The 66,460-nt window shown below is 44.5% G+C and overlaps 13 protein-coding genes across 16 annotated transcripts in view; 5 read left to right on the top strand and 8 right to left on the bottom strand.

Moving 5' to 3' along the window:
- The window catches only part of Tgi (Tondu-domain-containing Growth Inhibitor), a 16,891-nt gene extending 9,419 nt beyond the window's left edge, over positions 1-7,472 (bottom strand). Inside the window, exons 1-2 of one of the 2 annotated variants that reach the window (XM_015188512.2) lie at positions 7,167-7,472; positions 6,414-6,546 (exon numbers count right to left, since the gene is read on the bottom strand). In XM_015188512.2, coding sequence (XP_015043998.2) covers positions 6,414-6,474 — 61 coding nt within the window. In that variant the 5' untranslated portion in view covers positions 6,475-6,546; positions 7,167-7,472. Of the gene's footprint in view, positions 1-6,413; positions 6,547-6,655; positions 6,759-7,166 lie in introns of those variants that run through there. The other variant, XM_033384577.1, reaches the window with a different exon arrangement.
- Positions 7,473-9,987: 2,515 nt separating this feature from the next.
- LOC4812167 (cell death-inducing p53-target protein 1) lies at positions 9,988-13,518 on the top strand. Of its 2 annotated transcripts, none has more exons than XM_001352869.4 (3): positions 9,988-10,091; positions 12,353-12,679; positions 12,750-13,518. In XM_001352869.4, exons 2-3 carry the CDS (start codon positions 12,390-12,392, stop codon positions 12,853-12,855), a joined length of 396 nt encoding a protein of 131 aa, XP_001352905.2. In that variant the 5' UTR covers positions 9,988-10,091; positions 12,353-12,389; the 3' UTR covers positions 12,856-13,518. The 2 variants fall into 2 exon arrangements, with proteins under 2 accessions (XP_001352905.2, XP_033240949.1); XM_033385058.1 differs by lacking the exon at positions 9,988-10,091 and adding an exon at positions 10,141-10,268.
- Positions 13,358-16,475, bottom strand: LOC6900233 (uncharacterized). Its single transcript, XM_002135526.3, has 8 exons — positions 16,185-16,475; positions 15,784-16,122; positions 15,596-15,718; positions 15,188-15,541; positions 14,932-15,129; positions 14,543-14,875; positions 13,986-14,471; positions 13,358-13,933 (listed from the first exon to the last, which is right to left on the bottom strand). The coding sequence occupies exons 1-8, from the start codon at positions 16,197-16,199 to the stop codon at positions 13,667-13,669; spliced, it is 2,115 nt and encodes a 704-aa protein (XP_002135562.3). The 5' UTR covers positions 16,200-16,475; the 3' UTR covers positions 13,358-13,666.
- Positions 16,476-17,715: 1,240 nt separating this feature from the next.
- Positions 17,716-18,653, top strand: RpL26 (ribosomal protein L26). 2 transcript variants are annotated; one of them, XM_001352870.4, is made up of 2 exons: positions 17,716-17,852; positions 18,011-18,653. In XM_001352870.4, the coding sequence occupies exon 2, from the start codon at positions 18,029-18,031 to the stop codon at positions 18,476-18,478; it is 450 nt and encodes a 149-aa protein (XP_001352906.1). In that variant the 5' UTR covers positions 17,716-17,852; positions 18,011-18,028; the 3' UTR covers positions 18,479-18,653. The 2 variants fall into 2 exon arrangements, with proteins under 2 accessions (XP_001352906.1, XP_015043999.2); XM_015188513.2 differs by having other exon boundaries at positions 17,778-17,848.
- Positions 18,654-19,649: 996 nt separating this feature from the next.
- Positions 19,650-20,499, bottom strand: arx (asterix). Its single transcript, XM_001352871.4, has 2 exons — positions 20,227-20,499; positions 19,650-20,166 (listed from the first exon to the last, which is right to left on the bottom strand). The coding sequence occupies exons 1-2, from the start codon at positions 20,401-20,403 to the stop codon at positions 19,816-19,818; spliced, it is 528 nt and encodes a 175-aa protein (XP_001352907.4). The 5' UTR covers positions 20,404-20,499; the 3' UTR covers positions 19,650-19,815.
- A 101-nt stretch (positions 20,500-20,600) lies between these two features.
- LOC4811854 (corepressor interacting with RBPJ 1) lies at positions 20,601-22,103 on the top strand. The gene is made up of 2 exons (XM_001352872.4): positions 20,601-20,904; positions 20,976-22,103. Exons 1-2 carry the CDS (start codon positions 20,833-20,835, stop codon positions 22,014-22,016), a joined length of 1,113 nt encoding a protein of 370 aa, XP_001352908.2. The 5' UTR covers positions 20,601-20,832; the 3' UTR covers positions 22,017-22,103.
- CSN1b (COP9 signalosome subunit 1b) lies at positions 22,091-24,022 on the bottom strand. Its single transcript, XM_001352873.4, has 2 exons — positions 23,835-24,022; positions 22,091-23,758 (listed from the first exon to the last, which is right to left on the bottom strand). Exons 1-2 carry the CDS (start codon positions 23,865-23,867, stop codon positions 22,229-22,231), a joined length of 1,563 nt encoding a protein of 520 aa, XP_001352909.1. The 5' UTR covers positions 23,868-24,022; the 3' UTR covers positions 22,091-22,228.
- Positions 24,023-24,174: 152 nt separating this feature from the next.
- On the top strand, positions 24,175-27,385 carry Prp6 (pre-mRNA processing factor 6). The gene is made up of 4 exons (XM_001352874.4): positions 24,175-24,409; positions 24,492-26,010; positions 26,085-27,038; positions 27,099-27,385. Exons 1-4 carry the CDS (start codon positions 24,312-24,314, stop codon positions 27,321-27,323), a joined length of 2,796 nt encoding a protein of 931 aa, XP_001352910.2. The 5' UTR covers positions 24,175-24,311; the 3' UTR covers positions 27,324-27,385.
- On the bottom strand, positions 27,340-30,147 carry Ir75d (Ionotropic receptor 75d). The gene is made up of 4 exons (XM_001352875.4): positions 29,402-30,147; positions 28,608-29,316; positions 27,682-28,542; positions 27,340-27,610 (listed from the first exon to the last, which is right to left on the bottom strand). Exons 1-4 carry the CDS (start codon positions 29,625-29,627, stop codon positions 27,364-27,366), a joined length of 2,043 nt encoding a protein of 680 aa, XP_001352911.3. The 5' UTR covers positions 29,628-30,147; the 3' UTR covers positions 27,340-27,363.
- Positions 30,148-35,302: 5,155 nt separating this feature from the next.
- LOC4812079 (uncharacterized) lies at positions 35,303-36,721 on the top strand. The gene is made up of 2 exons (XM_001352876.4): positions 35,303-35,489; positions 35,560-36,721. The coding sequence occupies exons 1-2, from the start codon at positions 35,324-35,326 to the stop codon at positions 36,684-36,686; spliced, it is 1,293 nt and encodes a 430-aa protein (XP_001352912.1). The 5' UTR covers positions 35,303-35,323; the 3' UTR covers positions 36,687-36,721.
- A 548-nt stretch (positions 36,722-37,269) lies between these two features.
- On the bottom strand, positions 37,270-38,350 carry LOC4812481 (mite allergen Eur m 3). The gene is made up of 3 exons (XM_001352877.4): positions 38,031-38,350; positions 37,690-37,966; positions 37,270-37,628 (listed from the first exon to the last, which is right to left on the bottom strand). Exons 1-3 carry the CDS (start codon positions 38,324-38,326, stop codon positions 37,272-37,274), a joined length of 930 nt encoding a protein of 309 aa, XP_001352913.3. The 5' UTR covers positions 38,327-38,350; the 3' UTR covers positions 37,270-37,271.
- On the bottom strand, positions 38,271-39,710 carry LOC4812298 (uncharacterized). The gene is made up of 2 exons (XM_001352878.4): positions 39,548-39,710; positions 38,271-39,486 (listed from the first exon to the last, which is right to left on the bottom strand). Exons 1-2 carry the CDS (start codon positions 39,681-39,683, stop codon positions 38,351-38,353), a joined length of 1,272 nt encoding a protein of 423 aa, XP_001352914.1. The 5' UTR covers positions 39,684-39,710; the 3' UTR covers positions 38,271-38,350.
- A 402-nt stretch (positions 39,711-40,112) lies between these two features.
- On the bottom strand, positions 40,113-65,981 carry LOC4812299 (uncharacterized). The gene is made up of 8 exons (XM_001352879.4): positions 65,666-65,981; positions 50,525-50,875; positions 49,218-49,305; positions 48,783-48,868; positions 45,364-45,471; positions 43,090-43,149; positions 42,236-42,307; positions 40,113-42,004 (listed from the first exon to the last, which is right to left on the bottom strand). Exons 2-8 carry the CDS (start codon positions 50,630-50,632, stop codon positions 41,396-41,398), a joined length of 1,131 nt encoding a protein of 376 aa, XP_001352915.4. The 5' UTR covers positions 50,633-50,875; positions 65,666-65,981; the 3' UTR covers positions 40,113-41,395.
- Between the last annotated feature and the right edge of the window lie 479 nt (positions 65,982-66,460).

Raw genomic sequence — 66,460 nt, 5'->3', positions numbered from 1 at the left:
GAATCTTTGCCTGCTTTCGGCCTGTGACTGGGACTGCGATGGGGACTGGGGACTGCTGACTGGGTACTGGGTACTGGGTTGGGCCCTCCCGGGTCTAACCAACACATGGTGTGGGCGTTCTTTAACGTTTCTTTCTGCTTTTCTGCTGGTTACTTTTGTTGTTGTTTTGTTTTTTTTGGGCCCGGTCATTGCATTGGGGCTCATTATAATGTTTACTCACAGTTTTGCCACAAACAGGCAAACAAATGCACAAAGACAGGGGCACGTGTGTGTGTCTCGGTGTATCTGTGTAACTGCGTGAAAAGCGTAGCTGTATCTGCGCGTGTGTGCGTGTGTGGAGTGCAAGCGAGCTTGCGAAAATGACAACACAACGAGAAAAGGAAGGTTAGATGCGGCTCCAGCCGATGGTGGGAGTACCCTAACTGTGGAAGGAACTACTCTTAAATGGGGAAAAAACCGTTCAGAAGGGTGCAATTATCACTGAATGGTAGATCGTTTGCGCCTCGAGAGAAACTGTTAAAGTGAACGGCACTAGGATATCTTGTTTGAAAATTTCGCTTGCCTATTCTGAACCACTGAATGTACGACTCAAGCATTGTTTGTTCTACCTAAAACACGGGCTTGCTCCCATTGACCCCCCATCCCATTGCCAAGGGAATGCTCGAGAGTGCCCGAGAAAGTTAAAACCAAATACATGTCGTGTGAATGACGGTGGAACTGATGCTCGAATGGAGTTTCTTTGATAAGGTTTGATTCAGATACAAAAAGCCTGCCCATTGCTGACATTTTTTCAGTGGTCTTCCTTTGGAGATTTTTTAAAAATATTGTATTTGAAAGTAGAAAGTTGTATTCCAAGTGGATTCCTCGAGATAAATATGTTCTCAGGCATCCGCAGATGTAATGCTTTTCCAGATGCACTCCTTGAATGAAGCTGTAGCCCCCGTTTCAGGGCTTATTGGGCAGCTTAATGAAGCTCTTTAGATAGCCAATATGCCCGCTTCTAATGGGGCAGGCAACATAATGAAGCAAACAATAGGTCGACGGTACTACACGTTTGTGGCTGCTTTGGGGCTTGGCTTAGTTCGGACTATCCGTCCGTCTGTCCGCCTGGTGGGCTGCTCTGACAGGAGCAGCCACAGCAGTTACCATTGCTGCAACTGCAGCTAGAAAACGGCAACATGCAGCCGCGCACAGCACAGCACAGAAGCGGCAGCAGCAGCAGCAGCAAACAACAGCAACAACCCAAAGCAAACTCGTTTTTAATTCAATACCAGGCCCATGAAATTTTACGCTCGATTTGTAGTACAACTACTACTGTTGTTGCCCCATGAATTGCAACTGCAACAGTAACATCGGTAGCTGCAGCAGCAGAGAGAGAGGAGAGTCTGTTGTGGCATAGAACGATCGGATCGATTCCAGGCCTCGTAGCACGAGTGTTATGTTGCCATCACATCATATGGCCCGCCCCGACTTATGGCCTGGCCTCTCCTCTTGCCACATGGCATCCATCCACCTTATCGATGGATCCATCGATTGATCGATATTTTGTTGCTTATTGTTTTCTCTTCCTTTTCGAGTCTTTTTTCTAGTCATTTGCTAATCCATGTCAAAAAAATGTGCAATTTTTGTTGCGTGGCACCAAGGGGCCAAAAATCGAACAAAAAACAACGAAAAAATTCAACAAAATCAAACTTAAATTATGGACTGACTGACGGATTGACTGCTCCTCTGTCTGGCATGCCCCCCGCTCAGGGGGGAGGGGGGGGCGCTTACTCATCATCAGCCGACGCCGCTCCGTGCCCGGCTGCACCGCTCGGGCTCTGAGCTGCGAAAATTTGTAGTGTAGCGTGAAACATGCGCACGCATGCGCAACGAGGTCAATCGAATGGCAATCATGGCAGCACCAACAAAAAACTACGAAAAAACCAGCGACAGCGACAGCAACAACGACAACGGCAGCAGGCGGCAGGCGGCAGGCAGCAGGCTTTGGGCAGAAGACTCTTCTGCCGCCGCCTGGCCAACAACAATGGCAACAAATTACAGAAACCCAAACATTGTAGACCAAAGCCAAGAAAAAAGAGGCACAAAAACGAGTCGGAAAGTGGGCAAAGCATAGCTGGTTTTGGGGGACAAAAGGTAGAACCCAAATGAAGGAGATCCCCTAATGATCTGGCAGAAGAGTTGCTAAAATGAAATGGAGGTGGAAGTGGAACTGGCAGTACCCTATAAAAGAGCGGTGCACAGGCTTTTGCCTAGTCATGCACACGACATGTAAATTTCTCTGGGGAGCAGTGCCAGCCACTGCTCTGAAGCATAAAGCATATCTATGGCTATCCTTTCAATCCTTTGTGTAAAGAGTTGCCTAAAGACTTAACTTAGGGAAAAGAACAAATTAGGCAATAAATGGAAAGGTTTCCCCATCCCATATCTACCAATCTCTCGATCTTCTTCTGCTTGGAGCCATTTATTCCCCAAGCTAAGACAGAAATTAAATAGTTCACCATGGATTCAGCTTACAGCCAACGTAATAGAAGCCGAAAAAGAAAATGAAATAGGAATAGGAATAGAAATAAAAATCCAAATCAAAATACAAGTAAAAACCCGGAAAATGCTTTGCTAATTGAAATTTGTTTTGTTTGGAAATCGGCACAGAAATTCGAGATCCCTCGCTTGGTAGGCGGGTAGTGGGGGAGGGGGTAGGGGGTAGGGGGGGGGGAGATCTGGGTCAGTGTAATGCCAGCAGCGGTACGGAAGTCAACAAGATTGTTCTTCTTTGTGGGAGATCTCCTCTGCTTCTGTATAGATCGTCTCGGCGGCGATCACACAGAGCTGGCCGGCGATTTCCAGAACATGTCGATACCAAAAGACAAATTATGTTGTGTCTCCATCTCCCATCTCCATCCCCATTCTGTTGTTTTGTTGTTGTTGTTGTTTTTTTTTGTGAAATCTAACAATCTAATATATGTATATCTGTGGCTAGTGGGTACATAATATATACGCGGCGGAGACAACACAAATCAGCGGCAAACCAGTTCAAAATTTAAATAAAACTCGAGCGTGCGCGCGATTTGAGGAGGAAACTGGTTTTCGATTGCCCAGAATAGCAACAAAAACAAAAATAAAACCAAAAACCAACAAAAAAAAAAACATCAGCAACAACAGCAGCGATGGAAAATAGCAAAAAGCTAACAATAACATAAATATAGTTGTCATTATAAAATATCATCCGGTGCTAAATCAAGCGTGAGAAAACTTTTAATACACAATTTTGCCAAATTTCCAGTCGGATTGGATCGGATCGAACCTGAGCGGATTTGAAAATTATGGATGGCGATTGGCGCTTGGCGATTGGCTTTACTTCTGATTCTGACTCACACACAGGCACACACACACACACAGAGGCAGTGTCTAATCCTAATCCAAGACAACTTTCATTTAGATATTGTCCGCAACAAGTTGATCTTGCCCCTGCCGCCGCACTCGAAACAGCGCGCTCCGTTCGACGCGACTCTGCTCGCGGCAAAAGTCGCGCAGAGTGAAAATTTATGGCAAATAGGCAAATGTTATGTTAAAATAAATAAATAAATGGCAGCCAGCACAGCAGCAGCAGCAGCAGCAGCAGCAGCAACAGCAACAGCAGCAACACTAAAAAGAAAGGTAATGCTCTAGTCCCAACTCTAATCCCCAACCCAGTCACAGTCACAATCCCCTACCACGACCCCATCCCCATCCCCATCGCCATCCCCATCTCCATTTCCATTTCCATTCCCATCTCATTGCAGGCAGCAAACTGGTTTTGTTGTTTGGATTTTCTTCTGGTCGAGATTTGCGGCAATTATGCGCACCGTTTGGCCATTGCCAGTAAAAGGAAGAGAGTGTTTGGCCCACAGAGTTGGCACTGGCTAAAACGGAGAATTGAAAGGCCATGTAAATTACCCGATGAGCCGTCGACCAGGCCGTAAGTATCGCCATCGCCATCCCCATCTCCATCCCCATCCCATTCTGTTTCAGCGGCTGCTGAATCTCCAGCTGTGCCTGGCCCAAGCTCCAAATTGCCACAATATTTCTTTGTGTGGTGCACAGACACACACATAGACACTGGGGCAGGGGCAGGGGCAGTGGCAGTGGCAGGGGCAGCGCTCAATTTGTGTAACTATTTGTTTATTAATTATGGCCTGGCCTGGCCGCGCTCGCTCTCCTCGACAAACAATGGAAGGGCAGCTTAATTAACGGTCCGATCCGATCCAATCCAATCCAATACCGAGCCGATCGACCCGCTTTTCTACGTGTGATTTATGAAGAACTGAACAGAATCTCTGTGGTGCCTCCTGCGATTGCCGCAAATTCATTAATCATGCACGGGTTAACGACATTTTGCATTTCCCAGCTGTCTGCCGCGCCGTCGATCAATCCATCCCAGGCCTGACGACGACGAGCCCCATTAGAGCCACTGGTCACTAGCAAAAAGCGTGCGTGCGCGGCTCAGGGACACCTTAGAGCGCAGTCTTAGAGGGGCCCATGGAGTCCCTGGGATGATCCCGCGTTTAAAACCGCGCGAGAATCGCGTGCGCTGTTCAAATATTTATTTCAATATCAGAACCATTTCTCTTCGGACTTGGGGTCTGGGGTGTCTGGATGCTTTCGCATAAATTGTTGCGCTGTCTTGACAGCTGTACAGTGGACTTTCCCTATGGCGGAACAATTTTCGTCTACTTTCCTGAATCTTTCAAGGGCAAATAATTTGTGTATCCCGGGGTTTCGCCAAAGAGGAACTTCACTGTAAATGTATGTCAGGAATTTGTCAAATATTCATAATTATCGTTGATAAAGCCATCTCCCTCTCAATGGGTAAATAAACAAAAACAAGCATAAATATAAACAGAAATGGAGGCCATTATCGGCATTCCATTCCATTCCTCCCCCCCTTCCACCAGATTTGCATATATGTATAGCATATTAGGTTTTTGTGGGAGTAAAAAACCACCACCCGACGAAGCCCATTATCAGCAGCTCGGGAGCTTAGGAACTCGGGAGCTCGGGAACTGAAACTTAGACTGGGGGGAAATCAGAGCCCAAAGAACGCAGCCGGACGACCCCAGACCCCAGACCCCGGACCCCGGACCCCAGAGAGCGAGGCGTGTGCTTATCGCCCCGACCGACCGCCCATAAATTGTGCAATTATGAACATTCCTAATCAAATTGTTATTTATTTTTTTTTTTTTTTTTAACAATTATACACATATTTACGCCTCGTAGTGAGCATTTCTTTGGCATGTCACGCGGTTGCAGTCGCGTTTGTTTGTCGCTAAAACGATGGGCGAATGGGGAATGCAAATTGCAAATATAAAAGATATGCATGTATGCATGTGTGTATGTACATATGTATGTCCCCAGTGCAAAAATATGCAACGCTAGTGTGTTGGTGAGAGGGGTTCGTGCTCGTCAGCCAGAGCGGCAGCCCCGAACTCAACGACGACGAGTGCGAATGCGACTGCGACTGCGGCTGCGGCTGCCCTGCCCGGCTATTGATAAGGGGACCCGCGACCCGCAAGCAGAATCGGACGTACAATACATGTGCTATACGAGTACATATGTACATACATATGTATGTATGTATGTATATCCGTCCGTCCGTCCGTACGTACCTCTATCTGTCTGTCTGTTTGTCTGTGTGTCGTTCGGTTGTCGTCGAAAATGCGGCATTTGACACATTTATGAAAATCGGAATTGGAATGCGCCGCAAACTCATTTTGTTGGAATGTTCTGTTGTGTTGTTGTTGTTGTTGTTCTTCTTCTTTTTTTTTCCTTATTGTACAAAAATAAAACATTTCTCAGATATGTCGAGTGTTTATGCGTACGCACAGTGCCTGCCATAATTAATCACACACCACCGAGGCACCCGAGAGGCTCTCAATATAACACATTCGCCTTCAGGTCTCATCGATTCCTGAGTGTAGCCGCATACTTTTTTTAGTCACTGCGTGTGGGTTGGGGATTCGTTTACAAAGAAGATGTCATGGAGGCCCGAGGGCCTGTTGCAATCATGAATCATGCATCTGGAATGGAACATGGGACTGGGGACTCGGATGTAGAGTCACAAACTGGGACTACCTACAGTCCCTTCCCCACCCCCCCCACCTCGCCATGCGGTATGACACACTCAGAAGTGGCAACGAGAACACATTGTTGAAATACTTTTCAAGTTGGGGCTCAAAGGTGAAAGCCATAAAAAGAGGAAGAAGAGTGGCAGAGTGTCAGAGACAACCCCCTGCCCCAACTGATGTACATACACGCTGGTGGTTTGGTTGTTTGGTTGTTTGGTTGTTGACCAAGTTAACATCATAAAATTTGTCGACTCTTTTTTAAACGGAATTGGTTAATGACCATCCGACACTCGACATTCGACTACTTACCGCTCGCATTGTTCTGCACCATGGTCGCCGCTCTGGAGAGCACATCCAGCGCTGATTCCATGTCGGCGGAGTCTATGAACGTGGGCTGCTGCTGTTGTTGCTCCGACTCGATCTGCACCGCATGAGTTTCACACTGAAAATGCAAAGAAATTGACCATGAGCATACACACACTCGTACGTACGTAGCACACAGCGCCGCTGTGCCGCCAGATATCTGTGCATTATACTACTCGTACGCATACATATCTCTGCACCACAAACTGGATATATCGCGGTGCCGGAGCCTGGCTGCATTGGCATATATGTAAATGGAACGAACAACTGAACAAAGACACTGACGCTGACGCTTGCCCGCCGCCGCCACCGCTTCTGACTCTCTGACTGACTTCGGACTTCGGAACAAGTAAGGCGAAATCCTGCTGCCAAACCAAACAGTTTTCATATGTTGCACACAGGAGGGGGGCGAAGGGAGGGCGGCACAAGCACGATGCAGTTGGGACAGGTTTGGAAGACGTCGACGAGCACGGCAACAGCAACAGCAACGGCATCGGCGACGGCGACGGGAACGGGGGCAGCCGAAAATTTTGGCAATGACCAAGTACAGCAGTCAGCAAACGAAATCACTGACAAATGCCATATTGTTGCCAAGCAGGCCAGGCCCAGGCCCAGGCCAGCATCTGCTGCAGCAGCACCAGCAGTTACCAAAACCATACAAAATCCAAAATCCAATCGTCTGGCAGCAGCAGTCTTTACCTTTTGCCTTGGGACGCCTCCAAACTGTTGTTGTAACGCAATGTTTCAGCTGTTTTCGTGGCCAAAGAGTATATCGAAGGCAGTGAATCGATTTCTTTGAGGTTTATATTGGCACAGCACTATTTGGTGGTTGTTTTAGTTACTTTCGGTACGACTTAAATCTCAATAGGTGCAAATTGTTTGCTTTGATTTCGTTTCACCGTGAAATACACTTAAATTAAAAACGAGTGAAATTTATCTTGTTTTCTTCGACGACGCGCTGTTCTGCAGAAATATACCGAACTACGTCACAAATTTCCAAATATACCGTAAATATACTGACGAATTATTTTTACTCAAGTTCCATTATATTCCTCGTTTTTGATATTCGGTTGAATATTACCAGCTAGCTAACACCCTCAGCTCTGAGCTCATAGTTGTATCCAATTATTAAATCAACTTTCTACAAGACTGGTTAAACTTAAGTTTTCATTTTAATTGCATTGCTTATAAAATAAGGTTTAAGAAAAAACACTCAACAACTTTCCACTATATTCATGTCCTTACATGGTAACTACACGCTGACTACACGTTTGAATTACCAAAGGCGACACCTGAAGGGGAAATGTGGACGTTTCAAAAATGTTTGTCCGTTTTTTTTCATGGAAGCGCCATTGTGAAAAGCCACAATTTTTGTACATGCCTTTTTTCGGAAATTTTTTTAAAAATTAAGGTTTTGATGGCAAACAATTAGAAATTCGATGCTGATCACGAATTATTCGATGTGGCCTGGGATATGGCTCTAAATGGCATTTCTACACGATGTCTACATTGGTGGATTGGACAAGAGGGTGAGTCGATAACGCGACTTAAAATATACTGGAAAATACTATGAAAAGTATACAATTTGCAAGGAGTGTGAGCTAGACATGGTGGCAAGAAAATAAATTCAGCTGAAATCGATAAAGTGTAAAAAAAATCAGCTGATTTTCTCAGCTGAAATCGATCAAATGTAAAAAAAGAATCGATACAAAAATTTTAAATTTCCAAAACCAGTTTCGGTAATGTGTGATATATTTAAACCTGTGGTAAAGGGCTCCCAACCACATGAAAAAATAAGTTTATACAGAAATATTATATGTGGTGTATATCATTATACACGGTAACTACACATTTGCTACATATTAAAAGAATTTCTGAGTGAAAAGAGGGTATGGACAACAGGCAACACGGCCGCGAAAAGGCAACGCAGGCAAGGTAAAATTAACCCCTTTGGCCTAACATAACTTGGAGACTAAAAGCAGATTTGGTGTTCAAGGTATATTGTTCGACAAAAATCGACAGGGTGATGTTCGTACGAGCTTTGCAATTTTTGTCTGTTGTCCATACCTTTCCATAGCTCATTCAAAACTACGACTCATTTTCCCGTTAGTCAATTTAAACCGCCCTTATTTAAACAGGATAAAAGCTCGAGATAAGCCGGGGAAAATAATACCACATAATTATATTTGTTCTGGTTGATCCATCACATCCTTCATCTTTACTTAAAAAGACGAACACAAAATGTTTCACCTGCATATGATTAGTTTCCTGTACACGAGTCTAGAGGTATATTAGACATTATAGAATTGAGTAAATTTAGTCTATGTTTTGAAGCTATAACAACGATATTTTGCAGTTCACTTTCTTTTTTCAGAGACTTTTCAGGGATTTTGATATATATACATGACACTAATGTATGAATATGTATAAAACATATCAATTTGAGAAACGGCTTTATTAATTACGTTTTATCTTCATGTACACAAAGTCCTACATATACTACTGCTAACACGCTTACATGTCTTCTGCAACTGTTTTTTTTTTGTTGAACTTTTTTGTTTAAACCTTGTTTTAGTCAAAATAGTCAAAAAAGCAATGACAAAAAACTAGCCAATCTTGTAGAAAATTTATTCATCAATGGCTTAACATTATGTCGGCAGAACTAAGGGTTTTAGTAAGCCAGCATTAATCAATTCATAAAAATGTATCAATATGAACGATTATCCTCTTTCGTTTCTTTGTTTGCCCTATTGACAAAATCCAATAAAAGCAAGTATTTAGGATAAGCCAGTTAAGTAGAAAAATGATTCATCAATCTTTTAAGCTTCTATCAAGCTCTATCAAGCTAGTAATTTTTGACGGAATATAAAATTGCCCAATATCCACTTTCGTTTTTTTTTAACATTTTCGCTAAAACCTTTTTTTACGCAAAATTAAACAAAAGCATATGTTTAAAATACGACAGTAAAGCAGAAAATGGGTCAATTAATCGGATTAAGCTATGTGGGCATGGCTAAATGTTCTATCTAGCTAGTAATATTCGACGGAATATCAAAATTGATCAATATGCTTTCTAATCCTTGACGGAGAACGATTAACCTATTATAAGCCAAGGGAGTATTTAAATTAAATTTAATAATTTTTAAGTTCAGAGGAAAGATTGCATGAATCTACAAGAAGGATTTACAATCGTTAATATTTTCCGCCATTTACCTCAAGTAGTTTAACTATTTAAATAGAGGGGACTTAAGTAGGCTAAGTTCGGTTTTTAATCATACGAGACGCTATATATATCGTTGTTGAGGAATTGACGCAAAAAAAATCAAAGTCAAGTATTAAAAATGAGCCAGTCAAGTAGAAAATAGATTCATTAATTGGATAAAAATATGTGGGCAGGTGTGAGAGATCTAGATAGCTAGTTATATTCCACGGAATATTAAAGTCTGGGAATATGTGTAATAGAAATTGAATTCGTCAGTATATTTACGGTATTTTTTTTAAATATGAGACGCCATGTTTTGGTATATTTGTGAGGGTCGAACGGTATATTTGAACGATAAATCCGCGGTCCCACTTCATAAAAGAAACGCGTCAAAAAACGTTGCTACAATTTGCTATTTCGAGGTAATGATCGTTTTCAAAACAAAATTTGCGAATAAATGTGTTTCCATGGCGACGTAGCATACATTTTTTTTAGTTGCCACAACAAAGGCTGTGCAAATAAGTGAACTGCATCAAAATTAAAATTGGATATCAACAGATCAACATACATCGCAGATAAAGATACATTCCCAAATACATGTACAAATATTTAGATACACAATCATACATATACCCATACCAATGCACTGATCTGCTTTGAACCAATAATACTAAGTGTGTGCCGTGTGTGTGTGTGTTGTTTTTGGTTAGTGTGCGCCCGCGTACAAAAATATACATTAAAAATTAGCGCAAATTAAATTGGCTGGCGTCACGATACACGGGAGGGAGTATATGGCTTAGTAATCCAAGGCTCTTAAGTGCAATAAAGCACACATATACTCGTACGTAGAAGTGTTTTTAGCTGCAGCGACACGCAAGCCCTTTCCCTTTCCCTTGGCCACCTGCACCCCCGCAAATGGCAAAGTATGTGGCAATGCTGTCCATCAACTCACACCCAGAGCAGAGCCGCCTTCATTCTTGTTGTACTCTGCCGCCCCTCCTCCGACCCTGACGGTGTCTATTCTTGGTGCGACTACGTCATCTCTAGCATCAGTCAGTAACATCTGTTCCGAAGATAATGTGTTTGGGCAGGGAGGGAGGGAGGAGGGATGCAGTCACATACAGCCCCATACAATACCAATCGAGTTGATGTTGTTTTCCCAACTGTTGATGTCTGGCTCCCTGTGTCCACAAAGCGGGTTTGTTTCAAAGGGCGTACGCAAGGTCGTCCCTGTACTCCATTGAAAATAATTGCATTCTGTGCAATTTATCATTCATTTAATTATAATTTCCCCCAATTATCCTTGGCCTGCAAGTGGCAAACAGCTTATTTAATTGAGTCACATCCCATATCCATCCATTTCTATAGTTCACCCAGGGCATGGCCTAACACGTAAGCAGTGTCTGAAATTAAAACAAATGCTAAAATTAAATCCACATTAAGGCCTTATTTCAAATCCCGTCCGATTGGGAAACACACAAAACGATGATGAGAAGAGAAGAAGACCTTGTGCACAATTTGTACACACACAGAGCACACAGAATTTAATTAAAATATACCCTAGAAGAGGAGGGTATTATAGTTACCTCTCGATCAAAGATCCCATATACCGCTAGCTGAAAACTGGAAAAATCTTCCTTGAAAAGTGTGATGTCAGAAATTATTTGAGGGATTTAATTTCATTATCTGGAACTTTGAGGTACATATTTCACATTCAAGCTTGCGCTTAAATATCATGAGGTTATCGCATTTCCAAGGCAAAGATCCGTCTAAGCTTTTCAGATAATGCCAGCTGACACTGAGACTGAAAGCTGACGCAAGCCTGCATCTGCTGTTGATGTCTGCGATGTCTGGAAGTTTTTGTACAGTAACAATCTCCAAATGGGCTTGGCCAAAGGGAGTTCCAATCATGAAATATAACTCAAATCATAGCTGCAGTACTGCCTGATTCATTCATTTTGCATTGAGGGCCCACACATCTCAGACGGAAATCAGCATTGAATTCTATAATAATTTCCGCTGTGCGGCACCAACAGGCAGCAGGTTGTGGTTGGGCGTTCTGGCCAAGATATATGTAAGTAACATCATATCTGGTTTACAGCAACTGCATTACTTCCGTCTGCAGCCGTACATATGTACGCATGTATGTACATTTGGAATAGCACAGCACCCAGTGTGACTGGTGAAAGTTGGCAGAGACAGAAAGAGGGACACGACACTGTCTGAGAGGGGGCCAAGCGGTGGGGCGTTTGTTGTCTTGAGTGATCGTGTCAATTCCATTTACCATATCTTATCAGCCCTTGCTCCTCCAACAGAGTCCGGTCCGTACCGACAGTGGCAAGCTCCGTTTGATTATTGCCCTCAATTGCATGTCTGTCAATGGAATTTCAATTGCTAATTGACAGAGCTACGCGGCAGGGTATGGGCTCCGACGCATGTCGGGGATTTCGTTCTGAAGGAGAATCGCATTTGCGTTGTGCTCTCTCTCTCTCTCTCTCTCTCTGTGAATATACATTAGAATGCGTGCCAAAAGACGAGAAATGTTGTGACTCATTGGGGGGGCAGTGGATGCTGCCGTGCTATTTTCAGCTACATATATATCTTCGATGTTTACCTTACGCGTGAATTAACCTCTGAAATGCCTTACAAGTACAATAATGAAGCGAACCCTTCTTGCTTTCAGTTATTTCTACGCTAAGTGCATTTACTAGCCTAACACAATGAGCAAGTCGACGGGCAATGCACCACCCCAGTTCACGTATGTGCCGCCGCCATCTGCACCGCCGTCGTACCAGGAGGCAGTGGGCGGCGTGAAGCCAGTGGGCCCGTACACTCCCGTGGTGGCGCCCGCCACCGCCGGAAATGCCACGATTGTGACCACAGTGGTACCCATTAGCCGCACATCGACGCATATGATCTGTCCGTCATGCCATGCCGAGATTGAGACGACCACACGAACTGAGCCCGGCATGATTGCCTATTTGTCTGGGTTTGTGATTGCACTGCTGGGGTAAGTGATTGTGAATGCGATTGCATTGTAAAGCCTCTGAAATGCTCATTCCCTCCATTCCTGTCTTCAGATGCTGGTTGGGATGCTGCCTGATACCTTGCTGCATCGACGACTGCATGGATGTCCATCACACGTGCCCCAACTGCAAGGCGTATTTGGGCCGCTTCCGCCGATAGGCCTAGGCGCGTGCCAACGTGTAATGCTTTTAATTTAAGCAAGCGTTTTGCCTTTATTTATTTAATTGTAGTAATGTCATTTGGATTCCACAAGCGGAAGCGAAAGCGAAAGCGCATGAAATGAAATGAAACAAAACAACACAAAACAAAACGAAACGAAACGAGCCAATGCTTCCATTTAATCAAACGCTAATACTTGCTAAATTGCTCAACGCATCCTTAACGACGATTTCTTTCTTGTTTGCTAGTATATGTTCTTGATGGCACGCCCCACACACACACACACACGCGAATGATAGCTTTAAAAAAAATATTTGTACATATATTGAACGCTGCTCCAATCGAATCCAATCCAATGCACATCCTCCACTCCACTGACAGAAATATGTATAACGAATCTTAATGTACTTATACGTAAAGTAAACCCTGAAATACTGAAATACTTTTGCACAAAATTCAGTTTCCGGTTACGGAACAAACAAATGACAAACACACGCATACATATTTTACGTAATAGAGTTTATTAATCTTATCGAAAGACAAAATGCAATACAAGATATTTTTGTAAATGTTTGTAAAACGGTCTTTGGCGCGCTAGTGCATATGGTATACTATATGGTAAAGGCTACATTTATATAAATCAGATACATCACCCAGCTCTAAATAATTGACTTTTTACTATTAAATAAAACATTAAATGTGACTAAAATATCTAGAAATTATAATAACAATATTTTCTTATGTCTCTGTGAAACGATAACGGGCGGGCCAGCCAGTACAGAGGAGATTTTGTGGTGGAATCTGACATATTTTAGTCCTCGCCTTCGGCTATGACTTTCAACAGCTTCATGCGTAGGGCTCGGCGCTTGCTGGGATCTTCAATTTGTTCCATTTCGGCTTTTATTAGCTCTCCGAATGCCTCTACGTCTGCTTTAAACTTGCGTTTGTTGGTCACTCGCGTGCTGTCCACACCATCCTCAAAAGTCTCCAAGAGCGGATCGATCGAGGGAGTGGGTCCACTTTGAATCTCGCTCAAATAGCACGGCACCTCTGAGTCAGTTTCTGCTTGCGTTTGATTCTGCAGAAATAATACATTTAGAACACATAAGAACGAGCATTGTTTCACTCACATTCATGTCGCAGTCCAAAGAAGTTTGCTCTGCAGACAGCTGGAGAAATGGCTTGAGGAACTTTATGTATGCCACCCAGAATGGTCTGGACGTCGTGGGCATGACCGTACCACTTTTACTGTGGATCTCCTCCTGCTTTAAATAACACAGGTATTGGCTCCTTAAGGCGGCTATTTTGTTGTTGATGTCTGCTATGTCTAAGCGGTCGTGAATGGATCTCATTTCCCTTACGATATGCTGAAACGAGTGGGCACGCATGCTTTTATTTCGATACTGATCGTTGCTCGGATCATATAGGTTTGGGCATCGCTCGTACAGCTTTATGAGTTTTCTGATGTCGTCGGGTCCCCAACGAATGTCCTTGGCCTGAATGATGTCCAGCAGATTGTTTGTGCTGTTCAATAGTGGATCGAAGGAGGAATTAGTGTCACTTTCATAGTCGTTTGAAAAGCTTGGACATCCGAAGTCTGTTTCTGGTTTTATCTCCTTTATCGGAAGAGAATAAATGCCATATTTATAGAGATTTTGGAATATTCCTAAACGCGAGAAACACTCACATCAGTCTGCTCGTCGGACCATTTTACAAAGGGCTTCAGGAACTGTATGTATTCAACCCAGAAGGGCACACGCGTGCAAATGCCCCATGTCGTGCAGTTGGCCTCCTTCTTCAAATGGGCCAGGTATTGGCTCCTTAAAGTGTTGAACTTATTTTTAATGTCTGCCGTGTCTATGCAGTCGTATATTTTTCTCATCTCCTTGACGATCTGCTGCAAAGACCTCGCCCTTTCCTGTTTGGAGCGGTAGCCGTCGTACTGCGGGTCATACAAGTTTGGGCGACTCTCGTATAGCGTGATAAGCACTATGATGGCTTCGGGGTGCCAACGAATCTTCTAAATATGCGGATAAGCCAATGTATTAACATTTCCAAATGCTATCAAATACTTGCCTTGGTCTTTTTGGTTTTTAGCATATCGTTTGCTTCCAACGAAGAATCACTTTCACTTTCATCATCCCTCAAAGAGTTTGCAAGCTCCTCAGTTTCTGGTTTTATCTCAGTCTCGTGTATGTCTATCTGATGTTGATCATTGCCTAAACAGCTTGGCAGCTCAATGCCAGCTTCAGGTTTTATCTCAGTGGGATTTGTCTTTATCGGAAGAGAATAAATGCAACATGCGAGTACATAGATCGCGTGAAATACTCACATCAGACTCTGAAGCTCTCTGACTTTCAGAAAACCTTAGATGTGGCTTGAGGAACTCTATGTATTTCACACAGAATGGCGCCATCCTCTCATGCGTTTCCATGCCACTTTTATTGTAGTTTGCCTCATTCTTCAAATGGACCAAATATTGGCTCCTCAATGTTCCAATCTTATTTTTGATGTCTGTCGTGTCTATGGATTCGTATATTTTCCTCATTTCCTTCACAATCTGCCGCAGAGATTTGGCCCGTAATCGTTTGTTGCGATACTGAGCGTTCTTGGCGTCATATAAATTCGGGCGCTTCTCGTACAGCTCAATCAGCATTCTGATGGCCTCTGGGCTCCAAAGAATCTTCTACAAACGTAATTGTTCATCAATAAATGCACACAGAATATCAGAAATACTTGCCTTGGGCCTAATGATGTCTAGCTTATCGTTGGGCGAGGTCAAGAGTGGGTCGAAGGAAGAACCAGCTTCACTTTCATCATTGCTTAAACAGTTGGGAACGTCAGAGTCAGCTTCCGGTTTTATCTGAGTGTAATTTAGAGAATAAAATAACAGCATTTGGAGCACACAAGATCCCGAACTATACTCACATCCAAGTCTAGAGTTTCCTGCCGTTCGGTCGGCTTCAGAAATGGTCTAAGGAACTCCACACAGTGCACCCAATTCGGTTTTTCTATACCACTTTTAATGTAGTTCTTCTCCTTTTTCAAATAGCTTAGGTACTGGCTCCTTAGTGTGCAAATTTTGGTTTTCACGTCTGTAGTCAGTATACAGTCGTATATTTTCCTCATTTCCAGCACAATCTGCTGAAAAGCCTCGGCGCGGCAATCTTTGTTGAAATACTGACCGTGCTTCGCGTCGTACAGGTGTGGATGCTCCTTGTACAGCTTCATAAGCATTTTGATGGCATCAGGACTCCAATAAATCTTCTAAAAATGCAGGAAATCATTTAGTATAAGCTCACAATAAGTATACATTTGGCAAAAATTACTTTGGTTCGCGGCATTGTTTACAAAAAGTCTACGCGCGCACCTATGTGAATGTCTTTTTTTTACCGATGGAGTACGAAACTTTTTTTATAATTATTATATATTGCATCTGTAAGTGCCGGCGATTTCTTATATTTCGGCGAACCTACTGACAACGACAATTATTTTTGTCAGTACTTTTTTTTTTAATAATATCGGTGTTGTGTTCACACGGTTTTTTGCTGTCGGTTTTTGTTCTCACGTACACACGAATCCGAAAACGCACGCACACACATGTAGAATATATATGTAGGTGTGTCAGTTCATATAATGAAAAGATACCAATAGAACTAGCTGCGTAAGCTCCCAGGACTTCGGCATGCGCCAGCAGCACATTTGCAAGTAATCGTGGAACACACACAATATGTTCTTTTTCAATTTACAGCTTGTTGTTTCATCGAACTTAAATGCATGGGTGCACACGTATTCTCATGTATTCTGCGTGTGTGGGTTGTTTCGGCTATTTACACTGACATGAGTTACCCATCGAAAGTTGTTTTAACGTAATAGCTTTGTATTTGAGTTTATACTTGTTGACCTAAAACTAAAATTAGTTTAAGTATTTTTGTTTTTAACGGTCATTTGTATTTTTGCACTTTTGGATCAGTCACAATTTTTACGCGCCAAATTTTAATTCACACGATAGGCCGAACAGGGTGGAAATATTCGGAATATCGGACTAACGCAACTGAAACGCAGCCATAAGTCAAACCATTAGCGACTAGGCCCATATGCTTGCAATCTATCTATTGTAGAATACTAAGTTTTGCCCAAAACTTAATAACTTAACAAAGCCGAATACTCAGATCAGCAAAATTTTCCATCAATGGAAAGTGCCATATATTTGGCTCGGTGATCAGTGTGGCCAGATGTTCATGCTCTACGGTTACACTATTGTGTTTGTTTACAAATAAAAAGAGGTAAAAATTCAAATTTTGTGCGAAAGCAGGCTGAAATGTACTACTTGACAGATAACGCTCACTGGAAAAGCTCCGCAATATTAGTTGAATCCGTTATTGCGGAACAGAACTGCAATCAACATGTTTTGTTTTCTACTGATATGTATCAAAGTGTTGTTGCCATGTGAAATGTTTTGCATTTTTGTTGACTTTTCTTGACCAATCCGATAAGTTTTTAAAATTAGCCAATCCTGAAGAAAATGGGATAACACTATGTTTCCAGGTATGCAAGTCCTAGTTGGCTAGTAATATCAAATCGAAACTCAAATGGTTTCCAATCCCTGTCGGAGACCGATTAACCCATTGTACACCAAGGGTGTATTTTAATATTCCACCGAAAAAAATTAAAATTGAATAATTTTAACGCAGTTGATCACAGGTGAAAGACACCGTGGTCTTTTTTAGTTCCGAGAAAAATAGGCATGGATCTACAAGAAGAATTTTCAATCAGTAATATTAGCCACCATTTATGTCAAGTCGTTGAACTGCTTAAATATAGGGGGCTTAAGTGGGTTAAGCTCGTTTCTTCATCGGCATATTTTCGATATATTTTTTTGGTAGGGAGACGGTATATTTCGGTATATTTCTGTGGTCACACTGTTATCGATAAGTCTATTGACATCCACTGTCAACTGTCAAAATTCTTTCTTTTCGTTGAATTTGCGACGGTAGGTGCGTTTTCGTGATAAATTTGTTATTTGCCGAGCCATCCATGCATATTATTGCAAATGAACAATGAAAATGAGTGCCGAATATAGCACTGCAGTGTTTTGTGATATTATGCTGGATTTCCGAAATCGTTTTACTGATTGTCCATGTTTTGTTTACAGCCCGCACAACCAAGCAAAATGAAACTGAACAAGTTTGTGTCGTCGTCGCGCAGGAAGAACCGCAAGCGCCACTTCCAGGCCCCATCTCACATCCGCCGTCGTCTGATGTCCGCACCCCTGTCCAAGGAGCTGCGTCAGAAATACAATGTGCGCTCCATGCCCATTCGCCGCGACGACGAGGTTCAGGTGATCCGTGGCCACTTCAAGGGTAACCAGGTTGGCAAGGTCGTCCAGTCTTACCGCAAGAAGTTTGTCGTCTACATTGAGAAGATCCAGCGCGAGAACGCCAACGGCACCAACGTCTACGTTGGAATCCACCCCAGCAAGGTGCTGATTGTCAAGCTCAAGCTGGACAAGGACCGCAAGGCCATTCTGGATCGTCGCGGCAAGGGACGTCTGGCTGCTCTGGGCAAGGACAAGGGCAAGTACACCGAGGAGACGGCCGCTCAGCCCATGGAGACCGCGTAAATGCCGGAAGCAGTACCGACCACATCTTAAACAATGGGACGTCACTGTTTACAGTTTTTACCATAACGGATAAGTTTATAAAACGAAGCAAACAAATTCGCGAAAAAAACCATTTTGTGGAGTGAAAGGCCGCATTTCTTTAAAATAAAGAATAGTTGTTTTTTCAAATGGACAATCTTTGATTTTTGGATTTGCGTTTTTTTTTTTGTGTTCTGCCTAGCTGGGGAGACTAATATGTTAGTTCTCGTTCATGATTTGGAGCCGTAAACAAGTGATGAAATATTTATATAATTTTTGTTGTTTTTTTTAAGTGTATTCCTTGCTGGTTGGCTTCGGAAGGGAGATTTTCATTTTCATTTTTGCTCTTCTCGGAACCATAGATTAGTAGTGCGTCTAGATTTATAATCAACTATTATTTGTTAAATTGTCTTTTAAAACCACTTTGTTCAGTAGAAGACTGCCCATCAGAAAGCGACTTCATCGACAATCATCTTCATCGGCCTGAAGATCTCAAGGTAAGATTTGGTCCAACACTAAAGGGACTTGCTGTTCGTCATATGCAGTTTATGGGAAAAAAGGCCTAAAAGCTAGAGCAGATCGATTAGATGAAGCGCAAGGTGGAAGCATCAAGAAGCCATCCAAGAAAGTCAAAAAACAAAAGGACAGAAACATCAAGAAGAAAAAGTCCAAGAGCAGCCATCATCCTCCTCAGAGAGCGATTTGGAAGACAACCACAGAAGCCATCACAAAGACCAACAATCTAGCGAGCCCCAAAGAAGAAATGGTACCCATCGACCGAGCGAGCCGGAAGACGGCCTCCAATGCCGACGAAATGACAGGAGTCAGCCCAGAGAACGGTCTATAGATCGCTCCCGTTCCGCCAGCGAGGAGAGACGTCGAGAGAGGGATCGCAGGGATCACTCCAGACGATAGGCATACAGTTCTTTATATACTTTGTGTTTTTTCCATTCCCCCGCCAATAAAATATCTGTGTATCAGTTTTATTACTAATCCAAATATCCAAGCCTCCACGAGGCCAAATGAACAGGTCAACTGGGACGAGCCATGCGGCACATATGGCCCAAAAGAGTAGTACGGGGGATCGCGTTCCATGTCTTGCGATAGCCAAAGGGTTCGCCTGGATGAGTTTAAAAATTCCACAGACTAGAAATTAAGGTAAGGCATTTCTTTTTATTCGAGGTACTTTGTCATCTTAACTAATCCAAATGCCTGGGAGCAGGATGAAAATGCCGCCGATGGCGATTTGATTTTCTAAATCAAATATGTACATGCTTTTGAGATTAAATACATAAGTAAGAAAACAAAAACGACTCGCTTCATTTATAAGAGCGTTTCGAACGCTGCTGATTGGGATTGTACGGCGTGTGACGACTTTCAGCCCGGGACTTGGACTTGCCCTGTTCTTCTTCATCATAGTTATCGCCGCGACGACGACGTTCCTCCTCTTTAATGAATGCCTTGCGCTCGGACGGGAACATTCCGATCGGTTCGCGTACTATATTTGCTTGAGCGCAATATACCTGCGGATTGTAGTCCTCCACCTCATCATCGTCCCAATTCTCGTCCGCTTCAATTTTCTCATGTCTTGTGTCAGCGTGCAGTACAGCCGGTTCGCTGGTTTGATATTGCACAATTATTTTGCGATCCTCACAAGATTTGCAATGTTGCTGTGTCAGGAAAGTTTAGCTGGTGGTTTTTTGTATGAGATTTCTGCGCAGATTACTCACATGAAACTCTGGCTCTGGTACGAGATGTGCATTGTTGAAGGGACACACAAGAAGTTGCACCGTGTCTTTGTGGATCTCACGACATTTTAAAATATGTTGCTGAAATTTTCTGCGCAGCATCACATGCTCCTTGTTGTACGGGCAGGCAATCATATCTTTTTCGGCGAGACTTTCCATGCTTTGGTTAGAAATTGCGCTTTAAGATCAAAATTACCAAAAATAATTCATAGGCTGGCGCTACACGCAGATAAGTGCTGGAAAACGACAACAGCTCGCGTTTTATTCGATATGAGCCGAACCGAAATAGCTTGAGGAAAAGTGTAAATGAAATATTACATTGCTGTAATTCTGTTATCAGACATAAAGGACAGAGTCTGCAAAAAAATGGTTTAATCTATTTTGATAGGAATATAAGTAGTATATTTGCAGCATTACATCGTTTAAGAACATACATACATCGCATGTACGCCCATCTCTTACGAACGCTGCGGAAATTGTACAGCACCAGATCGTCTTTAATAAACAACACCAACGAAAATTATTTGTAGAATTGACGAAATAGAGATATTATTTAGGCATCCGTGAAGAAATAAACACAAAAGCATCATGGGAAAGGGTTTCAACAATTATATGTGCAAGAAATTCTTCCATCCCGCTTCCAGGGATAATCTGAAGAGGGTAAGTTCTCGGATAGGGCAAACGCCTAATGTTTCATTGAATGATTTCCTAAATTAATCTCTTGGCCCCAGGTGTGGATGGCGGAACAACAAGCCGACGCATACAAAAAGAAACAGGAGGAGCTGCGTAACCAGTATGAGAAGGAACAAAACCTACACGAGAACAAGGCCATGCTCAGCAAGGACAGCAAGGACAAGCTGAGCGTCAATTTCATGTACGAGCCGCCGCCAGGAGTACGGAAGGAGCGCGAAAAGGACGATGACGAGCCGGAGTACAAGTTCGAATGGCAGCGCAAATACAATGCTCCCCGAGAGTCCTACTGCAAGGGCGACACCGAGATCCGGGATCAGCCCTTTGGCATCCAGGTGCGCAACGTGCGCTGTCTCAAGTGCCACAAATGGGGGCACATCAACACGGACAAGGAGTGCAGCATGTACAGCATATCCATGAGCGAGGCACGCAAGCTGCATGCCGAATCGGAGGCCACTGACATCATGTCCAAGAACGTGCTCGAGGAACAGATGAAGGAAGATGGTCTGATGATGAAGCGCTCGGCATTGGAGCTACAGAGCATTAAGACCATCCAGAAACAGCACCAGTTGGTGCCCAGCGACGAGGAGGATGAGGCCAATGCCAATAAACAGAATCCCGAGCTCATGTTCCTAAAGTCGCTGACCAAAAAGCAGAAGCTAAAGTTGCTCAAAAAGCTAGAAAAGATCGACCGGATGAAGCGCAAGGGCGAGAGCATCAAGAAGCCATCCAAGAAAAAGTCAAAAAAACCAAACGAAGACAGAGACACCAAGAAGAAAAAGTCCAAGAGCAGCCAAAAGGAGCGATCGGCCAGAAAAGAAAGGAAATCTGTAGACAGCGATGGCTCATCATCCTCCTCCGATGGCGATTCGGAAGACAACCATAGGAGCCATCACAAAGATCAACAACCTAGGGAGCCGCAAAGAAAAAATGGTACCCATCGTTCGAGGGAGTCTGAAGATGGCCTCCAACGCCGACGGAATGACAGGAGTCAGCGCAGAGAACGGTCTAGAGATCGCTCCCGCTCCGCCAGCGGAGAGAGACGTCGGGAGAGGGATCGCAGGGATTACTCCAGACGATAGGCCTACAGTTCTTCATATACTTTGTGTTTTTTCAATTCCCCCACCAATAAAATATCAGGGAGAAAACCCCAGGCTTTAGTTAGTGGATGATTTAATGGTTCTCAACATAGGGAGAATTTCGGGTGCAATGAGTTTACAATTAGCTACGCTAAAGCATAATTTGCATCGCAGAAGAGTATAATATAAAGAGTTTCTTAATTATTGGGCGATGCCTACATGCGAGCCAACTGAGCCGTGGTGGTGGAGCCGGCCGAGACGCATAGTTCGGCGCCGTGGTTGCTGCTGCCCTCGCGGGTAACGCTCTTCACGTGGATGTGGCTTTTGAGCATAGCAGCGCGCAGGACGAGCATGCGGGTGTGGCGCTGATACTTCTTGCCCAAGACCAGGGCGCGCTCGAAGGTACTATTGCGCTGATCGGCCTCCTTGGCGTAGAGGATCTTGTTGTGCGAGTCGATGCGGGCCTGAATCTGGCCATCTAGAATCAGCTGCATCACCTCGTTCTCCAGATCACCGACCGATGAGTTGAAGGCCATTGCCATTTTGTGCATGTCGGCCGACATATAGGGACTGAAGTACTGGATCAAGGCGCGATTGCGAATTTTGGTGTAGAGCGTGCTCACATGCGGTGCTATGTACATGTCCACGAGAAGATTGTCGCGAATCTCATCGAGCAGCGTAAGGCACGAGGCGTATTTGCTCTCGTAGAACTTGAAAATAATGTCGCGCAACTGCGGCTCCAGCTCGAGGAACAGCTTGAACGATGTGGAGGCAATCACCAGGCGCTTCAGCTCCGGTCTGTCGAAGGTGGCCAGAGCGCAGAGCCCACCATAGACAGCCACATTGTTGGTGGAGATCATTTCGGGGAACTCGCAATGGTCGAAGTTGGCGTTCAGGAAGTGCTTGGCAGCCACCTTGTATTTCTTCTGCTGTAGTTCGGCCAGGCCGGCGGCGCACTCGAGGCGTGTGTGGACCTGGGCGTTGGCCTCCTTGGATCCCTCGGCAAAGTCCGGAGTGCTCTCCGCCTTCGATATGTAGCTCATGACATGGACCCAGTTCTGCAGATAAATGGAGACCTTGATCACATTCAGACACATGTTCACCACATGCTTGCCGCTGGTGCAGTAGTCCCGGGCCCGGGAGTAGCACTTGAGGGCATTGGTCAGATCGCCGCAGCTCAGATAATGATCGGCCAAGTCGTCGTGGCCGCGCCGAATACTCTCCTTGATCGAGTTCGACTTGTAGTTCTTCAGGTCCGAATCAAGCTTCTCCAGCTTGAGGGCAGCCTTCTTCATCTTGGTGTCCACCCACACAGCGTCATAGGCAAACGAATCCTTCTCGCCAGCGGCCTGGCCTTGGGCCAAGGGTGGCAAAGCGATTGCAGCCGGCACGGCGGCAATGTCCGGCAGAGCAGCGGCTGGCACAGGAGCCAGATCTGCAGCCGGAGCTGGCGGTGCCGGGGCATTGCTAGCGTTCAGGTCGCTCAAACGTTTGTGCAGCAACTGGTAGAGATTAACGTTGTACGTAGTCTGTACATACGTGATGGCCATTTTCAGAGCCTCCACGGCTAGGACGGGGCAAACGTCGGCCACATACATCAGACGGTGGAGACGTACTATGCCATTGTATTGATTGGCATACACCTCCAGGTCGATGCTGGGGTTCTCCACCACAATCTGTTGCTCTTCGTTGTTCTCATTGTCCTCGTTCGGTGGGGCATCCACTTGCATTGGCTCAATGGCGTTCTTTTTGTTTGCAAAAAAAAATATTCCAACATCACTACAATTGTCCAAGAAAAGCTGTAATCTTCATTAATCTTACCTGCATCAATGGCGGCATAGGCAGCACAGGCATTTTGCAACGATTTTCTGTTCAAACTTAAGAAATTATACTTCACACTTTTAATGCGAAAATTTTTTTATAAAAATTGATTCGCACAAAAAGGGTTCTGCTGTCAGTCTATCGATACCGGTTACGTGCTAGAGATGAGCACAACTATTATCGCTTTTGCACTTTGCACTACAAGCTTTTTCGATAAACAGTTGATCCGAGATTGAAAAATAATATTTTGAATTTTCACTGTGCAAAATTGACTTAGAAATGAGTGATTACTCATTTAAAATAGCCGAATCGAACTGGAATTTAGTCACAGCGACTAAGCTATGGCTCACCTCTAGCTAATGCCACGACCGTTTTCCAACACTATTGGACCACTGGAAAGAAGAAGACCACGCACTGAATTTCTTCTGTTTGTGAAAATTATAAATATTAGAAAACCAACCATATAGAAGTACAAAGATGTCCAATATAACCGCAGCGGTAATTGCCAACCGCAATAAGAAACATTTTCTGGGCGTGCCAGCGCCCTTGGGTTATGTGGCCGGCGTGGGTCGTGGGTGAGTACCAGGCGCGAGTGGCGGATGAGATTCGTTTGCTCAGCGAAATTTGATATTTTAACTATTTGTTTATAATTTGCAGTGCCACTGGCTTCACCACCCGATCGGATATTGGTCCGGCTCGCGATGCCAACGATGTGTCCGATGATCGGCATGCACCGCCAGCAACCAAACGTAAGAAAAAAGATGAAGAGGAGGAGGAGGATGAAGATCTGAACGACTCGAACTATGATGAGTTTAGTGGTTACAGCGGCTCCCTGTTCTCGAAGGACCCCTACGACAAGGACGACGAAGAGGCCGACGCCATCTACGATTCCGTAGAAAAGCGCATGGACGAGAAACGCAAAGAGTATCGCGACCGTCGACTGCGCGAGGACTTGGAGCGTTATCGCCAGGAAAGACCAAAGATTCAGCAGCAGTTTAGCGATCTGAAGCGCTCTCTGTCTGGCGTAACCTCCGAAGAATGGTCCACCATTCCCGAGGTGGGCGACAGCCGCAATCGGAAGCAGCGAAATGCCAGAGCCGAGAAGTTTACGCCGCTGCCGGACAGCGTTTTGTCCAGAAATTTAGGCGGCGAGTCATCCTCCACACTGGATCCATCCTCTGGCCTCGCGTCCATGGTGCCAGGCGTGGCCACACCGGGCATGCTAACGCCCACTGGGGATTTGGACTTGAGAAAGATTGGTCAGGCTCGTAATACGTTGATGAACGTGAAGCTATCACAGGTTTCAGACTCGGTGACGGGACAAACAGTGGTGGATCCGAAGGGTTACCTCACCGACTTGCAGAGCATGATTCCCACCTACGGCGGCGACATCAACGACATTAAAAAGGCTCGCCTCTTGCTCAAAAGTGTGAGAGAAACAAATCCCAATCACCCACCGGCCTGGATAGCATCGGCTCGCCTCGAGGAGGTCACCGGAAAAGTGCAGATGGCTCGCAACCTGATAATGAGAGGCTGCGAAATAAATGCCCAGTCAGAAGATCTTTGGCTGGAAGCAGCACGCCTTCAGCCCCCGGACACAGCCAAGGCGGTGATAGCCCAGGCTGCGCGTCACATTCCCACATCCGTGCGCATTTGGATAAAGGCCGCTGATTTGGAAACCGAAACAAAGGCCAAGCGCCGAGTCTTCCGCAAGGCCCTGGAGCATATACCGAACTCTGTGCGTCTGTGGAAGGCGGCCGTCGAGCTGGAGAATCCCGACGATGCCCGTATTCTGCTCTCTCGTGCTGTGGAGTGCTGCAACACTAGCGTCGAGCTCTGGCTGGCCCTGGCCCGCCTCGAGACATACGAAAATGCCCGCAAGGTGCTGAACAAGGCTCGTGAAAATATTCCCACAGATCGACAAATTTGGACAACGGCTGCCAAGCTGGAGGAGGCCAATGGCAACATTCACATGGTGGAAAAGATCGTCGATCGTTCGCTGACCTCCCTCACAGCCAACGGAGTGGAGATCAATCGGGACCATTGGTTCCAGGAGGCCATCGAAGCAGAGAAATCGGGTGCCGTCAATTGTTGCCAGTGCATTGTGAAGGCTGTCATTGGCATTGGTGTGGAGGAAGAGGATCGTAAGCAGACCTGGATCGATGATGCGGAATTTGTGAGTATCCTGCAATAGTTCTGCAATAGAAACAATCTGAATTGTATCCGAAACTCATGTTATTTATCTTTTAGTGCGCCAAGGAGAACGCGTTTGAGTGCGCGCGTGCTGTCTACGCCCATGCCCTGCAAATGTTCCCCTCGAAGAAGAGCATCTGGCTGCGTGCCGCCTACTTTGAGAAGAACCATGGCACTCGCGAGTCGCTGGAGGCACTGCTGCAGCGTGCCGTCGCTCACTGTCCCAAGTCGGAGATTCTCTGGCTGATGGGGGCCAAATCAAAGTGGATGGCCGGGGATGTGCCGGCAGCGCGAGGTATTCTTTCGCTGGCTTTCCAGGCGAATCCCAATTCGGAGGATATTTGGCTGGCTGCCGTCAAACTGGAGTCGGAGAATGCGGAGTACGAGCGTGCGCGTCGTCTGCTGGCCAAGGCAAGAGGTTCGGCGCCCACGCCGAGAGTGATGATGAAATCGGCTCGGTTGGAGTGGGCCCTGGAGCGGTTCGACGAGGCGCTGCGTCTGCTCGAAGAGGCAGTCGAGGTTTTCCCCGATTTCCCTAAGCTGTGGATGATGAAGGGCCAGATCGAGGAGCAGCAGCGGCGCACAGATGATGCTGCCAACACCTATACACAGGGCCTGAAGAAGTGCCCTACATCGATTCCTCTGTGGGTACTCTCCGCCAATCTGGAGGAACGCAAAGGCGTGCTCACAAAAGCCCGATCCATCCTGGAGAGAGGTCGTCTTCGTAATCCCAAGGTCGCGGTGCTTTGGCTGGAGGCCATACGCGTCGAGCTGCGTGCGGGACTCAAGGAAATTGCCAGCACCATGATGGCCCGCGCCCTGCAGGAGTGCCCCAATGCCGGCGAGCTCTGGGCCGAGGCCATTTTCATGGAGACAAAGCCGCAGCGAAAGACAAAGTCCGTGGATGCTCTCAAAAAATGTGAGCACGATCCGCATGTTCTCCTGGCGGTCTCCAAACTGTTTTGGTCGGAGCACAAGTTCTCCAAATGCAGGGATTGGTTCAACCGAACGGTGAGTGTTTTGGAAAAGATTAAACAAAGAAAATCCAAGCTAATTGAAGACTTATTTCAGGTGAAAATAGATCCAGACTTGGGCGATGCCTGGGCATATTTCTATAAATTCGAATTGCTCCATGGAACAGAGCAGCAACAACAGGAGGTCCTCGATCGTTGTATTTCCGCCGAGCCCACGCACGGCGAGTCCTGGTGTCGTGTCAGCAAAAGTATCCAGAACTGGCAATTCAAAACGCCGGATGCGCTGCGTGCCGTGGTCAAGGAGCTGTCCATACCAACATAACTTTTATTTTTCCCTTCATAAATAAATTTGTGTGTGCAGCCTAGAGCCGCATCTCTTTGTAACTCCCAATATTGCGGCATACGCGCTTAAAGTGCTTCAAGATGAACTCCCAGAGGAAGACGCCGAAGCTGGCCGCCGCTCCACAGCCAAAGATGCCCAGGGCATAGCGACACTCTGTGATGCCAATGGACACAAAGCCGCCCATGCCGCTCTCGCATTTCGGCTTCTGCGGTATCCACTTGCGATCCTCGCGGTTCATCAAGCTGACCTCCCGTTGCCAGCGTAATCTGTGTGGGAGGAATCGTATCGGAATCAAAGTACTGTCCAAGCACAGTCGATAACACTCAGCGCCACTCACTGCCTTCGCATAAGTTCCTTGTAGGGGAAGTTCTTCCTTGTGGGAATCGCCAACATCGGGAGCTGGAACGGCTCCAGCTCCATCAGGCCGCACTTCTCCGGCTCACTGAATGTATCGCTGACAATTTGATAGCCCGCCTGAAGTTCCACCTGATAGGCAAACAGACCCGTGCGCATCCTTTCCATCCCCAGGGTGGGTCGCATATAAACATGATCGCCCTTGGAGGCGATCTTCCTGTTGTATAGATTCTTTGTCACCGGGTCCGTGGACTCTGTGAAGTAGATCTTGTTATATTGAGTGTCCTGGACACCGATCTCCAACGGCGATTGGCCCAGATCAGCCAGCGATCTGATCGAATCCGAGGGACTCTGCAGCAGTGCCACAATGTTTGCGGAGAACGAGGTAAACAAAAAGAGAGCCGCCACAAAGGTGGTGAACACAATGATCCGTGCCGATCGATTGCGTACCTCCACATAGAACCCCTGCTGGCACATGGCCCCCCAGACAAAGTTCGCCGTGTCCATGTAGGCCATGTCGTGTGTGTGCGGCGAGAAGAGCAGCTCCACCACCAGCACTACTGTCGTAAGTATCAGCAGACAAATTATGGACGCCCAGACATCGTTCTCGAAGGGCATGGCAAAGATATTCGCCACTGCCGACAGTGGTGGCTGCCGGAACATGATACCAGCCCGCACTCTAAATGTCTCCGCCACAAAGTCGCAAAGGGCAATCCGATCCAGGCGCATAAATATCGCCAGCTGGGCCAGGTCCAGTTCGTAGCGCTGAAAGCGACCCATGAGACCATCAAAGGAGCCATTCGCCTGTCGCCAGCCATAGTTGACGGTCTGATAGGTGTTGTAGCTGGAAAATAGATCGACCCTCGAATTAAAACGACCCCAAATTGGGTTCTAGAAAGAAGAAACCACCTGACATTCAATCGGTTGGCCAGCTCCAACATTAGACGATGATTGACTTTCGATATGGTGTCGATATGACGCAGTGACAGATCCTCAATGTTGGTGAACTGATCCGGAAAGGCAATCACAATGGCCGTGTTGAAGACAATCCCCTCCAGATCCTGCCTGTACGTGATGGCCGAACCAAAGTGCCGCAGGGCATGAATCATGTGCCCCGCACGACGTATGTGCTGTCCCACCAACGTTTGCTTCGGAGGCTTCGACGCAGCGACTTTGTAAACGTCTATGAGGCTGGCTGAAAAGGAGCCCCCATCGTAGCTGTGGTGGAGCACCCTCAGCTCGCTGTCGGGGGGGATGAATATTTCGGGATCGTCCAGTAGGTCGATGTCCCTTAGATCTTCGGTGAGCAGCAGCCAGAATCGATTGGTCGTGAAGTAGTTATGCTCCGTGGCGGCCGACCACCGGAGGAGGTTCTGGGAACACGTGCTACCAAACTCCAGGAGCAGGATGCCCAGCTTGTACTGCAGCTTGGGGAGCAGAAACGATGTCTCCCAGTGGGTGGAGTTGTTGGCGTGGAAACTCTGCGGCGGTGGGGCCCCGCTCAATTCGTCCAGGGCAACGACATGTCGAAGGTCCCGCAGCGAGTCCTCTGTACTGACCTGCACATAGAAGTTGTTGAGGTTGAAGTGGCGCCACAGCATCCGAAGGCGTGCATCAGCTGGAGGGGGCGAAAAAAGCAAGGACGCAGGAAGGACATAAATTTCCACGAAAAACACATTGCATGCAAGGAGGGGTTAATTCACCAATGTCCGTGTGACAAACGACCAGCATCAGACTGTGAACGCCATGGTGGCGATAGTAAGCGACTAGCATATCCGGCAGCTGATTGCCCCATGGTGTAGTTCCCGGAGCCGCTCCCTCGCGGGGATATCTCGTACGGATGCCGCTGTCCGGCCAGCTGCCACTGACATTGACAACCGCCAGCAACAGCGGGAGAAGGAGGCGCCAGCGAATAAGTTGAACCTTCATCACTTCGAATATTAACGAGTTTCTGTTCCGCGTTTCGTGTCCTCTGCTTTTTGCATTTCCCTTACGGAATTTTTTCGCAGGTCACCAGCTGGCAAATGGCTTTTATAGCCAAAAGACATTCGACCGTAATTGCATTCAAGAATTGCATTAAAATTATGCATTGATTGCAGTTCACAACACTCGCATCGTGGAGTCGTCCTGCTGGCTGTCATCACGTTGGAGCCAGCAATCTTCTTGGCCAATTTCTGGACAAGTGCAATTGGTCATCGATGGCGTTTAATTGGTCCCGAGCAAGTGGCGCACAAATTGACGTTCGGCAAAGTGCGGACAAAGTCAATTACGTGTCAATTGCGAGCGGAGAAAGGAGAAAGCAGAACGGACAAGGTTGCCCCAGAAAGCGGATGAGCACTCGCTCGTGTTGTTAGTTGTGTCTTTAGTTCAATGGTGCGGTTGGTGCGGTTGGAAGTGGAAAGTTTTCCTGCGACTAGTGGGCTAATATTGTTTCAAAGTAAGCGATGTCATTAGCCCGAGAGATGGGAGTATTTATGGATTATTTCTAGTGCTCGTACTTTTCTTTTCAGGCGACTTTTTTTTTCGAACTACGATGATTTGAAGGAAGCTGAAATGTTTAATTTTTGTGGTCGGTCCCAAGAAAGCAAAAACAATGTACGCTGTTTGATTCACAACGGAGTGCATAAGAAAAGAAAAAAAATTTGCATGTCTTGGGCATGAGGACGCATATGCATCTGAAACCTTTTCGTATTACGCTTCCACTTTATTCTGCAAGAGTTCCCTCTGTTCTTATGAATTTTTTGTATTTGTATTTCCCCTCTTGAAAACATTTTCTCTCTCGAGCTGATGCTGAGAATCGGTTAAAAAGCACGAATTGCAGCCTGGAAGGCATATGCATTAAGAAGCAATTAAGAAAATTGAATCGAAAAAAAGACAATACCGAAAAGAAATAACAAATTTTACCAGACTTGGGGGCTATATGCATACATATGTATGTATGTATATGTACATGTGTACATGGTATATGCGAGACAGCAGGAAAAGTAACAAGGAAAATGGGTATTAGCCTGATGTCACAGGCCAATATGGCAACAAAAACAAAAAAAACATGCTAAAAGACACGCCCACACACACACAGACACACACACACGCACATAAAGAGATAGAGAAGGATATGGTGCCGACATTAACACAATTACAATCTGAACATGTGTTAGTCTCTCCTAAGACATGCGTTGACTATAAAGAAAAATCCAATTAAAAGTGATAAAAGTTATTGAAGCGTTGCTCTCCTCTGCACAGGGCACAGGGCCAAAACAGGGAAACAAAAAAGAAGAAGGCAAACAGCAACGGCAACGGCAACGGCAAAAACAAATGGCCGAAATGCGGTGGGCGGTGTGAGGGGGGAGTGGCCATCGAGTGGGGGTCATACTACGAAAATGGCCGTACAAAGTGGATGCCATTAGTGGCATGATATAACGCTGATTGCAACACCAGATTATCGCACACAGATTTCGGGTGTGGCGAGTGACAGACAGGCGGCAAGGACAAATCAGCTTGTCCCCGTTCTCCCCCGCTTTCTATCGGTATAATCATTCTATAGAAAGCTGGGACCAACTTTATACACTTTGAGAACATTTTTCAAATCAATTGAAGCCTGAAAGGAATCGCAAATTGAGTTATCGGATAATAAAGATAGGAAGCTGTGCTTCCTTGCGGGAGGCGTATACTTAATTTTTGGACAAATGATATATAAGGAATGATAATTGAGAAAATCTTCATTAATTGGAATAAGTTTTGAAGTGAAGACTGAGTGGTTCCCTGCTCAAACGATGGTAATTTTAATCCTATTTTTTTAAAACAACAGTCGTCACTTTGCAGAACATTCTTAATAAAATTATGCACTTTAAATGTTTCCCCTTTGAACTTTAAGCCCCATCTAAAAAACCTTCTCTCTCTCTCTTTCTCTCTCCGTGTCAGTGCAGTAAGTAATTTTTCCAGCGCTTAATGGTGTCAGGCTATTAATCATCTCTGCCATGCTCTTGGACGTCCGCCTGTCATGTTCAACTACTTTTATAATTTTCACACTGTGTTTTGTTCGCCTGGTCACTTCATTTTTTACTTTAGTATTATTTGCACTTTTCCCTTTCCCTTACCCTTGCCCAACCCCCCTCGCATGGATTGGGTGGGTGGTTTCTCCACCATCAACCCCTCCAAGGCGATGTTTGTTTGGTTTATTGAGCGTAAATTAATGCAAATCTATGGATAGGAGGCAGCTCTTCTCTTTTATTTGCACATTCGGTTCTGGTTTTGGGTTGGGTTGGTTTGTGTTGGAGGAGGGGCTTTTTATCCTTTGAAGACATTGTATCGGTCCATTGCAATTATCGGAGATCTTTCGGTTGACTGCACAACTTTGTGGCAGGATGTGTGTGTGTGTGTGGGTGTGTGGATTTGCATAAGGCACAAAACACGGAACTGAAAGCCTTTGACAATTAGTGTGTGTATATGTATATTTATAGAACTCTTGTATCCTTTGTGGTGGGCTCTCCGGGTCCCTTTTTTTTTTTTTGTATTCCCGAGCTAAGCTAAATTGAAGTGTGTGCTGAATGTTTATTATGCAACCACAATGTGCTACTTTGTGCTGCTACCTTTTGGCTTTCACGCCTTTGAAATACATTTAATCCATCATTGCACAGGCACACACACATCCTGCATGGACCTGGCCTAGCCCTTGGCCAGGACTGACTACGAATACGGCTTTATTGACTCCCGTTTTCAATTTGCCTGAACATCCGACTACCCCGAGCACCGACACAGAGAAGAGACCTGTTGAAAAGGTGCAAAATCGTTTACCTTTTGCCCTCCCCTTGGTCCTCCCACTCTCTGTTGGGCAAACACACGCTTAGGCAGCCTTATCAATCAAAGGTATCTTTCAGCACACACACGCCCCCAAATACACACACCGTCACACACATATGTTATTAATATGACCCCATTTATCAAAAGGAGGGGGCGAACAGGAGAGAAATGGTCCCTGATTGCGATGTCTGATCAAGTCAAATTCGAATTAAATTGTGTGCCTCCTTATTTCTGCTGTGTCTTCCCCATTCAAGGGAGTGTATCTTTTTATTCGCATTTGTCGTGTGAGGAAATCGTGTGAGTAGGTGCCAAAACCAATTTAAGTTGAATGCTTCTTCTGTCCAGGTGCTGTCCAAGTGGCTGGCTAATGAAATGGACGTCTGATGTATCGAACAGGCAATTAATATTGATTCGAAACTCATAAATTTGCTGGATAATTTATGGCGTGTGGAGAGATACACATACATATATACACACTCGTAGATAAATCTATACAGAGAGATGTCTTCAAATGAGTTTCTCAGATAATGATTTAAGCTGAAAGGCGAAGAAAGATGGGATGTCATGATTGTCACATCATCATGGGTACATTCTTCCTCGATGGACAATGAATGTGGTCTCTTGTTAGATGTTCAATACTATTTGTGTTTTAGAAGAGTTTACCTCCGCAGAAAATGCAAATGTGTTCTCTCTTATGAATTTTCACATAATCCCCTTAAGAGTTTAGGACATTTTTCACTTTCGTCCAGGTGTTTCCTGTTGATCATTACCATCATTGGAGCACTAGGAGTCCAGGCGTAGCTGGGCACTACCCTGTATTCTGTATATTCAAAATATACTTTAAAATCTAACAACTCTTATGAAAACGTTGTTTTACTATTAAATTGTATTTTGTCTTTTACTTTGCGGAGCGCAGACCAAAACCAACATTAACAGAAATTAAGAGCACTTTAAAATTCCTGCAAAATAGTGATTTTATAGAGATAATAGTCAAGTGTCCATATTATTTTTCGCATGACTGTAGTGAGCTTCTGATGGAGAGTAATTGAAACTGGAATGGAATATCCCTTAACGTTAAAGCATTTAGTCTTTATCAATTTGTAAGTTTGTAGATTCTATATTATTATTATTTTAGTCGATGATTCGCAGTTAATTGTTAATTATATAATTATAACGAATGGCCTAAAGATAGTAATTCACTAGGTTTCTGGCCTTGCAAATCTAAAAGTTACGTACACGTGTTCCTCGTTCAACAAAAAGATGTACCTTCGATGGCGTTTTCAATGGAACATTTTCTTTCATTTGGATAATCCTCCATTCTTGCTTGGCACCTTAGCAGACAGCAGCATCAGGGGGGAACAGTGTGGGGGAAAGGAAAGGAAATAACATAAAGCTCAATATGTCAAAGTTCGTCGGCCATTGACATTAATTAATGGAATGTAAAATAAACGTCGGAGAGGCGGCAGCAACAGCAGGAAACGCAGCGAAAGCGAAACGAAAAGGCACAGATAGTCAGGCAATTAGGCGCGAAGGACAAGGGAGAGGACGAGGACGAGAACGGGGACGGGGACAAGGATGAGGATGAGGATTGTACCGGTAGCCGGATACTTTTGGCTCTGAGATGGGTATCGCGGGTATAATTTGTGAAAATTGATGATTTGTTTAGATTTACGAATGAGCGAACAAAACGGTCCAAATTGGCACGTAGCAAGGCCGAAAGGAAATTCGCACACAAAAGAAAACGACGCCGTTTCATTGGACCATGAGGATGGAAGGAAGACAGCTTCAAGGTACTCACTAATTGATTTGATATAGATAAATGAGCTAAGCGGGAGCTATACGTAGGTGGCGCCAGAGATAATGATTAATGATTAATTTTCTATGACTTCACGGCAGAGCGGTTCCCAGGCGTTTCATGTCCCACTTACTAATTACGTGATGTCCATGGAGACAGAGAGAGAGAGAAGAGAGGCAGTCAACACTTGAATTTTCGAATCCTGGGGCGGCCATCAGCCTTAATTACTTGTTGATTATAAATTATAGGCAATGGAGCTTCAAATGAAGGTAGGAGATGGATCCGAGCCCTGATTAAATAACTTCATTAGCAGACAGTTGTCTGCAGTTGGGAGCACATAAATGGCACTTGATTGTTGGTGTTTGTTGGAGGATAGAGTAGGAGTGCTCCAACGGCTGTTCTGGGTAATTAGATCCCGCCCGAGAGCCGTGTGGATCGTGAGAGTGGGCTAACAGTGGACTGTAACTGTGAGGGGCCAAAGGCTGTTAAAGAGGAGAGCGTTAAGAGACTGTTAACCTGAGATGCCAACAGTGCTGTTGCCCTGTTAGAGCTGCTGCCCTGAACAGTTGGCTATCCTGGCGCAAGGACCATGACTTCATCATTCACTGGACTATGTTTGGGTAGGCCGAAACTGATTGAAGGCATGATGGAAATACCAAACACACCTGGTAAATAGATCTTAGCAGAATTACGGATAAAGATTACCAGTATTACCGATGCACGTACAAAATTCAACATTCTATCGGGTATTTCCCTAGACCACTCCAACAGTCCATCTCTGTATACTGTAATCTACAGAAAGTGCCTCGAACCAATTAAGATCGACTGAATGACGCTTACGTAGGAATAGACGACACACTCCGACACTTGGAGCGCGTAGATAAGGGCACAAAAAGGTGGCAAGATTTCGATTATATTAAGTATTTTTCATTAATTACCCTTATGGGGCCAGCCCCGCCGTCACATTGTGATATGGCCGAAAAGACCTATTTAAAGATGCCACCAGACCATTCCACTTGTCAAAATTGAAATGAAGAGCGTCCGTTTAACATTGGTGCTGATTGGTCTGGTGGTGGTTCAGGCTGCTTGGGCCCGAGTCCCCTATCCGGAGGTGGAGCTGCCGCCGATCGTCCAGGAGGATGAGATCTACGAGCGCGCCGTTTATGTGGCACCCCAGCCGGAAGGACGTGCAGCCGGTGAGTGGGAGGAATACACTGCTTAGGGAAGAGCAGGAGCACTAACCTGGCTATTTATCCTATCCTAAAGCCTGCAGTGTCGCCATTCGCGGGGCCCTGCCCAGCCCCCAGCCCGTCTACCTGAAGACCGACTCCGAGGATTTCTATCCCTTCAACGATGTTGGCGTCATGGAATTCAATGCGGGCGACTCCTTCCAGCTCTGGTGTCCTGGTGCATTCAACACCCACTCCGAGACCCTGTTGACGGCCAAGTGCGTGAGTGGATCCACCTTCAGTGTGGACGGCAAAGACTTCGAGTTCAAGGATCTCTACTGCAAAGCCTGGCCGGGCTTCAAGGCCATCAAATCGGGCGCCACCTGCAACGGCGGCGTGGTCATTCGCGTCGGCTTCGAGATCACCTCCACGCGCTTTGCCGAACAGATGCAGATCTGCTTCAACGAGGAGGAGGAGGTGACTCGCTACACCCGCCACAAGCTGGAGCCCGGCAGCAACTACTACGAGACGGGCGTGGCCCGCATCACCTTCCAGACGGCCGGCTACTTTGATGGCAAGAATGTGGACAAGCTCTACACGCAGGTCACTCAGATGGAGACCATCAACAAGGATCTGGGCGGCGATGCCGACCAGTACTTTGACACCGCCACGAATGTCTTCCTGGCCCGTGGCCATCTCGGAGCTAAGGCCGATTTTGACTATGCTCCCGAGCAGCGTGCCACCTTCCTGTTCATCAACGCCGCTCCCCAGTGGCAGACCTTCAATGCCGGCAACTGGGCTCGCGTTGAGGACGGCCTCCGTGCCTGGGTGTCAAAGAACAAGATGAACGTGAACTGCTACACCGGTGTCTGGGGCGTCACCACTCTGCCCAACAAGGACGGTGTGGAGACACCGCTCTATCTCGCACGCGATGCCAACAACAATGGTTTGATCCCAGTTCCCAAGCTTTACTTCCGCGTCGTCATCGAGCCCTCGACCCACCGTGGCATCGTCTTTGTCGGTGTGAACAATCCCCATCTGTCCGAGGAGCAGATCAAGCGCGACTACGTCCTGTGCGATGATGTCAGCGACCAGGTGACGTACATCAACTGGAAGAAGGATGACATCAAGACTGGCTGGTCGTATGCCTGCGAGGTGGCTGACTTCCTCAAGACCGTCAAGCATCTGCCCGCCCTGACGGCCAAGGGCGGACTCCTGGTCTAGACGATTGAAGAATAAAGCGCAATAACAATTCAGAAGAGCATGTTTTGCTTAAATTGAAGGACAATCCACAAGAGCAATTGTAGCTGCTACTATAGACTGTGCCATTCAAGAGTGACAGGGGTCGTCATGTCAGAATGATTCTCATCCTGATCACCCTGTTACAGCTCCCTGTTACGATCTTTCGCTCTCTCGGCCCAATACGCTTCAAACGCCCAATGTGTACCGACTATATACATATATCACCTGTCATATACCCCTGTCATGTCAGAATGATTCTCACCCTGATCACCCTGTTACAGCTCCCTGTTACGATCTCTCGCTCTCTCGGCCCAATACGCTTCAAACGCCCAATGTGTACCGACTATATACATATATCACCTGTCATATACCCCTGTCATGTCAGAATGATTCTCATCCTGATCACCCTGTTACAGCTCCCTGTTACGATCTCTCGCTCTCTTGGCAAAATACGTTTCAAACGCTCAATGTGTACCGACTATATACATATATCATCACCCAACTTTTCATTCATTGAAGCACTCCCACGACCACAACATTATCCACCCTCGCAGAAACGGTTTTATCTCAGACGTAAAAATTTATATTAATTACTAATAATAAGAATACGACACAATTATAGAGACGATAGCTTCGATTTTGGGACATAATGCTATCGATCCACTCTAAATTCCCAAAGATATTCGTATAGACCGACGGCAGTTCAATGTGGCCGCAACCGATGCGATAGCTGACAATACCATATACTATGTCATCGTCGATCATTGGACCGCCCAGGTCACCGCCACAGGGATTTATATCACGGTGATCCATATTACCGGCACACATCATCTCGTCCGTAAAGACATTCAACATCAGTTCGCAAGCCACGTGGCTATATAGCGTAACCGTGATCTGTGTGATGTCCGATGCCAATGGACCGCCCTAAGCAAAAGACAGAACTCGTGTTGTAGGTAAAATATCCATGGGTATGGATAATGCTCACGTGGAAGAGTCGACCCCAGCCAAGGACTGTGTACTTATTACCCAGTTTGGGCTCTTCCGTGGGTAACCTCATCACAGCTATATATTGATTGTCCGTGGGCAATGGTTCGACCAGCTTCAATAGCGCCAAATCGTTGGTGTTGTATATGGTAAAGTTCTCATGAATTAAAATTTTCGCCACTGGAGCATGGACATTTTTATGCCTGAAATACTTGAGCCTGTTGGGCGCCCCAGCCACAATAAGGATGTCCCTGCTCGAAAGCATGAGCCTCTGACTGCTGCTGGTCGAGGAAGAGTATTAGTTTCTGTGGCACTTTTGGGTGCCTAACCCTTTATACGCACTCTATGAGGCAGTGTGCGCTGGTCATGATGAATGTGAGGGATATAATGACTCCGCCACAGAAGTGGTTATCCCCATAGTATCTGAAGGGCGTTCTCGTTCGCAGGGAGACCACATATCTGGCTAAGATGCTTGTTTTATTGTCAATCGTGGGTTCCGATAATCGTTTGACCCTTACATCAGTTATGCCCGCATCGGAAGCCAGTAGAATCAGGCAGGGAAGGATAATAAAATCCGACAGGTTTCGATTGTTCATGACAAGTTTTGACGTATTTAATAAACTGCTTTGACAAATCATAGGAGGACAGGGAGAATGATTTAATTACACCAGCAAGCCACTCACAGCGAACTGTGGCAAATGATCGACCTTCTTGCGGAACTCGGCGACGTCGCAGGCATAGGAATAACCGGCAGAGATGTCAGTCTTCTTCCAGCTGAGCCAGCTGATCCTGTCACTGACATCCTCGCACAGAATGTAGTCGCGCTTGATCTCGTCCAGACTCAGATGGGGATTGTTGACGCCGACCAGGACAATGCCCTTCTTGGTCGAGGGCTCGATGACCACGCGGAAGTACAGCTTGGGCACGGGAATCAGACCATTGCCGTTGTTATCGTGGGCCAAGTACAGGCCGGTCTGCTTGCCATCCTTGTTGGGCAGAGTGGTGACACCCCAGACACCGGTCCAGCACTCCACATGCTTCTTCTCCTTGGACACCCAGGCGCGGACGCCGTCCTCAACGCGAGCCCAGTTGCCGGCATTGAAGGTCTGCCACTGGGGAGCGGCATTGATGAACAGGAATGTGGCACGCTGCTCGGGAGCATAGACAAAGTCGGCCTTGGCACCCATGTGACCACGGGCCAAGAACACATTCTTGGCCGAATCAAAGTAGCGGGCCGAATCCATGTCCAGTTCCTTGTCGATGGTTTCCTTCTGCGTGACCTGCGTGTAGAGCTTGTCCACGTTCTTGCCGGCAAAGTAGCCGCCAGCGCCGAAGGTGATGCGATCCACGCCCGTGGCGTAGTAGTTGTTTCCGGGTGCCAGAGTGTGGTAGACATAGCGGGTGACCTCCTCGTCTTCGTTGAAGCACACCTCGTACTCCGTGGCGAAACGGCCGCCGTCCAGCTCGAAACCCACGCGGATGAGAGTGGTGCCTCCATTGCAGCTGGATCCCGACTTCTTGCCCACAAAAGCTGGCCAGGAGCTGCACTTGATGTCGGACACATCGTGGTCCTTATCGCCGATCCTGAAGGTGGTTCCCTCCACGCACTTGGCCGTCACCGACTTGCCGGACAGGGGAGAGGCCAGGCTGCTGGTGCAGTGGAACTCAATGGTCTTGTCCTTTTCTACATCGACAACGCCGGTGTCAGAATAGCCAAAGAAATCGGAGGTACCCGGCTTTATAAGCAGGGGCTGAGGATCCTTCAGCTCGGACCCACGGATCTTGATAGAACATCCAGCTAAATGGGGGGTGTGGATCTCAGTAATTTCGCTTGGCAGTTGTGTTTTGTCCAGTCTTACCGGCTCTACCTTCGATGTCCCCATTTAGGGGAACGGGAAGAGGCAATTCCCATGACAGATCCTCCTGTTGGAGGATCCTCGCCTGGCCACAGGCCAAGATCACAGCACTCAAGGCAATCAACGCTAAACCCTTCATAATTCGCTTTCGCTACTGACTGGACCCAAGGCAGGCCCAGGCGCTTTTAAAGCCCACCACCGATGCCTGATTAGATTCCCCTGATTGCGGTCATGTTTCTGCTCAGATATCGCCGGGCTGGCATGTCTCTTGGGTGCCCCAATGTGTGGCTGGCTGCCACTACCCTTAAGTACCAATCTGGCGATGCTACTGATTAGTTCACGTGTTTCGCGTGCCCTAAACGAGTTACGGGTACGAGTACTTCTTCCCTGGCATTATCATTTAATTAGTTTGGCGAAATCACGAAAAGACTTAGCCATGATTAGACCAGTTCCATCGAGTGGGCCGACTAAATGAAATGCTACCGGGATAGAGCTACGTACGAGAGTACGTCACGTGCCCCTCACGTTTCCCTTTGATTTAAACCTTTGAAGAATCGTTCCATCTCTCTTTTGTTTTTGCACAAATATCAATGGTTTATTCTTTTTCTTCGGTTTACAGATACACGTTTATTGGTTAGTTAAGTGTTTTTGTGTGTGTTTTGGCGCAACTGTACTTAAGATTACTTGTGTATGGGTATGTTTGTATGTGTGTATGTATGTATGTATGTATGTATGTATGTACAACGGCTACAGATATGATTATTGTTTTTGTTTTCTGATATCATTTTCGAGTTTCCTGCAGAGCTCTATATATACACCGTACATATTCTTAAACATTTTTAAACATTTATTGGCCAACTTTAATTGGAAGTTAAATCAGATAAGTTCTTTATTATTATGAATTATTATTGTTGCAGTTACTTTATTTTTGGATTCTTGTTATAATACTTTCAAAGCTTCCCTTCCCGATCTGGGAATCTTTGTACAAAATATATCTATGGTACGATCGGTAGAGAGCACAAACAATGATATATTATATATGTATGTATGTATGTTGGTAAGTTATCTTTTTGGGGAGCTCTCATCTACGCAATTATATTGGTTTCTGATCGTACTATTTGGCTTGAATAATATTGTTATTTTGGAAACATATACATACATAGTTCTATTTATTTACATCAATTCTTTTGGGTATTTTTATAGTTTTTGCTATAAGCTCTCTCTTAGATCTTGAGCCTTGATCGTATGGGAAGTATTTTGTTTGTGGTTAAATTTAAAACACAGAGAAACAGTAAGATAGGATTAGGCTGAATCGGATATAGTTCCTTTAACTTATATACATTTAAAGCTATCATCGTTCCCATCCTTACCTTCAGGAATAATGCCTTGTTCGGATAACACAGATTCCTCTGAATCTATATGGTATCCTTCAAAAAAATACCGCCCCTCCAAGGGAAATCTGCTATGAAGGTCGCTTCTCAACTCTTCTCAATCCTTTGATCACTTTTGCTCTGTTTTTTCTTTGATCTACAGGAATATCGCTATCTGGGCATAGATCTCCACTGCCACCAGGAGACCCATTATGGTTAGATTCACAGCGCAGTAGACGCGTCGCAGTGAACGTCGGCGCTGACGCTGACCACCACATTTACCAGGGAAGCGGACGCCCTTCGTCCACTCACATTCCAGATACTGGCCCTCGTCAGGATCGCCGTCGTCGTCGTCGTCGCTGCTGCTGCTGCTGCTCCCGCTGCCGCTGCCGCTGCTGGGTTCGGAGTCACTGAGGCTATTCCTGCGCCCATCGGCTGCAGTTCCAGGTCCGGATCCGGGTTCGCATGGCGGCGGCCAATGTCAAACCGACGCCAGCGACGAGCTGCTGTCATAGGCCACAAGCAGAGAGTCGTTCTCATCGCTGCCACTGCCCGCACTCCGCTCGGACTCGTTGATGACCTCCAGCTGGGTTTGGGGTCGGGCGATTTTGTACTTGTTGTGCCGCTTGTTAATCAGCACGCTGCGTATGTTGTTGTTGGTGCGACGACCTCCGCTGCGCTGGCCCTTGACCTTGACCACAGCCGAACGGGGACGGGATCGGGGTCGCGAACGCGAACGCGACCGCGTCTTCCTTGGGCCACCTAACATGCTGCAGTCGGCATCGTCCTGCGGCTCTAGCTCCAGCTGCTGCTGCTGCTGCTCCTCCTCGTCCTCGTAGTAGTCATAGTAGTCGTCATAGTCATAACCCACGTCATCCTCCGTCTCCATGCCATCGCCATAGGCTGCCTCATCATCATCATCGTCATCGTCGTCGTCGTCATCGTAGTCGAAGTCAAAGTCAAAGATGGCACAGCATCCGGCGCCCGACTCCATGCTGTGTCGCCTCTTTGAGTGACGTTTACTGTGGTGGGACTTGCCGCTGCGTGTGCTCACGCTCTTGTACATGGGTGCGAATATGGCGGTCTTGGCCTGTCGAAAATAAAGGATAAAGCACGTTAAATATCTATATGAGAAGCTGTTTGTGTGGATCGTGAGAGCGCTAACAGTACCCCGTAGCTGGTAGCGGTGCAGACTGTTAACCTGTTAACAGCCCTGGCGCTCTGTTACAGAGACTGCCCTGAACAAATGATATTTAAACGTTCTACAAGTCCCCAGTGCACTGCAGCCATATATCCATTAACTTATGATGGATTGACTTACCTCCGGTCCTCGCCAGGTAATTCCAGAGCGCACCAAATTATAGAAACGTAGTACACCCCACATGGCCAGCACCTGTTTGGATGGCAATGGAGAAAGGAAAGAGAGAGCGCGTAAATTTCCATTAGTTCAAAGGCCATTATACAGATATAGATACTCATACACATAGAAAAGCAAACATTTTTATGGAGCTCAAGGGACCTAATGGATTTGGCTTGTACTCGTAATTCAATTATTTATTACATATATTGATCAAGTCCTGGACAAGGTAATTAGCGCCTCGATTGTCAGGCCATTCGGTTTGAGTGATGGGTAGGCCTAAGTTTCCATGAGAACTCTGGGCTCTGTTGGCCATTGGGACGAAGTGGCACTTGGGCCTCCAATTCTATATCGAGCGGCTATGATATTTGTGTTCAGTATATTATTGGATATTATGCTATGGAATAATCGCAGCTTATTTAGTTTTTGTACCCATCGATTTATAGCGAGTGGATCTTGGATTCTTGGTGTCTGCATTGATGGTAAGTCTGTAGATCTCCACAATCTGAATAAGCATTTTCAGTGGTATTTATAAAATTCCATGTTAAATCAACCGCTCAAATGTACATATATCTGGCTCTTTATCCATTGCCATATTTGTTCATTGCGTTTGGCCGCTTATGGTGTTTGCAAAAGTCTGCCAAAACTGTCATTATTATATTGGTTAATCTAGGTAAAAGTGGAAATGTGTATCAGGCCATGTGTGCATTCGATGTGGCTCTACTAGATTCTCTCTTTAAATTAAAGCTTAAATAAACTGGTTTGTATTTCCCTATGAAATATACTATTTGCAAAACGATTAGCTATCTGCCACTTACATTGATTAGAGCTCGTGCTATGAAGAAGGCCACCTCCGCCTTGCACATGGCATCGAATTGCTGCAAATGAAAGAATATTTTGTTATGAATTGCAAATACATAATTTAGTTTTTACGAAAGCAAAAATCCAAAGCCCAAGCTAAAGCTAAACAAAACTTCTGTTTTCAAAAGCAATTTGGAGGGAAAAACTTTTTCCGTGCAAGCAACTGAAAAGTTTTGCTCAGGACAGGAGCGGATCGGTTGAATTGAATGCTCCGTAATTAAATATTACTTTTCGTATGCAAGATTTAGTAGAACGGAAGCCCTTAAAGTGTTCCCAAACGCTGGACTGGAATTATTTTGAAATTTTGGACCAAAATTCCAAACAACAAATTAGCAAATCCCACGCTGCGCCTCCATTCAACTTTTTTGGGGGGAGGGGGGCGGCCGGCCCAAAGAGAGAAATGTGAATTTTTACCTTCAGAATTGCAATAAATTATGCATGAGGTCACAATTTTCCAACAACTTTTCCAGCCGCCCCCGGTGGAGTTGGGCTGTGGGGCTGTGGGGGGGGGTTGTGGTGTTAGGTGAAAAACAAAACAAATACAATCCAAAAAGCAGGACACGTTCGCAATAGAAAGAACGCAGAACAAAAACAAACAAACAGGACAAAAAATACAAATGCCAGGCGACATAGACAAATGTAAAAATACTAAAGGAAAATGGTGCAGAAAAATGCCCCAACTCATTGCATATGTGGGAGACGGACTAGATCTACATAGCAGATGTGTGGATACGTTTGGCTGAGTTTTTTGTGGAGGCACCCAGAGGGGTGCTGTCTGGGTGGGTGTGGGTTTCAGGTCCCTTAACCATCCATCCAGCCAACCAGCCAGCCAGCCAGCCATCCATCCTTCTATCCTCCTAGCTCTAACACCCAAGTAACCCACAGCTTTGTGCCGCTTTGACTTTGTCGCTTCTTCTGACTGTGTGTGTGTGTGTAGTTGCGTGGCAGGGGGTCCCTCTTGTGTGTGAGACTCGAGCTCTCTACGCTTCATTTGTTAGAAGAAGGCACTTTGGCAGTGGCTGTGGCTGAATTGCTTGAATAAAGGAGTCGCCGAGTCAAGAGGAACAAACTATCAAAGCGAGTGTGCCGCCTGAGGCTTCAAGTCATGGATGAGAGAAAAAGCGAGACGAATGAGGAGCTAACTTGCATGGTTTTGGGCGGGTTCCTTTTAGGTGTGATTTAGGAATTTCCTTTGGAATTTATACAATTTATTGCCATAAAAACACACAGAGAAAAAAACGCCCTGAGACTCGAATATTTACATTTAGATTTAAATATTTTTGGCAATAGATTGCACGTTTTCAGATTAATACAAAAATATTTTATTTAGATTAAATATATTTCCAACAAATGAAATATCTCTCTATTAAATAGAAAACTTTTGGCTCGTCTCGTCCGATATTTTACTCATTTTGCCGAGAGCGCGCGAAGCGAGTGCCCCCTGGTATTATATTTATTTTAAAGTGTTTTATATTTGTATTTTGACTATATTTATGTTTAAATCAAAGTGAATTCCGAAACCGAATATTTAATATAAATATATTTGTATTGCCATTTTTCTCGGAGTGAAGGCATAGTACTCTTTCTCCCCTTTTTTAATCTTTGTTACAGAAACTCTTCCTATCTTCCTTGGAGCGGCATCCGTGTTCCGCCCTTCTATGCCCAGCCTGTTGCTTGCACATTGCTTTTATTTTTGCTTTTCAATCTCCACTCACTGTTTTACCCCAGCCGTGCATCCAACTGTCGCCCATTTCCGACCATAACCTACATCTACATATACATGTATCTACGAGTACTGTGAATACGTATACGCGGCGTGTGCTGGTGTGTGTCTGTCTGTCGTATCCTTTTGTTTGGTCTTTGCATAAAGGAAACTGGAAACTTTTTTACATATGTAACGGATTCGGTTTGATTGTTGTTGTTGTTGTGGCTGTGGCTGCTGCTGCTGCTGCTGTCGCCTGGAGGCTTTTTTCTAATTTATTTCTTTGCTTTTGTTGTTGATTCCAATTGATTTATGCCAGGCGCCAAGAACTCGCACTCACACTCGCACGACAAGGAACCCCAAGCAAGTGTGCCTGAAATCCTTTGCCGTAGCGAGATGCTTTTCATTAAACAAATGGTTACCGAACAGAATATCGAAATGAAAACATCTTAAATATGCATTAAAAACACTCTCTGGCCAACCCCCACAGGTATGCCTCTCTCTAGAGACAGAGAACGGTGCCACTCACCTTATTAACATGATCGCGTAGAACATTTGAGTAGACCATGGCCACAGCTTCCAAGGCCATAAACGTTATATAGCCAATTATCCAGGGTACAATTAATCCGGGGTTCTCCTGCAGGAATTCAAGAAGAGGGGAAAAAATTCCGCTGTTAGAAAATACAGTAAAAAGGAGCAGCCCCGCACACAGAGTACGATGGCACCTGTATAGAATCGGGGGTATTGATTTCATGGCTATACTATAAAATATGCCACTGAGTGGGTGCAATGGGGAGTGCAGTGTGGGTAGGAGTGGGGGTGCTTTAGAGTGCGGTGTAATTTATCTCGCCATGGTGGTAAAACCCATGATTGGATTTTTTTGTTGCTCCTTTTTTCGCGTGCCACAAATTTTTACAAATTTTCCCTTAAACGAAATTTGATGTGCAGCGGTTGCTGACAGTTTTTTGGCCGCAACGTTTTGCATGTCACCTTTTTTATACCCGATACTCAAAATGAGTATTGGGGTATATTAGATTTGTGGTGAAAGTGGATGTGTGTAACGTCCAGAAGGAATCGTTTCCGACCCTATAAAGTATATATATTCTTGATCAGCATCAATAGCCGAGTCGATTGAGCCCTGTCTGTCTGTCCGTCCGTCCGTCTGTCCGTCTGTCCGTCCGTCCGTCTGTCCGTCTGTCCGTCCCCTTCAGCGCCTAATGCTCAAAGACTATAAGAGCTAGAGCAACGATGTTTTGGATCCAGACTTCTGTGATATGTCACTGCTACAAAAATATTTAAAAACTTTGCCCCGCCCTCTTCCGCCCCCACAAAGGGCGAAAATCTGTGGCATCCACAATTTTAAAGATACGAGAAAACTAAAAACGCAGAATCGTAGAAGATGACTATATCTTACAGAGTGCAAAATCTGAACCAGATCGTATAATTATTATAGCCAGAATCACGAAAACAATTTCACTCTTTCTCGCTCTGTCTCCCTCTAACACACAGGTTTCATGGTCGGTTTTGCCAATTTCAAAATATGAGTTCAAGGATCTGAGAACCCATAAGAGCTAGAGCAACCAAATTTGGTATCCACACTCCTGTGATATCGGACCTTGACCGTTTCCTGTCCAAATTTCGCCACACCCCCTTCCGCCCCCGCAAAGGACGAAAATCTGAGGCAACCACAAATCTCAGAGACTATTAAGGCTAGAGTAACCAAATTTGGTACACACACTCCTTTAAGATGTCACTATAAAACGTATATCTCAGAATTTCGCCCCACCCCCATCCGCCCCCACAAAGGACGAAAATCTGTTGCATCCACAATATTGCAGATTTGAGAAAACTAAAAACGCAGAATCATAGATAATGACCATATCTATCCGGTTGCTGAATCTGGATCAGATCAGATCATTTTTATAGCCAAAAGGAACAAATCAATTTGCAGTGGCTACGCAGCGCCCGACGTCACGCTCATACTGATTTTCTGTCTCTCTCGCACGCACTCTTTGTCGTGTCGTTAAATATTAGCGGCGTCTGCCGGAGGAGAGCCATACTGACTTAGTATCGGGTATAACCGTAGAGTTGCGGTGTCCGCAGCAACTCACAACGTTCCCCCTCGTTTTTATTCTGTTTTTCGGCCCATAGAATATTTTGCCAGAAGCCTACATTTTAATATGGATATTATTACAATATATCCCTCAGTTATACCATTTTGTTCTGCAGTTTACGCATAAACTAACATAATTCTATAACCGTTTTGAATGTAACAAATTTTATGAAAAATAATTATATTTTATTCACTTAATGGGTACGTCCATAAATTGAGATGAATATTTAAATTTTCACATGGCTTTTATGTCCAAAAATAATTCGAAAACAGTGCCAAATTCTTAACTTAATCAATCATTTACTAACCAATTATATGGAGTGCCTTTGAAAACATGTAATTATTGGGACTTTTGTGTCCGATTCCTTGGAAGTATGCTAAATAATTTCCCTTAAATGTTGATGTATTATATAAGCTCTAAGCTCTAAGCCCTGGCAACAGCCTCTTAGCAGCAACGCCCTCACACATTTGCTGTCCAAATACTCGTTTAGCCTAATTAAGGACCAATGCCCTATGCATTATTTAATGGACCATAGGCCAGCTCTATGACCGACTCTCAGATCTGGCACTAAGGCTTCGGCGCCTAAAAGCAAACTGCAATTAATTTCACCAATACAGGGCTCCATGTAGCCATACACAAGTACGTCTGGCACTCGAATTTGGAAATAGTATCCATAACATTTAGGGGCGAAACCGTGCTCTTGTTTTTCGGCCATCAGAGTCGAAATTAAAAAATTCCACAAAATGTTGGCCCTGGCAATTGCGCGGCGACAACAAAACCCAAACAGTTTTAGGGGGTTGTGTAATCTTTGTCATGTGTCGCCGCCAGTCAACGGGTGTTCTGGCGCTCCCTCTTCGCCACTCAGCTCTTGGGCTCCACTCAGCCTAGTGCTCAGTCCGTCCAGGCAGGGATTCCCATTCCCATACCCATTTTAGCCGTTTCGGTGGCTCCCAATTGTGTGACAAATTGTCTACATTTTCATGCCGCTGTCAATGGCATTTTGGGGGGTTTGCTGGTGTGGCCCTAGGAAATGTTATATTCCAGCGATGCCCTCGACAAGCGTTAGGTTAGACAATTTTCTGCCCTGAAATATCGGATTAATATCGGACTTGAGATGCAATATATCGTGAGAATCTAAAGTAAAATTAATTTTTTTAAACTAAATAAATGTAAAAAACTCTAACTTTTTGATTGGCTTCATAAATATATACAAAAAAATCTTTTTGATAGACCTATCCGTTCAAAATGAATTTTTGAATATAATTTTTTTTATAAACAAAACCAATTTTAAATTTTTATTTTTTAAATTGCAAAATTTATTTGCATTATCAACTTATATTGTAAGTTATTTTATTTTTGTTATTTGGGTTTTATAATCAAATTTTTATTTATAGAAATATAATCCCTACGATCCCTGCTTGAAATAGTTATAGCTTATTACTTTTCATACATTTTCCCAATATTTACGAGAATTGCTGCAAGGGTATATATTTTTCGTTTCTTGTATGGCATGTCAAACGTTTTATTTCGAAATTCGTGTGTTGGTTGAGCATGGACGCATGTCATATGCTACGAGTACGTTCCCAAAAATGGAACGCTTTTGTGTAATTTACATTTGAATGTGCGCTTTGTTTGCTAACTGAGTAAACATTTCCTTGGCACACACACTCGGATAGGGGCACAATGTGCATAATTTTCACATATTTGACTTGATGCTGTTCGATTTTTTGTGTGCCAGAGAAATGGTTGTGTGTCATGTGTGGGGGCCGGAGACATGTATTGTAAAATTGGTACAACAACAAAACCCTTAATCAAACAAGAACAGAGCACTCACCCGACAAATGCCAAAGATCAATACAATGCTTAGCAATATCATGGATATTTGTGTGCCAATTATGGCAAAATATGCTATTTGTACACCTGCAAAGTAAACAAAAACGAATTTCAGTTAAATCAAGGCTAACAGTAGACACTGAGAGTTAAATGGAAATAAATGGGTTTTTCATTGGTTTAAAATTACAAGAAATTCTTTTTAAAAGATGCTTTAAATTTCATCAAATTATAAAATTATTATTAGTGCTTTGTGGCCGACTGGTGGCCTCATCTGCAATTAATTTATTAAAATGACTTTATGTTTTATGTTTTATGTGTGTGCTGCCACAGTTTCCAGCTTATGGGTTTATTATCACTTTGGGCCACATCCGAGAGGCAATGTATGTGTATGTATTTAATTACCAATTAAAATATTTAGGGCAACTTGGAGCCTTACCGTAGTAGACATCCTGCAGGTCGGACGACTTGTGCATATTGACGTTTATGCGCCACGAGTAGATCAGCACAATCAGGAGTGATATATTCTAAGTATAAAAGGAATAAAGACACAATTAAACGAATGAGATACATATGAATAAAGTACACGCAGTGTGCGCCCGCATACAAATATGTTAATGGGTCATCAACATCTAAAACATCTATATCGTGCCCTGCCTTTTTACTCTTTTTTGCACAACACGTTTTTACTTTTAAACGGGTCTGAACTCAATTTGATTTTGAGAGGGTTTGTGAGGTGGCTGCGGGGTTTTGGGACTTGTGTGGCTAATTAATCCGGGAAAATGCTTTCGTGTTGGCTGGGTTTTCCTGCACAAGGGCGAGAGCAAGGCGAGAGAGAGAGAATGCAAAATGGAGTGCTTTCAAGATACATTCATTATGTGTCGTGACTGCACTCTCAGATGGTGCCCCCCATAGTTCACAATCCGGGCTTATGCTAAACACGTAACGCTTACTTACTTGCCGGATAAATAGATAGATAGATAGATAGATAGATGGCTAGAGAGGGAAGGAGCTCCTGCTCTTGCCCGTGCACAATAGCTCCTGCCATAAAATGTGGCACTAATTGCTGAAGCCAAACACTTAAGCTCTCTCTCATGCTGTCTCTCTCTCTCGCTGCTTAAACAAAAACTAATTTACTTTCCCCGCAAGGGCATTGCAATGGATATAATGTGTCTATTGTTGGCGAACCCCACAACTTGCATTGCATTATATTCCTTCCTTCTGTATTGTCTCTCGCATTGTAAGCAAAAATGAGTGAAAAAATAAAAACCCCGAGGCACGATTTGGCCATTAACATAAATTAAAAGCCATAACGAGCATCATGTAATTGTAATTTATATGTGCCACAAGATGGGAGGCGGCAGAGGGAAGATGCGAGGCGGGTGCAAGTCTATCCATTTGGCCGGGTCTGTTCTCCACCAACAACTCGCTGCACAGCCCTCGCTGTGCAGTATCCTGACTCTGGCTAGAGTCATGCCCTTCTGTCATGCCCCATAATGAGGTTGAGGTAAGCCATGCCACATTCAAAATTGTTGCAGAAAAAACTTGCCTCAACGACACTTGTCTATAAATTACGCCACAATTAAGCGGCGAACAAAACAGGACACTCGCCTGATTTCGTTCTGTTTCGTCCTGTTTTTCCTCTGCCCCCCTGCCACCGTGCCAACAGAATGCTCCACTAACGAGAACATAATTATATACTTGTCCACATTGCGCATACGCCCTGTTGCCCGTCACCATACTTACAATTGTGTAAATTGCACTTGTTATGGCCAAATTTTTGGCATGCAACATGCGACAGCAGCGTGTGCCGCCAGTTAGCGGTCCATATGGATATAGAATGACAGACTTCATTTCGGTTTTTATTATGCTTCTCTCTCTCTCTTTCTTGTTTTTTTCTTCTGTCAATTTTCCGTGGTATGGGGCCTGTGGTTTTCCGCTCAGCAACAGCAATGGTTCCAGCAGATTTCTGTTTCCGTTTCCATTACGTTGACAGCACGGCGATGATCATGACGTGAGGTTGGGTTCTCTCTCTTGATTTGTGGTGGAGGATGAAGCCTCCCATTCAAAAAACAGCCTCCTCCCAGTTTGGCGAGCCTGAAAAAATACCAGATAAATGACAGCTTTGAAAAGTGATTGCCATATATTGTGCGAAGTTTTATTTTGTTCTTTCTCAAATTCAATCAGTCGCTAAATGTTTTTCATATGCCACAGATTTTCATAAATTTCTTTCATATATTTTTCTGAATTTTTTGTCGAGACAATTTGTTCAACTTGAATGGTTTTGGATCTGTAAATATGTCATGATTGCATGCACTGAATTCTGTTGCATTTGAGTGTCTTTTTGTTTTTTTAGAGCTTAAATTGAGTCTAGATTTTTAAAGATTATTTTCAAATACTATTGAACTGTTTACGTCATTGTTTCATATTCGAAAAGCTCATTAAATGTGCAATTTTTCAAAGAGAATTTAAAGTATTTGGCCGTGAATGATTGCACTGTAACACTGAAAGCCTCAAAGTTTCAAATCTTTAAGATATGAGCACTGGACAACCTTAGACAGAAATAAAAGTAAAAACTCTCAAGTCTCTCCCCCAAGCCCCAAGCTGCACCATACATATCGTAACCACTTTAAGGCAATCGTCTCAATCATCTGGTCATCGATTTTTATGCATTTTTCCTCACCCAATGCCCAATGCCATTACAAACAGCACTCAAGTTGCCGCTGCTACTGTTCCCTCTCCTTTTCCCCGGAAGTTTTTCAACATTTCTCCAGCAAATGTTTTTCGTGTTTTCGGGACTCTGTTGGGAGCATGGAGCATGTCCTTTGGACACAGGCTTAGCACGAGTAACCCGGAGCCAGTCTCGAGGCGTTTGGATAATTAATGATGGGTTGATCGTAGACACGCAGAGAACCCGCCACGAAGTTGTCAGTTTTTGGACAAATATCAGTGGGATGGCCTGTCCGAAAAGTTCACTTAATCAACGCCAAACAAATCTCTAAGATGTTTTCAATTAGTTGGTGCTTAACTAATTACATATAAGCAGCCACAAAAAAGGGAGAATTCCTCTGCCTATGATTGATAGCTCAGAGCAGCAGTGGCAGTAGCAGGAGCAGGAGGAGCAGCAGTAGTGGAAGGAAATATAATGGAATAGAATGGAATGGTATGCCTAGCCCTTTTTAATTGACCTCAAAAGAAAAAGACCTGACAGAAAATAATACTCGGCCCGCAGTTCGGTTCGTGTAAACCCTCACATATTTGCACATGCCTCGGAGAGGGCCCAGGACACGACTTTGGCAAGGACACGACGCTATAGAAGCTCGTAATGCTCTGCTGAGCATATTGAATGGATAACACACACACACAGCCACACAGACACACAGTCGTATGTACGACTAGAGACCCATGACTCTATGGCTGGCTCGCATTGTAAAATGTTTACAGTGTCATAAAATATCAGTAACAAATGGGAAACCAGAAGCACAGAAGCGCACAGAGACCCACATAAGAGTCAAAAAAGCAAAGGCCAACGGAAATTGTTAGACAAATAACACAGCGGCACAGAACAATGATGGAAAAAAAGGGAAAACCCAAGGCAATGGTATACGCATACGTATACTTATACTCGTACCCTTGTACAAATACAACTACTATGTATACCCTGAACAGATTTAGGTATCTGAAATATGAAAAGTTCGTTGGCTCTTAGGCTGCATCAGAGATGCATAAAAGCTGTGCAGATTCCATAGAAATATCAATATATAGAATTGGAATTGTTTTCCTTCTTTTGTATCCATGTTGCCAGTACATATAAAGCTCCAGAGCTTATGCCACGATCCTGTCATTATATCATTTCGTAGTCATTTGGTAATGCCACAGAAAGCGGTCTGTGCATTTTGAAAGGATTTTTATGCATTTGAAAGGCATTGGCTCGGAGTCAAGTGCCGGGGGGGGGAGTGCATATTGACAACATCAAGTGCTTTTCATATTGTCCGCCCTCCTACACCCACGCTCTCTCCCTCTTTCCAAAGGGGGAAGGGGGCCACACATCCGTGACACAATGAAAATCAATAAAAAATATCGCATTACGTTCCCAGGCTTTGTTTCGGTGGATTTGTTCGTTGTTTTGTGTGTGTTCTTCTCCATTGTTTTTTGTTTGTGTCGATTTTGGCGTATGATTGATTTGGGGCCACACGCAACGTTCTTGTACCAACCGTAAAGCCTAGGCATGAAATATGTTGCATAACCAGATGACACACACACACGCACGAACACACACTCAAGTGCAGTGGGTGACAGCAGCTGTGGCAGGAGAGTAGTGCCGCAGGCAGCAGAGGAGCTGCTCGAAATACTAGTCAACAAATTCAGTTCGATAAGCGTCTCACATCATATTTATGTACGTTTTTTCTCTGCCGATTTAAAGGCAATTCGTTTTTTCTCCGTCTGTGCTTCGGAATGGAGCGCTGTGCCCGGAGGGCGTGTGGAAGGAGAGTTCTCTGGCATAAGCCTCTCAGAAGAGAGCCTATACTCCGGTATGTATGGAAATGTTGGCTTCTCTCTAAGCGCATTACAAGTTGGTGTGGGCTTAGAGCACTGAAAGGTTGTATAGAACGGGGGTGGTCCATATGTTATTCTAATTTAGGCATAATTGAGGGATTATGTGGCAGGGAATTTACTTTTATTTGAATAAAATCCTTTAAAGCAGAGTACGGTACGGGCGTAGCAGATTGTAGTTTGTTCCCTTTAATCAAATCTTTCGAACTGTTGTGCGTTTTCTTCCAATTTCTTATCTTTTGATCTCGCTGCTGGCAGGCAGAGCTGTCGGCAGCTCGAGAGAGCGCGAGATGATCTCAATTTACAGCACCTTCATCAGATAGAGCGAGAGAGAGAGAGATGAGCTCTCTCGCTGAAGCGAGAGCGAGAGAGCGAAGAACTCCACAGGCGGACAGACAGACAGAGCGCGATAGAGAGACGAACTCCATGGCAATGCAGAGCGAAGAGTACAGTGCACATGTTCTTGTTGGATAGAGAGATGAGAGATAAGCTTTGTCTATTTTTAGCTTTATCACGTTCTCTGCATTTTGTTAATGCTGCGAGAACTTACATACATACATACATACATATGTATTTATGTACATATGATCAATATTTGTTGGAATTATGCTTGAATCATTGTTTCCCATCCCTTTACTTTCATGCTCTTTCGTGATTCTTTCTTCTATTCCCACCCGAAAGCAACATTCGCCAATCATGTTTAATCATGTTCCATAGCACCCTGTTTAAGCCGCCGCCAAGATTGATCACTCACCTCCCCCAAACATAAACATAAAACTCCTGTTTGGAATGACCCAAACAGCGACAGCCCCTGACTTCACTTGACTTCCATTCCATTTGAGTTGTTGTCGTAAATCTGAGGCCATATATTTTTGGATGTCATATTTCGCTGCGGATGCGACACGCCCGCCGCAGAACGGATGCCACAGTTAATTGCACATTGGGCCCGGGTTATGTTGAGATAATCGTCGCATAAAGACATTTCATGGCTGACTGGAAGGAGCAAAAAACATAGCCGGAGGGAGCTTACGAGACTTTTCTCACACCAAGAACCCTCGGACAAGGCGACTGAGTGGGGGAGGACGGGCAGAGACCGAGGCCGACGCAGAGGCAGAGGCCTAGGGATAATATTTGCTTAGCAAACATTTAAGTTGTTTTCGCCTTTGTTTCCATTCCGTTTATTTGGCTAATTTATGCTACGCCTTATTGCTTGCTTTGTCGACACGCCGCAGCTCCGCAATGTTACGACTTGGCCAAAACGACTCGGCCCCCACTGTTAGAAGGGTGTAGTACAAGCGTACGAGTGTACGAGTGTACGAGTGTGTGTGTGGCCGTATGATTGCTTGAATGCTGATTTCTCTGGCCCTTTTGTCTTTGGGCCCGAGCTCTCTCATTATGATTCATTGTTGGTTTGCAGGAGTCAAAAGGTAGAGCACGACTGTGAAGATTTATTGGCCTGGCCTGGCCTGGCCTGGTCTGTTCTGTTCTGGGCCCCATAATGAAGTTCTTTAGTCGAGTTAATGTTTCAGCATTTAGCCGAGGAATGCTCAAAGCTGGCCGTGTCAGCGGTTTCCCCCGATTGGACGGGGGGGGGGGGGAGCGAACAGAGGCAAAAGATTAGAAACTCTTTGGGTATTCGAAATCGCTGCATGGAAAGGAATGTGCTAAGACGAAGGATTAGTGTACGCCCATGGACAGGAATTCGTGAGACTGTTTCACGATATTTACCCAACTAAAGAGCATTCAATGGTGGTGTTCCCCCCCACCCTTCAATGCCAAGTAAGTCATCAGTTTCCACAGCCCCTGGAAATACAGTTTTCATTTCCGGGAAACCCTTAACCCCGTCTTCCCTGCGCCACCGAGCTAGTGTCCTTTGAATTTTCCTTGGTTCGACTTTCCTGGTCTCTGGCCTGTAATTGAAGTTTTCTGTTTGTTTTTCTTGCACCCAAAAGCCCTCCACAAAAGAACTGTCATAAGGAGTCGCCAGTTGATTATTACTTATAGACTTACTGGACCCGCCGCCGTCTCTGTAAACACTGGACACTGGACTCTTCGCAGCTGCAAATTACTATTTTGAAAGCCGGAGGCCAAAGGCAGTACCAGCAGCACCAGCAACAGCAGCAGCAGGAGAGAGCAAAACCAAGGATGTGTAAAGTAAATGTGAGGTAAAAAATCTCTTTAAAGTCTAGCAGCAAAGAAAAATATCAAATACAAAACACAAACAGCCAATACTCGTACCCGAGCCGAACCAGATCTGAAAAAGCCGCAAATGGTGGGAGAAACATTGGCCAAAAGCCAGAGGACATATCTCCTGATATTATTAGTATGTACAATGTTCGAAATTAAAGTGAAAATTAAATTGAGGGCAGAGATGGGGACGAGGATGAGGCTGAAGTGAAATGAAATGGAATGGATGCCCCAGGATTAATATATAAAAAGCTCAAGGGCTTAGATTCTGAGATAAGGCTGAAGGCTGGCTCAGGGAAATGGGCCAGAAAAATGAAGAGACAGACAGAGAGAGTAATAAGAAAGAAAATTGGTTGGTTTTGCTTTGGTTCTTATTTTCCCATAAATACAACAATATTTTCTTGAGATTAGATTTCTATGTAGGTATGGTATATAAAGTAAATTAAAAGATTTCCTATCTAGCAGCAATAATCTAAATTAATTTCCCCGTGACTTGGCACATAATTCGTTTAAAAAATGACACCCACTTTTTTAAGACCCATTAAAAGTAAACTCAAAACTCTATCGCATTATACAGAAGAGCCGAAAAATACTTTTCATCAGCTTAAATGCTGATTTATGTCAGCCGCAGACACATGGCCGCCACCGAAAAAAGGGCCAAAAGTTTCGGGCAGGCAACGTGAACCACGGATCATGGAGCAGTCATGGAACTTCTTGTGGCTGCCTGGCTTTGCCTCGTTGGCCCTGCTCTCATCTCATCTTAGATAAACAGGCATAAATCCTAGAATGCGTGCTCCATAAAGGTCTTTTGATTAAATGAAACCATTTATTAAAGAAGGTAAAGACAATGTCATGACACCTTTCCTAGAAGCACTCCGTACTGCTCAGGTTTGGGCTTGGGCTTGGGCTTGGGTTTGGGGTGAAAACAATTTCTTTAAAAGTCTCCAAGCTCACGAGCGCGGCGCCGCACACACGAGCTGAGTTATGACGGGGCATGTTAGGCGCCAGGGCCCCAGACAGAAGCCGCAGACCCGCAACAGCCCCCCTATTCAGATTTCCGCGCGAAGGGCAAGTAAACACAAACACAAACAAATTTTTAAATTTGTTAACACGCCAAACGGGAGTGAAAGTGAAAGTAAAAGTTAGCAAAATGAAGCCAACAACGCGCAACGAAACCACTTGGCAATGCTCTCCGCCATCTCCCGCACCCTCGACTACGTCGGTAGAAGGCAGAAGGTGTTGGGGGGAGAGGCTCGGGTAACCGGAAATCCGACAATTTTAAATTTTTCGCATGAGCTAAACATGTAGTCGGAAGTTGTCGCAGAGAGGCAGAAATTCTTGGGATCAAATTCACAGCGAAAACACGGCAAAGGATAATTTTTGCATCGTAAACTACACATGTCCACGGATACCTCATAATGGGATCTCAAGAAATGATTTTAACCAAAAAGAAAATGCAACTTAAATAAATTAAAACTTTCTAGAAGAGGCCGTAAACATTTCTTCTGGAATCTCTTGGCAATTTCCTCTCAAGTTGATTGCTACAAAAATTGCTGGCATTTTCTTATACATCACAACAGCTATAACCGACAAAAAAAATGTATACATATATATATGTGTAATTTGCTTAGAGCACTTGTGATTAGGCACGCCTACCCATCCGCCCAACATGGGCGTTTAATGGCACACTCGGCGTATGCGTATGCGTATGCGTAATATGCCTGGCTCATATGTGCCGCCACGATGGAGGTACATTCTGGCAGCATATTTGCATAATTTGCCAGGCAGGAGCCAAGCACATTGCTATCATTTAGACCAGCCCAGGATGCCAGTATGCCAGGATGCCAGAATGCCAGGCTGTCTGAGTTACTAAATTGCGCATACGCCACATAAGCCGCAGCCGAGTTGTGTGTGTGTGTGTGTGTCTTGTATTGCGGCTTTTGCGGGTCTAAGCGAAAGAAGGTAAGAATAGGCATTGTTAGCCGGGGCCAGACAAATTGAGCGCGACGGCAATGGCCAGACACTGAGTGCTTAAGAGCAACAGGTAAACGGATAATATAATATGAATGTCCTGGCAGTCGTTTTTGGAAACGGTTAGGTTTTGTTTTGTTGTTCAGTTACAAAGGCTTTAGAGATGGAGTCCTTAGCCCCTTGAGCTTTAATTAAATTTGTTTGAGTACTTTTTTGACTAGACAATCATCTGCCTCCATCAGTGTTGCCTTCGCCTCAACTAAAGCCGCAAATTTATGTACTGGGGCAACAAAAAGACAGGAAAAGAAAACTAAACTAAACAACTTTGAAACAACACAGAAAAAGTTGATCAGAAACTGAGTCTCGAGCCTCTCGAGATACTACAGCCCGAGCCTAAGAGCCGAAATAATGTGCAACAAAACTAAAGGATGACAGCGGCAAGGACATCAGGCTCATGAAACTGTCAACTGATGTCTCCTAACAGCCCGCAGGCCCAGTCCATCTCCTTTTGTTCTGTCTCTCTCTGTCCAACTTTCGGGGGGTCAGATGCAAAGTTGAGCCGAGTTCAGTGGAAACTTTTTGGTAACCGCAAAATGACTTGGAGCACTTTTTCCCCAGTAAGCGCACAGAACCGACACATTAAATTCCACTTAGACTAATTGCAAAAATGTAAAAAAAAGATAAAAAGTAAGTCGGGTCCTGCGACTGCATAAATGGTGTTTTTGCTTTAAAATATACATTGTGTGGCTCTAAAAAACCGAAAGCAATTAAAGTGGCACCCACCAACAGCTGCTCCACTCAGCTGAGTTTACTCTATCGCTCCCTCTCCCTCTTTTGAGCATCAGAATTTGACTGATTAAGTGCCTAGAGTGGAGTCAACTCAAGTTGGGTTGTGTGGGTTGGGGATATTTGATTCCATTCCATACTCTGCTGCAGCTGCAGGCAATTGTCGTCTGCTCCAGAAAGTTTTCTCAGCTTTGGCCCATCTTTTTTCCCCTCTATAGTTTGGTTTTGTTTTGTTTTATGTGGGCCACGTGTTGTTCACTTGACTGTTTTAGCCTCGTTGCCTTTATTGTTGTTACTTTTCTTGTTCTTGCTTCTGCTCTTTATACTCTGCACAGGCAAAGGGTATTCAGGTTTGAGCCATAAGAGTGCAGCGCAGAGGAGCAGGAGTCCTCTCTCTGTCCTCTATTTGATGCGAAAGACCATCCCACTGATTATAAATTAAGAAACATCCAAAAGGGTATCTAAGCCTTTGGTCTTCTTGGTTGATGGCCAGGCGTCTGCTTTAGCTGCTAAAAACATTTCGCTGTATTTGACGTCTTCTTTGATGTTGCCGTGAAACAATTGCGCTGTTTTTTTGTTGTTGCTGGCTGGCCATCTGATTTGATGACCTTGCCAGAGTTGTGGGAGTTAGCAGCGTTTTATGACTAGCTGCCCAGGAAATCTGGGCAGAAAGAGATTAACGGCCTAGACCCTCACGGCGTTTGAAATGGAAATGCCTGGCTTCTGTTCTTGAAATTGAATTGTTTCATCATATGTAATGAAGTTTTCGGTATTGATGTTTTCCGCGAAGAGTAATATTATTGATGGATCAGCTTTCAGAGCGAGTTCTCGAGTAGGAAGGTGGTTCGATAAGGGAGTGAATGTCCCAAATGAATGTTTAAGAAGAGACTATGAATAATTCGATTAGGGACTTAGGGATAGTATAAATTGAAGACATTGTAATAGGAACTGGATATATTATATCGGTGTTTTCCCATTGATGCACTTACTCCATTATTTTCATTTTGTATTTATTTAAATATATTACTTAAGATAGATCTGATTTAAATGCGTTGGAATTGAGAGAGAATTTGGCATCTTTGGTGTCGATTGCTGAGGCTTGGATCGATCCGTTATAGCTCTGTGCATTATAGCTGTTATACTATGAGGCATGGAGTAAGGACTAGAAGAGTCGGACGAATTGTAGAAGAGATCCCGCCTGTTCAGACGAGGCAGCGGTGCCCGTGCCAGAGGGCTACACACACTAAATTTCCATGGACATACCATGGACGTTGCGAATTTCTTGGAGTGTCTCCAAATATGCTGGACATGGTTAATAAAGGGAGATTCAGGCAATGGTCAATCGAGTTGGCTTAAATTGGATTTGATTAGTTAGGGTTAGCCAAAACCTGGAATTTTGTGCCCCCACCCCACACATATTTCAACCTACTTTATTACGACAACAGTCGTCCTGGTCCTCGCCCTTCGACCCTTTTGAGTCTTAATTAATCCCAAAGCTCTTCAGCTGTTGGCTCACTGTTGTTGACCCAGCTTCAGCCCCCGTCTCCCCCCGACGTCTTAGACCTTGTTGATTCCACTCTTCAGAGCTGAAGAGCCACTCAATCGTTGATGGAGGCTCGTCTCGTCTTTCGATTGAGTGCGGACCACCCGCCCCTCTCCTAAGAAAGCGAAGAATTTGCATATTTTATTAAATTCCCTCACAAATATCCAATCAATAATGTAGTATGCCATTCGGCGTATCCGGCTATATGGTCCGGATATTCCTGCCCCTCTGCCTGGTCCTCTGGCCCGCTGTTCTTCCGCTTTGTGAGCGGACTTCCACAGGCAAAGCCGTGGCAAATTAAGTATGCATACGTATTCAAATGGCTCCTCACAAGCCGAAATATACACAGAGAGATATTGGGTTCGGCAGGGAGGAGGGCGCTGGGAAGAAGGTGGAAGGAGGAGAAAGGAGAGTGTGTGCATCCCCTAGAGAGAGATTTTTGGTTTTTTCCAGATCCTCACCTCCAACCTCCAATGGACGCCCTTCCCCCCATCCCCCCTTCCCCCCGTCCTTCCGTACTCTTTGTGGTTGAAGGCAAATCATTAAAGACGTCGATTTCTGCTCTGCGTCTGTGTGGGCTCTGGCGTTTCCCTCACGCTTCTCTTCTCTTTTCTTTTGTTTTTGTTTTGGTTTTTCTCTGTTTTTGTCGCCACGCATGAGATTTTTGGCATACTATCGATGGGTTAGACGTTGGAGAGCGGGGCTTTGGGGGTTTGCCAATGCAAATGAAGACAAACAAAATACCGCAAGCGGGAAAGATTATGCCTGGCATAAAAAAAAATTAATGGCCATTGCGTGTGAGTGTGTGTGTGTGTGTGTGTGTACTTTTTGGGACAACTACAAGGACACAGTAATGCCCATTGGGGGGTCCTTCCTCTCTTTTTGTTCTTTATAATTTACTATGCGTAATTTCCTCGTCTGCTTTCATACGTAAATATTTAATTTCCTTAATTTTGTAGGACTCTATTCGTTCTCCTTCGCTCTCCCTCTCTCTCGCTTTCCTTTGCCTTTTTGGCTAGCTTTTTATTTCATTATTTATTGTTTAGCATTTCATCGCCAAGGCCTTTCATGTTTATGGCTCTTTGTGTGTGCCACAGAGAGACCACTCCGCATCCGGGGCACATACCGAGGCGTATGCGCAACGTCCTTATCCCCGGACTGGACTTTAGTGTCGAAAGTTAAGATCCTGGCACTTTATCCATATAGTTTTTGCACACTGTGTGCCTTTTAGTGTGGCATTGGGTGTAAAAATGGAAGTCAAGTATTCATTGGAATGCTGAAAAGGGTTTAACGATGGGTGTTTTGTGTTTGGCAATCAAACTGAACAGAATGCTGAACAGAATGCATGAAAAGAGTCAGAAATTATGGCTTGTTTATTCTCTATGGTCAGTGAGAGAGTAAAATATTAAACATTTTTGGATCCCATTGGGTGCGAGAAATGTCTGCACAGAAAGAACTGCCTTCAACGTCTCTCGCTTTGGCTATTGTTAGTACAAACTGGTAAAGGTTTTTTCATGGCTTTATGGCCAAATCATAGCCAGAACTGTTACTTGGACGGTTCCGTTTTGGAATTAACGGAAAATGGTCGTTTTTCCGTGTCAGGATTGGAATGCCTCGATACATTTTTTGTACTTTTGGTAATGAAAAACCAGGCGTCGCCACTGCGAAAAATTTGGTAAAAAGAATACAGTATTGTACGTCCTTCGCTTCAGAACGAATATCATGAGGATGGGCATATCGTCATTTGAAAAACCATAAGATAGAAAAATTTCTGGGCATTATTAATCGGCCGCCAAGAAGAATTTTCCACCGAGGCTCTTGTTAATTGATGGGAAGAAATGGTGATCACTTACAGCCACGTCTTAAACATCGTAATAAGTCATAGGACGAATCATGGATATATCAATTTGATCCTGAAACAAAACCACAATTGACGGTATGAGTGTTTTAAAGCGAATCAAATGAAACCGAATTATAAGAAGCCTTTTCAAGCCAAAAGAGGCTAAAGCCTTGCTTTAGGGATACTTCCTTCTGAGAGCCAAAAAATCGCGAAAATGGATTTTAATCTTCCAGGAAAATTGTTTTTAAATAAATATAATTTTTTTGGAGCTCCCTTTTAGGTTACAAATATAAAAGGCAGACCTCGTCAAGCTGTACCTTTATTAAAAAATATATATCATTGGGAATTTACTATATAATAAGAACGATGTCCCGCATGGAAGTATTTGTAATTTCCCCAGTCTCAGCTTTCCCAAGATCATGATTGGGAAAGTGCCGAATGATTTACCTCTCACATTCTGTGATTTCTTTTTCAAAGTTTCAGCATTTCGAGATTGAATATTAGACAGTCCTTGAATCCGTGTCCAAAAACAGTGAACATTTGGGCCAATTTCAAGAACATAGCCCATTGAAAAGTGATAAGCAAGTCTTATAGAATATATGTACATAGATTCATTTATGAATAAAGTTATTTGTTTTTTTTTTGTTGAAAATCGCGATGGAAAAGCTCTTAAAAAGCAGAAAACTTAAAAGTCTGGCACGGTTTATCCTAATCTGAAATGTATTTCATTGGATATTACAAAATGATATTGAAAAGGAAATATTTTCAATAGAAATTAAAAGGAGGTTGAGAGAGTGTGCTGTGCTATGTGCTCTGTGCTCCACCAATTCCCTTTCAAGGACATTCGAAATCCTCAGCATTGTTGCCAATTGCACTGTGCGTCCTCCAGAAAAGATTTGCACTTCAGTCGCAAAAATAAGAAACTTTTTGCCGCGCCCCAAAGGGCGTTGAGCATTTTTCTTGATTTCCATTTTAGTGCAGTTTCCGAAGTGAACTAAACTTAAACGCATTGGCATCCGTTTTCTGGTCGAAAGCGGTTTATGGCCAAAGCGAAAACTTAAATAAAGTGGAATTACTTGTTTCTGGCTGGATGTAAGGCAGGGTAAGGGCAAGTGTAAGGATAAGGACTTTCCTCGAAAGTTGACAGTTGAGTCTCTGTTGCAAGAAGCACTCTGCATATTCATTTTGCGCTACTTTGTCGCCACTTGAGCCTTTGCCGGGCTGTCGGTCTGCCGGGCTGCCGAGCTGCCTGTTTCAGTTCGAGTCACCGATTGACAGCAGCCAAACTCTCGAGTGGATGGCACAAGTTTCCGACGGGGGGGCGGGGTGTCCAAATCCCCCGCCTCCGGACAATAGTTTTGGAGCTCTACCGGCTTGCATTCGATTACTTTCCCTCAGCAGCATTAAATTTTCGCCCTGAATAATTCAAGTGAATATTCTCATTTCCAATTATGGGCAAGTGCCAAAGATTTTCCTCGGGATTTTCCTGGCCATTAAAGTTTTCCATTTACTCGGTTAATTACTCTGCAAAGTTCCGGGCAAACAAAAATATTATTTTATGCCATATTTTTTTCGCTTCCTGATATTAAGAAAAGTTTTTGGCCAAGAGGCGTGGCACGTTTTCGGCTGAGGTATGGGCCGGGAGGGCGGGCTGTTCCACTAATGAGCCTATTGTTTGGCCAGATAAAACGTGGCTAAACGTGGGGCCCAAGCGGAACAGGAAATAGCTGTTGTTGGGGGCATCAGCAAAGGGTTGAGGCAGCCCCGGGGCCCGCAAAACTTGTGCGGTGTTATGTACGTGGGCCGATTGAGAAGTTCCATGGCATTTGCATTGATAATTTGGGCCTGGCAGGGATTGGGGCTTGAAGCCTTGAATATTGACCAACGGATGATACTTTTATTCCAGTAATTGGGTCTCCCAAATCTAATTGAAAGTTTATCCTTTCGAAACTCTCCAAACACAAGGGACAGGTCCGCCCCCCCTCCGCAGCAGCACCCGTCTGAAGGAACCAGAGGAAGGCACAGTTGGGCCTTTGGCCCTGACAGCTTGCTAAATTAATAACTTCTGAACGAAATAAGATACTTTTATAAAACAACCTGCATTTTAAAGGAAACATTGTACAATTTAGCCTGTTTTAGTATACAAATGCTGCAACGTCTAGAATCTTCACAATATTGTGCCAAAGTTGAACTTTGTTCCGTTGCATATTTTTGCATATTTGCTTACATGTAATACAATTTTTTTTTATCAATAATGAACGTTTAATAGTCAATTTTGTTAAGCAAAATATTGTTATATAAAATTTGGAATTTAGTATATTTAAAAAAATTTATGATGGAAGTACTATAGAATAAACAAAATGTTTTTAAAAAATAATTTTGACTTGAATTTACAGAAATATAACTTTAAATTTCACAGGATTCTTTTTTGTATATGTACTTTGAAATACTTTCCATCCAAGTTCAAAAGTTTGGTCTGCGGTTTGGAGGCGTTCGGCTTCTAGATCGATTCAACCTCGCACCAAAAACGGTAGAAATATAATTTTAAATGGGATTTTATGTGGGGCCAAAAAGAGGTGGTAGAAGTCTTATTCTCTTTTCTTTACAATTTACTTATTTCTTTAATCCAATGTTCTTAAGTCTTCATATTTGTTGCCTTCTGATAATCAAAAATCTCTGCAAAACTAATCTTATTCCATCTCGTTGTACCCTCGTCACTTTCCAGCAAATATGAACCATTTTGCCCACTTTCTCGGGCCTACCGTCTTCCCCTTTGAATCGTGCTGCCACTCATAAATGCAGTTAATTGTTTTCACTTTAAATTAATATTAGTTTTCTATAAACTTTGCCAACAGCTGGCATAACATTTTTCGCCCTTTTCCCCATCTCCCTTTCTGCCTCTGGTTTGTTGCCTTCTATGTCCTCCCCCGTTGGGCCGTTTCTCTCTTAGAATGAAAACGAAACTGAAATTGTAATTAAATTTTTGCCAATTCGTTTAATTGGGTTTTAAGCCACAACTTCTGAATGGCCAAAATTGAATGTTCCTCCCCAGACTACCCCCTTCCCTTTCCCCACCACTTGATCCCCAGCCAAATTTCTGCTTAAATATTTTCTTACTTGAGGTTGGCTGGGTTTTGCTTCTTTTTTTTGTTGCTTTTTTTTTGCATATTTTACGACTGCTCCTTGCGACTGTTTGCTCTGTAATTAAGTGCGTCTAATTTGTGTTAAGCGCTGTGCCACTTGAGCCTCGCTTTTATTTTTCTTCCTCTGCTTTTTTTCGTTATATTTCTTTCTTCTTTAACCCGCCTGCTCCTGCTCCTGTGCTCCTCCTGTGTGTGCTTAACCTAAGCCCAGACGTTCCACCCAGGCTTACAGCCGGAGGAGCAGTGTAGCCTGGTGGGAAGGCTATCACGCAGAACATCGACTCGACGGTAAAGGTTATCTGGGTACAAACTGCCGTTAAATTGCCACCTCCTTTGGGAATTTGTCAAACAAAAATACAGCATTTTTTTGAGTGATTTCTCCGTATGTGCGATGCGCTTGAAGGTGATTTAAGGGTTCAATAGCAGATACCAGATAGCAGATGAATTTATATGGGGGATTTACTGGAAATGAATTTCCAGAGATTTAAGATTGTTGGCAAAACGCTTACACAGAGGCAGGGATGATCTTATTCGAAATTTTGATTGGTTTACTGAACCACTCAATACTCAATTGGGTCCTCAAGACTTCTTAAATATTTTGTATAAAAAGAATATACATGACTTTCCTTCCAAAATCCTTTGAATTTATTCCTTTTCCCTTGCATCATAAATTCTTTAATTCAATTTCTTTGCGTTCTCTTTAAACCATTACAGAATTGAGCCCTTTTTTGGTTGAGCCTTTTTGTTCCGATGCCAATTATGTTATTTTTTTTGTTTTGTTTTTGTTTCATTAAGAACACACCCCTTGGGGGATCCGGCCATCCATATTAATTACAGTTGCTTAAGGAACCCCCTGTTCTTACCTTATTCCTCAAATGTTAATTTATTTATTCATCAATTATGGAATTTGTTTGAGTTTCACACTTTCCACACAGAAAAACACCTCAACAAAAAATGTGCAATTTGCGTTTGTTTATTTCCACACTTTACCGGCAATTTACCGTTCGAATTTTTGCCTCTTCTCACTGTTTGAGATGTTAATTTGCTGCGATTGTTATGGCTTTGTTATGGTTCTGTTCTGGCTCTCAGCCACGATGACACTTGGCGGCTGTGGCTTTGGCTGTGGCTATGGCTATGGCTGTGGGGGTGATATCGTTACGCGTTCGGAACGGTAACTGTTCGAGGTTTTATCAGTGAAGCACGCTTATAAGGCGAATCCGAAAGGAGCTTTTCCCCGAAGAGCTTTCCTTGCGAGCGAGAGAGCCACAGCCAGCCGAAGAGAGCGCCGCCAAGCACGGACTTTCGACCTGTTTTCGACCAATTTAAGGGATTCCTCGTGTGCCGTTTGGCGCCAATTGTTCTAAGTGCCGCATACTGCCGCCTCGTATCATAGCCAAAGGCCAAACACAAACATTTCACCTTCGAGCATTTTCCGAGTGCCAAAGGATGCCTAGGAACGTAAATAGAAAATCATGAAGTATTGGATGGATACCCTGGCATCCTTAGATACCCTTTCGGATCGAATGATCGCATCAAACACTTTAATTATTTAAGTATTTAATCTACCATAAGATTTACTTGCATATATTTGAGCCTCTAGTCACAAAAATAAATACATCGATTTTTAATACCCTTTAATACCCTTGCCAGGGTAGACA

The sequence above is a fragment of the Drosophila pseudoobscura genome, chromosome X, assembly GCF_009870125.1.
Source record: "Drosophila pseudoobscura strain MV-25-SWS-2005 chromosome X, UCI_Dpse_MV25, whole genome shotgun sequence".
Taxonomy (NCBI): Eukaryota; Metazoa; Arthropoda; class Insecta; order Diptera; family Drosophilidae; genus Drosophila; species Drosophila pseudoobscura.
Note: the sequence above shows the minus strand (reverse complement) of the source record. Positions and strands in the feature narration are given on the sequence as shown.

What these genes read in the sequence shown, in the direction of transcription:
- LOC4811854 (XM_001352872.4), top strand. Translation starts at nt 20,833, where the DNA reads ATGGGAAAGGGTTTCAACAATTATATGTGCAAGAAATTCTTCCATCCC. An exon ending in CCAGGGATAATCTGAAGAGG is followed by an intron (nt 20,905 to 20,975) that starts GTAAGTTCTCGG and finishes TCTTGGCCCCAG; the next exon opens with GTGTGGATGGCGGAACAACA.
- LOC4812298 (XM_001352878.4), bottom strand. Translation starts at nt 39,683, where the DNA reads ATGAAGGGTTTAGCGTTGATTGCCTTGAGTGCTGTGATCTTGGCCTGT. An exon ending in GGACATCGAAGGTAGAGCCG is followed by an intron (nt 39,487 to 39,547) that starts GTAAGACTGGAC and finishes CCCCCCATTTAG; the next exon opens with CTGGATGTTCTATCAAGATC.
- LOC4812481 (XM_001352877.4), bottom strand. Translation starts at nt 38,326, where the DNA reads ATGATTTGTCAAAGCAGTTTATTAAATACGTCAAAACTTGTCATGAAC. An exon ending in AGCGCACACTGCCTCATAGA is followed by an intron (nt 37,967 to 38,030) that starts GTGCGTATAAAG and finishes CTCGACCAGCAG; the next exon opens with CAGTCAGAGGCTCATGCTTT. An exon ending in GCTGGGGTCGACTCTTCCAC is followed by an intron (nt 37,629 to 37,689) that starts GTGAGCATTATC and finishes TCTTTTGCTTAG; the next exon opens with GGCGGTCCATTGGCATCGGA.
- arx (XM_001352871.4), bottom strand. Translation starts at nt 20,403, where the DNA reads ATGGAAAGTCTCGCCGAAAAAGATATGATTGCCTGCCCGTACAACAAG. An exon ending in TACCAGAGCCAGAGTTTCAT is followed by an intron (nt 20,167 to 20,226) that starts GTGAGTAATCTG and finishes TTCCTGACACAG; the next exon opens with CAACATTGCAAATCTTGTGA.
- Ir75d (XM_001352875.4), bottom strand. Translation starts at nt 29,627, where the DNA reads ATGAAGGTTCAACTTATTCGCTGGCGCCTCCTTCTCCCGCTGTTGCTG. An exon ending in CGTTTGTCACACGGACATTG is followed by an intron (nt 29,317 to 29,401) that starts GTGAATTAACCC and finishes CGCCCCCTCCAG; the next exon opens with CTGATGCACGCCTTCGGATG. An exon ending in GCCAACCGATTGAATGTCAG is followed by an intron (nt 28,543 to 28,607) that starts GTGGTTTCTTCT and finishes TCTATTTTCCAG; the next exon opens with CTACAACACCTATCAGACCG.
- LOC6900233 (XM_002135526.3), bottom strand. An exon ending in AGAGAGCTTCAGAGTCTGAT is followed by an intron (nt 15,130 to 15,187) that starts GTGAGTATTTCA and finishes CTTCCGATAAAG; the next exon opens with ACAAATCCCACTGAGATAAA. An exon ending in TAAAAACCAAAAAGACCAAG is followed by an intron (nt 14,876 to 14,931) that starts GCAAGTATTTGA and finishes CCGCATATTTAG; the next exon opens with AAGATTCGTTGGCACCCCGA.
- LOC4812079 (XM_001352876.4), top strand. Translation starts at nt 35,324, where the DNA reads ATGAAGAGCGTCCGTTTAACATTGGTGCTGATTGGTCTGGTGGTGGTT. An exon ending in GCCGGAAGGACGTGCAGCCG is followed by an intron (nt 35,490 to 35,559) that starts GTGAGTGGGAGG and finishes CCTATCCTAAAG; the next exon opens with CCTGCAGTGTCGCCATTCGC.
- CSN1b (XM_001352873.4), bottom strand. Translation starts at nt 23,867, where the DNA reads ATGCCTGTGCTGCCTATGCCGCCATTGATGCAG. An exon ending in CTATGCCGCCATTGATGCAG is followed by an intron (nt 23,759 to 23,834) that starts GTAAGATTAATG and finishes GCAAACAAAAAG; the next exon opens with AACGCCATTGAGCCAATGCA.
- LOC4812167 (XM_001352869.4), top strand. Translation starts at nt 12,390, where the DNA reads ATGAGCAAGTCGACGGGCAATGCACCACCCCAGTTCACGTATGTGCCG. An exon ending in TTTGTGATTGCACTGCTGGG is followed by an intron (nt 12,680 to 12,749) that starts GTAAGTGATTGT and finishes TCCTGTCTTCAG; the next exon opens with ATGCTGGTTGGGATGCTGCC.
- LOC4812299 (XM_001352879.4), bottom strand. Translation starts at nt 50,632, where the DNA reads ATGAAGTCTGTCATTCTATATCCATATGGACCGCTAACTGGCGGCACA. An exon ending in CAAGTGCAATTTACACAATT is followed by an intron (nt 49,306 to 50,524) that starts GTAAGTATGGTG and finishes TTTTATACTTAG; the next exon opens with AATATATCACTCCTGATTGT. An exon ending in TTACCTGGCGAGGACCGGAG is followed by an intron (nt 42,005 to 42,235) that starts GTAAGTCAATCC and finishes TATTTTCGACAG; the next exon opens with GCCAAGACCGCCATATTCGC.
- RpL26 (XM_001352870.4), top strand. Translation starts at nt 18,029, where the DNA reads ATGAAACTGAACAAGTTTGTGTCGTCGTCGCGCAGGAAGAACCGCAAG.
- Prp6 (XM_001352874.4), top strand. Translation starts at nt 24,312, where the DNA reads ATGTCCAATATAACCGCAGCGGTAATTGCCAACCGCAATAAGAAACAT. An exon ending in GTGGCCGGCGTGGGTCGTGG is followed by an intron (nt 24,410 to 24,491) that starts GTGAGTACCAGG and finishes TATAATTTGCAG; the next exon opens with TGCCACTGGCTTCACCACCC. An exon ending in GGATCGATGATGCGGAATTT is followed by an intron (nt 26,011 to 26,084) that starts GTGAGTATCCTG and finishes TTTATCTTTTAG; the next exon opens with TGCGCCAAGGAGAACGCGTT.